Here is a 65,150-nt window from a genome sequence, read left to right as displayed (position 1 = left end):
GGGATAACTTTAGCCATGGAGTTTTCATTTCCCTTTCTTGGGACTGCCCAGGGTCTGCACAGCCAAGCATTTTTCTTGCCGCTGTTTAAGGAAGACCCAGGTTTGTTTATTATGACACAGTAATTCACACTGGGCTCAGTGCACACCAGGTGGTGCTGAATATAAACTGACTGCGCACTTAAATTGACCCCAAGGCAAATTGGAACTCAGCTTGAGCTTACATTTTTATTTGTCCCCCAATTTAAATTTTAATTCTCAGATCCAGCATGATGCTCCATCTGATGCTGACGTGCACAGCAGTGGAAGTGGGTCCTTTAACATAATTTGAATGACAGGGGAGTAGGTAGCATCCTTTTTTTTTTAAAAAAAAGCAGTTTTAAAACAGAGGGTTACTGGAGGGGTTGTGGGGGGGGGGATGAGCTAAATGGGTAAGCGGCATTAAGGAATGTACTCCTGAAATCATTGTTGCACTACATGCTAACTAACTTGGATGTAAATTAAAAAATAAATAATTAAAAAGCAGTTTTAAAAAATTGGTAGTGACTGCACGACAAAGTCTGTGAATCCTTCCTTAAGAGGATTAGAGCACGTGCCCTACAATAACGGTTAAATCAGTAGATAATATCTTCTTAAACTCAACCTTTGCTTATCTTTGACTCCAATCTGCTCCTTGTTATCCTCACATATTAAAAAAAAAACAAACAAACTTGGGGTGCCTGCGTGGCTCAGTCAGTTAAGCATCTGACTCTTAAAAAAACCTTTTTTTTTTTAATGTTTATTTTTGAGAGAGACAAAGCATGAGTGGGGGAGGGGCAGAGCGAGAGAGGGACACAGAATCCGAAGCAGGCTTGATGCTGGGCTTGAACTCCCAAGCCATGAGATCATGACCCGAGCCGAAGCCGAATGCCCAACCGACTGGGCCACCCAGGCCCCGCTAAGCATCCGACTCTTGTTTTCGGCTCAGGTCACGATCTCACGGTTTATGGGGTCGAGCACCGAGTTGGGCTCTGCACCGACAGCATGGAGACTGCCTGGGATTCTCTCCCTCTCTCTGCCTCTACTCCTCTTGCGCTCTCTCAAAATAAATAAATAAACTTAAAAAAAAAAGAAAAAGAAAAAAAACTTTCTCCACAAACAAAACCTTTAACCCTGGCCACAACTGAATGCAACCTGATGGCTATTCTTTTACTTCCATTTGTTTATACTTTGTCTCGTCTCTAACTCACCGGGTATACTAAGCATGCATTGTTTGCCAGGAACTATTCTAGTCACTGAAGGTATTGCTGCAAACAAATTAAGAGTCCCTGGTTTCAAAGAACAGTCTAGCAGGGGAGACAAGGCAAACAATAGAATGCGAGAGGTATTACAATAGAAACAGTATGGCATATGGTGCAGTGTTTGTGAGTGGGGAGATTAAAACCAGCCTGCATATATTTGCATCTGAGCTTTTGCCACTCGTATAATCTTAGATGAGTTACTTATCCTTTCTGTGCCTCAAATTCTGCATCTGCAAATGGGGCTGATCAGTCGATCATAGGTAGGTTATGACAAGGTTGAGTCAAGGAAGAGCCCCTGGTAGAATGGGAGGGCAGTGGTGGTCAGGAAATAAGGATAAAACCCAGGTTTCTGGTTGGGGAGATTATGGTGTCATTTACTGAGATTTGTGTCAAAGAAGGAAGAAAGGGTTTTAGGTATGATGAATTCACTTTTGAATCTCCTGAGTTGAGCTTTCTGAAGACCTTTAATTACTGCTTCTACCAACATTTACTTATTGCCAGGTACTACCCTAAGTGCTGTACGTGGATTATCCCAGTTAATTCTCACAACAACCCCATAAAGGTAGATCCATCATAATTCTCTGATGCACAGAGAGGTAAGTAACTTGCCCAACATGATACAGCTTAGTGATAGGGCAAGGCTTTGAACTCAAGCAGTTTGACTCCAGAACCTGTGCTTTCTTTTTTGATTTTCTTTTTTTCTTTAGAGAGAGAGAGAGAGAGAGAGAGAGCATGAGCAGGGGAGGGGCAGACAGAGAGGGAGAGAATCCCAAGCAGCTTCTGCACTGTCAGCACAAAGCTCGACTCGGGGTTCAATCTCAAGAAACTTGAGATCATGACCTGGGTTGAGATCAAGATGCTTAACGGACAGAGCCACGCAGGTGCCTGACTTTCATTTAAATGGTTACCCATAAGGAGTTGTGTATAGGGCTGTGACAGTGTGACATTTAGAAAGGAGTTCTAGGGGCAACCTGGGTGACTCAGTCGGTTAAATATCCGACTTCGGCTCAGGTCATGCACGATCTCACAACTGGTGAGTTTGAGCCCCGTGTCAGGCCCTGTGCTGACAGCTTGGAGCCTGGAGCCTGTTTCAGGTTCTGTGTCTCCCTTTCTCTCTGCCCCTCCGCTGCTCACACTCTGTCTCTGCCTCTCTCTCTCAAAATAAATAAACATTAAATTTTTTTTTTTTTTTTTTTTTTTTTATAAAGGAGGTCTGGGCTGGTGATTTGGATTTGGTAGCCACCAGTACAAGGTGCTGACCGAAATCATGGAAAAGGAAGAGATAGCCCCAACAGAGTGTGCTGAGTAGACAAAGACAGAACCCCAAAGAACACTCAACATTTTAATGATGGGCAGAAGAGAATCCACAAATGAGATGAAGAAGAGGAAAAAGCAAAGGAATGGGAAAATTTGGAGAAAAGAGAAGGACCCACAGGGCCAAGTGCTGCAGATAGGGCAAGAAACAAGGGACTGAAAAGTGTGGAATAGATTCAGCCACGAGGAGATTGCTGGAGAGCTTGGAGAAGGAAGTTTGCAGTTGAGTGGTAGGGAGGACAGCTGGGCTATCATGGAGTTAGAAGTAAACGGGAGCTACTTCCTACAGATTATATCCTCTGTGGGAATCTGGGAATTACAGGGACAAGTAAGAAATGGTGTTACCACCGAGAAGAACTTTCATTGATTTTATAGGGAGATTCATATTTGCCATATTGTGTGGCCAACCTCAAAATGTGCAGGTTTACATATGGTAAAATTGTGGCACAAAAAAGATGGTGATCAGTTGTGTGTGGCAGGTGAAGAATGAGGGTCCAGGTTGGATTCACAGAGCTGGGGATGCTTGGGCTGTGACCTGAGAAAGATGGGCGGTAACTGCTGGTGGGAGGGAAAAGCATCCCCCGCCTGGAGCAGTGGAACACAGTATAATGTGGTAGGAAGCTGGGGTGTGGAGGGTGTGGGCCAGCAGTAGCAGATGAAGTTAGAGAGGCAGGTCAGATCACGGGTGACCTTGTGGTTTTTTGAGTGGGGGTAATGGGGAGCCATTGAAGAGTTTTGAACAGGAAAGAGACAGGACCAGATTTACATTTATTAAGGTGACTGAGGCAGCAAAGCAGGTGGACAGGGGCCTGGGGGCCACGCTGGAAACTGGGAAGCAGTTAGGAGACCTGTCATAACTGGTTTCCTTTCCACAGGAGGTCACTAGGGCCTCCATCACAAAATACCACAGATTGGGTAGTTTATTTATTTATTAATGTTTATTTATTTCTCAGACAGAGAGAGACAGAGCATGAGTGGGGGAGGGGCAGAGAGAGAGGGAGACACAGAACCGGAAGCAGGCTCCAGGCTCCGAGCCGTCAGCACAGAGCCTGATGCAAGGCTCGAACTCATAAACCGTGAGATCATGACCTGAGCCGAAGTCGGTCGCTCAACCGACCGAGCCACCCAGGCGCCCCTAGGGTGGTTTAAACAACAGGAATTTATTCTCATAGTCCTGGAGGTGAAAAGTCCAAGATTAAGGTGTCAGCAGGTTTGATTTCTCCTGAGGCCTCTGTCCTTGGCTTGCAGATGGCCGTCTTCCCTCTGTGTGTGCGCCTCCCTAAGGTCTCTTTGTGTGTCCAAATCTCTTCTTATAAGGACACTAGTTATATCGGGTTGCCCACCCGTCCATTCCCCAACAGTCTCATTTGAACTCAATCACCTCTTTATTTTTTATTTATTATTATTTTGATATATTTTTTGTTTATTTATTTTTGAGAGGGGGGGTGGGGAGAAGCAGAGAGAAGGAGACACAGAATCTGAAGACGACTTCAGGCTTTGGGCTATCAGCACAGAACCCAATGAGGGGCTCGAACTCACAAACCACGAGATCATGACCTGAGCCAAAGCCAGACGCTTAACCGACTGAACCACCCAGGCACCCCATTAACTTAATCACCTCTCTAAAGGTTCATCTCCAAACATAGTCACATTATGAGATATTGGAGATTAGAACTTCAACATATGAACTTAAGGGGGGGGGGGGAAGGGACACAATTCAGCCCATTAATACTTTCCATTAGTAGGATGTATGGAATGGGGTCTGGAGACCACTGGCTGTTAAGATTGTTTCCCTTCTCATCATTAGGAAATGACCAATTCATAAAATCTGTAGAAGCTAACGGTAAACTGGGCATTGTGATGTCAATAGACTACTTTTATTTCTGAGTCCCTGCTGCCTGGCAGAGTCTGAAGCAGATGATGCTGGTGCTGGTTGAATTATTGTAGGATAGATGAATGAAACAATTATCTGTACTTGTAATACACATGGAAGTGTCCGCCCTTAGAGTCTAGGGAAAGCAGGGTTGTAGTGTAAGACTTGCTGAGGGTGTGACTGGATAAAATCCAAACGCATTTAATATTTTCATTTCATTTCATTTCAAGTTATTGTTCCTTTTGGGGGGGGGGGTCTTCCACTGATCAGGAGCTTTCTGGGAAAAGGGTTTTCTACAACTGTCTCAGCATTCCCAGCCATTAATCCAGCTCCTGGCACAGAGCACATGCTTCAGTAAAGCTTGTGGAATGAATGAGGGAATTCGATTTAAAAGTTTTAGTGAGCAGAAGCTGGAACTTTGCATTCAGGTTTTATTTTATTTTATTTATTTATTTTTGTAACGTTTATTCATTTTTGAGACAGAGCGCAAGCAGTGGGGGGCGGGGGTAGAGGCAGAGAGAGAGGGAGACACAAAATCTGAAGCAGGCTCTAGGCTCTGAGCCGTCAGCACAGAGCCAGACGTGGGGTTCGAACTCCCGAACCGCGAGATCATGACCTGAGCCAAAGTCGGTTGCTTAACCGACTGAGCCACCCAGGCGCCCCTGCATTCAGGTTTTATAAGAACTCTTTGTGGTTCAAGATCTATACTACCCCCTGTCCCCACTTTTGGTGGTAGTGGCAGTGGTGAACCTTCAAAAAGTGCTTCATTGAGCAAAGAGTAGCCATCAGCAGTTGAGAACTCTCTCATTTCACTGCTACATCTACAAACTGATGTCTTTTTTCTTGTTTCAGTGTAGAAAGGTCCTTTCCTGTAGCAAAGGCAATAAGCTACAAATATGTCCTGAAGCCTATACCACCATTATCTTCTCTTTAATTGAAAGATCTAATTGGCTTTATTAAATGACTCATGAGTTGGGCAGCATCCCACCTAGCAGAGATGAGCTCCACCACCACGTTTTTGTTTTTTTTTTTTTTAAGTTTATTTATTTATTTTGAGAGAGACAGAGAGAGAGCTCAAGTGGGGAGGGGCAGAGGGAGAGGGGAACAGAGGATCCGAAGCAGGGCTCTGTGCTGACAGCAGACAGCCCGACGCAGGGCACAAACCCACAAACCGTGAGATCCTGACCTGAGCCGAAGTCAGACTGAGCCACCCAGGAGCCACCTTAAGAACTTACAACTTTTATCTTCCACCTCTTGCTTTGACATTAAACATATTCTAATTTCCCATCTTAAAAAAGCCTCCCTTGGCCCATAGCTCCTTTCAGGTCTCTCCCCATTTCACCCCTTCCCTTCTTAAAATGAGTTGTCCAATCATTTATCTTCCTAATTTCCCTTTCATTCTTCAATCCATTCCAATCTGGCTCCCAACTGTAAGATCCAATGGGTACTTTTTTTTTTCTTTTCCTTTTCTTAAAGTTTTTTGAAAGAGAGGGAGAGAGTTCCAGTGGGGCAGGAGAGAGGTGAGAGAATCCCAAGCAAGCTGAGCCTCTTCTCTTTCTCTTTTTCCTTTCCTTTTTTCTTTCTTCTTTTCCTTCCTTCCTTCCTTCCTTTCTCTTTCTTTTCTTCCTTCCTTCCTCCCTCCCTCCCTCTCTCTCTCTCTCTTTCTTTCTTTCTTTCTTTCTTTCTTTCTTTCTTTCTTTCTTTCTTTCTTTCTTTCTTTCTAAGAAGTAGGCTCAGGGCCCCTGGGTGCCTCAGTCAGTTAAGCATCTGGCTCTTGATTTCACCTCAGGCCATGACCTCCCAGGTTCTAGTCCGGAGGTGGGGGGCGGGGGGAGCTACCTGCTGGAGGCTCTGAGCCTGCTTGAGATTCTCTCTCCCTCTCTCTGCTCGCGCTCTCTCCCTCTCTCTCGAAAATAAAATTTAAAAAAAACTTCAAAAAGCAGTGTCTCAAATATTTGGCATCCTCAGGTCACCTAATGGGCACCCTCAGGCCACCTAATGGGCACCCTGCATACCTAGAATCAGTTTTATGTATATTTGAAATAATGTGAACATTGTTTCATGACATGCTTTCATAATGCTACTCTCACTGCCTTGAATTCTTGTTCGTTCACTTTGCTTGGCTGGATCCTTATCTTTCAGGTTTTAAGTCATTTCCACAGAGAAGCCTCTCTCTTACTCTTTACAAGAACCCTGATTTTTCTCCCTCATCATATCAACTAATGATTAATTAAACTTAAAATGTGTTGGGCCTGTTCTACATGCCTTATATTGTATCAATTAATTTAATTTTCAGGAGAAGAACCTGTGGGTAGGTAACTTAAAAAAAACAATATTCAACTAAGTGAACTTAAAGATCTAATTGGCTTTTTTGATAAAGATTCATGAATGGGGCAGCATCTCATCCAGCAAGCAGACAGGAAGAGCTCTGAGCTGCACAAAATGGAAGGATTTTATAAATAGAAGGAGGATATGAAAAGGAAGTCAAGAGTGGATTGTTTCAGGCAAGGTTACCTTCCTCTAGAGTAGAGTAAGGTGGGGAGTGCAGATCAGGAAATTCCAGATCTGTTCGTTTACATTCTACTCCTGGGAGAGGCTAAAGGTTACACATTCTTAGTGGGGTTTATCAACAGTGACTCCATTTTGGGGCCTGTTTTTTTTTTTTAACAGGACCACTATCATTCATCCCATTTTTCAGATGGGGAAAAGGTGGCACAGAGTGGCAGAGCTGGGATTACCAAATCAGGTTGATCTGGCTTCAGAGTCCATACCCTTAACTGTGATGGAGTACTTAGCACAATTTATATTGACAGATTTCATTTTATTTCTTTAGTGACTGTCTCCCTCAATAATCCTCAAGGTCTGGGGGAGCAAGGACTGTGTCTGAAAGGTTCAGAGCTTAGCTTCAAGCTTCAAGAGCTTACCTGGCACACGGTAAATACTGTTGTTGAAGAGATGAATAATTTTAAAAAATTCGACTGGGAGGTCATCAGGTGCATGACTGAATCTCCACACTCTGCCTGATCAGGGGAATCGGGGTGGGAGGATCCCCAGGTGGAAGAGGAAGCGAGCGCAGTGACTAGGAACACCGCAGTCGGAACACGGAATCGGAGTGCAGATCTTCAGTTTCCTCCACTGGAAGATGGTACAGACCGCACCGCGTGGTGCGAAGGGAGACACTGCCCCTTTCTCCATTTCAGAGCGGGGGCCAGGTTTCAACACGTAGCCTCCCATTGCTTCCTGCGAAGGAGCTCAGCGAAGACGACCGCCTAGGGAAGGAGGCGTGAAGCGCTGTGGAGCTGCGTGACCCTCGGTTCCGCTAGGCGCGAAGTGGGGCGGTGCCACGGGGCAGGGGCGGAGTCCGGACCAGGCCTTGGCAGGCTCCGCCCCCCGGCAGGCGGAAGCGGGCCCGTCCACACCTCCTAGGCCTGGGCGTATCCGCGCGGGCGCACGCGCGCGCACGGCATGCTGGGAGGGCGGCCGCGCGGCGGCCATTTTGTCTTATCGGCTCCTCTTTAGAGGAGGCTTTTCGGCCTGCGAGCAGGCCGAAGGGATTGGCGACTGTGTCGCCGGCGTTTTCTTTAGCGGGTGCCAGGGCTGGTGGGAGCAGCCGCCCGAGAAAAGCACCATGATTTCGGCCGCGCAGTTGTTGGATGAGTTAATGGGCCGGGACCGAAACCTCGCCCCGGACGAGAAGCGCAGCAACGTGCGGTGGGACCACGAGAGCGTAAGTCCCGCGGGCCTTGGGTCTGTGCCCGGGTGCCGTGGGGGAGGGGAGCGGCGCGGGCCGGGGCCGGTCCGGCCCGCGGCGCGATTTGGGGCGCGGGCCGCGCCAGGGACGAGTGAGTCTGTGGCGGGAGGGAGGAGCCCGCCCGGGTCTGGGGATGAAGGATGATTTGTTTTTGTTGTTGTTGTTTTAGTACCGAGGAAGTCGAAGAGGGCCCTTGGCAGAATTGAAGAGCACCTTAGTGAGGCAGGGAAACGCGGGAAAGGATTTTATTACATCTAGAGGCTCCGGAGTTTTCACCTCATTATAAGATAGGGAAAAGGGCACATTCTTCCGTTATTTGGGTTGAGCGTCGTATTTAGACTGAAATTTCTGGCCAGGATTAGTGGTAAAAACTGTGGCACTCTATTACTTTAGTAATAGTTCAATTTCGACGCTTATATGAGGAAATAAAATTTTAAGAGGTCATAACTTGGTAGGGTTTACCATGATGATAAACAGATACTGTTTGATAGCAGTACGTTTTAGTAAGCCCTTCATGTAGATGGTTGTCAAGATTTTTTCTTTCACGTAAAACTCACTTGATACGAGTACACGTATCTTGATGAGCTCTGAGAAACAGAATTGTTGAATCATTATATTGTACACCTGAACCTAATAAAACACTGTTAATTATACTTGAATAAAAACTCATTTGGTCATTTTAACCTTATGAGTAAGGGTAAATATTATAATCCCATTTTCACAGGTGAGTCTTGAGAGGTTACCCAAGGTCTCTTGGCAAGTTAAGTGGCGAAACTGAACCTAATCTTTGTAGTTGTGTTCACTTTCCACGATTCTATGAAACTGACTCTCTGCAGATAACCAGTCTATTTCAAGTGTTTTGAACATGCAGTGTAATGTTTTATGTTGGGTCTTAACCTGAAGAGCAGGTGTAGATTTTAATTTTACTTAGCTCGCGGTTATAACCAAACAACGTGGTAATTTAAAGGCGGTTGCTAGTCAAAATATGAAGTGTAGTTGAACAATTAAGCTGTTTTAAAAAGTTGCTTACTCTTTTTTTTTTTTTAATGTAGGCTTTAGTAAAATTTCTTTTTTGTGATGCAGGAAAACAAGTTGGTGCTAGGTGAATCCTTTCAGGATCTTAAAAAATAAGTGGCTAAAGATGTATTGAGGTGTTGCCTGATTCCAAAGTAGCAGGAAGTGTTACAGTAGAATTTATTGTGTGGGGTCAAATTCATGCATCTGTCATTGAACTTAGCAGAGGTGAAGCTTTTTAAAAGCTTTTCTTTCTTTCTTTCTTTCTTTCTCTTTCTTTCGTTCTTTCGTTCATTCTTATATTTGGGTTTTTTCTCTGCATGTTAAAATAGGAAGCTGAGTAACTTTGTGGATTGTTTTGAACCTCTTTCTAGGCATCTGTTTGTCACAGTGAAGTCATTTTTTCTTTACTACTTGGGAATCTTTTATCTTGCTTTGCAAAACAAAACAAAATTACAATTTAGCTGATGTGCAAATAGGACATTTTGGACATTATTTTGGATTAAAGAGAAAATTGCTTTTGATTGCCTGCTCAACAACTAGAGCAGTCTAATGTCTACGCCTCCTTGGTTTTGAACACGTGTTGTGAAGAAACTTTGTTTTCCTGTTGTGTTTTATTGAGCATTGCTTTTAGTTAGAAATGAGGCTCTCAGAATAGCCACTTAGGCTTTGTCATCTCAGCTATGATCTTTCACTTTTAGTGCTTCTTGTTGATTTAAACTCTTAGTGCTTGTCACCAAGGTATTTATGCCTTTAATGACAGGTTGCACTTTATTCTCGATCAAGGGATTTGAAAAGCCAATTACTGGTATTTCAGATTTATGTCTGCTGGGAGAATGTTGGTGTTGACCTGGAACAAAGCACATGGCCTCTTCTAAATAAGACTCAATTACTCTGGGGTATAATAAAGCTCTGGAAGCTCGTGGCATCACTTCCGGGTCATTTGCATATTCGTATGCTGTTGGTTGTTAGTGGTAAAATCCTGTGAAAATGGACGACCCCAGGTTTCAGGATACTGCAACCTGATATTTCAAAATATTTTTACATTCCCATTCTATCTGGAAATTTTTCTTTGCTACATTTGCACTAGATGGGAAAAGCTGTTTCATCTGGGTGGGGTCCTTTTGTTTAACAACTGAAATAGAAACTTTACCTTAGTGGTTAAAAAAATAGTTGTTGGATGTCTGTATCTGACTGACCTGTGGAATTTGTTTTAAATGCAGATTTCTGTACCTCACCCTGGAGAGATACTGATTTTGTAGCCCTGAGGGAAAACCTTGGAAATCTGGATTTTCTTTAAATGGCCTTATGCATTCTGAAGCTTGTGAACTACAGTAGCTTCCTGACCCACTTGATTAGTCCTGGGTTTTTAATTGTGACTTAGTAGCACTTGAAGCTCCTTTTTAAGTGAAGGATGCATCTGTGATGCAAATTACCGACCTTTCCTTTGTTATGGTGTCTATGTAACCACTATCCTGATTGAATCTTGGAAGGTGCTTTACTGGAGTTTTACAGGCATTTCCACCTTCTTTGTTGATTGCTACCTCTGGGTCTGAAAGTAGTTTTCAGCTAAAGTCAAATCAGCTTTAATACCATTCCAAGGATTCATTCATAATCCTGCTACCTCGCTTATTAATATTTTACATTTTCTTGAGGTTATTAGTATTTTTGCATTAAGCAGTTCTGTTAATTCTAAACAACTGCAGTAATGAGGAAAGCATACGATTTTAACTGCCTAGTGTGAGCATCTTTCAGTGGGTGTCCACATGGGAAGATTTCAGTGTTTGTCAGCGAAGGCGTTAATAGCTTTCTAATTATCTGAATAGCTCAGATTGTAGGGGATATGTTAAGGTTTGGTCTAGAGTTTTCAGTATCTCTTATATGATATAATAGGAACTTTGTAGTTCAAATTGAGGTTTTTACATTGTAGATCTCAATACGGAAGTGAAATATTTAACTGTTGGCTTAACTCTAAAATGAGATTTCTTGGGGCGCCTGGGTGGCTCACTCAGTTAAGTGTCTGACTTTGACTCAGGTCATGATCTCACAGTTTGTGAGTTGGAGCCCCGCATTGAGGCCTGCGAGGAGCCTGCTTGAGAGTGTCTTTCTCCCCTTCTCCCTCCCTCTCCCCCTCCCCCCCCCACTTGTGCACACGCATACTCTCCAAAAAAAGTGAGATTTCTTTCATCATTTATCAAATTCAAGTATGCCTCCTGCTCAGTGGGGGTTTAATAATTTATGGAGGGAGTTGAACTAAATGTTCTTTTCTAAAATCTTCAGAATGTTAACAGATACTGTCATTGACACTGAAAGCTGTTTGAAAAAAAACAATCCTGTCCACATGTTTACCTGTGAACTTTGACAACGAAAATTCGTCATTATAGCTCATGACATCTAATGTAAGCATTTTACTGGATAGTTTTCGTTCAGTTACAAAGTGTTCGTTTTGTCAGAAATGCAGGCATTTCCTGTCTTCCTGTACATAAGTGTTGGGCTTCTCCAAATTGGCAGCAGTCTATGTGTTGTGTATGTACATAACTGTTTCCCAAAACATATACAGAAGTAAATACTATAATAAATTGTGTACCTATGCCCAATGCCACATTAATGCGTTTATTATTGGCAGTATTATAGTCGCTATATTCTCTGCCTTTTATTTTGAAGCAGTTCTCTCATTTAAGCTTTAAAGACATCATTATATATCTCTACAATGTAAGGACTTCAAGAGAACATAACCACAATACTGTTATCACACTGAAAATGTTAGGTATTTCTTTAATATTTGTTTGATTGCTTCAGGGAAAATGTGCGTATGTATCATTAGAATTGATTTCACAGGGGGAGACAGCTTAAGTTAGTAATAATAGTGCTTCATTGTTTTATGAAATATGTTTAATTTTCTAATTTCTTAGGTGTAAGATGGGCATATTTTCTGTTTTCATTTATTCAACAAAAATACAGAACAGAACCGTAATAGTAGAGATAGGGCACTTGGCCTGAGAGAACCATCAGTCTGGTGACAGATATAAAAGAGTAAATGTGCTTTTGTAACATGTGGTAAGTGCCACAATAGAACACATATAGCGTCTTGAAAAGCACACATCAGAGGGGCATCTAATAACCTAGACTGGGGTGGTTGGGAAAGGCATCTAAAAGTGGCTCTTAAATACTGGGAATTAGCCTCAGGGAGTGGGAGAGAAGACCTGTTACTAGGAGCTGGAGAAGATCTTAGGCTTGAGAAATTGTGAATAGTGCTGGAGGCCTTGTTGCTTTTGTTGGAGAAGGGGATGTGGATAGATGGGCAGAAATCTGGTTTTGAATGATTTTTGTAAGCCTTGTTAAAAGTTGGGACTGAATTACATTGGGGAACAAAGGCTTTAAGCAGTAGATGGAATATCAGATTGACTGTTGCCAACATGATGAATTTTAAATGCCAGTATTTAGATGACCAGAAATAGAAATTGAATAAATTCATTCTCTTTAGAATTTGCATATAAAATGGAACTTGTTATCTCATGGAACCAAAGATGTGTCCAAGGCTGTTAATAACTTACAATACCAAAGAAACTCTTTTAAGACATTCATAGGATTTTAGCTGGAGACCTATGTTTGTAGGTGTCTGTAAAGACATTTAAAGTTTATTTTTATTTTGAGAGGAAACACACACACAAATGAGGGAGGGTCAGAAAGAGAGGGAGAAAGCGAATCCTAAGCAGGCTCCATGCTGTCCTTGCTGGATCCCAAGAATGGTGAGTTCATGACCTGAGGGGAAACCAAGAGACCGGCCACTTAACCAACTGAGCCACCCACACGCCCCTGTAAAGACATTTACATGTGCTTTAATGATTTGAAGGCTTCACTGTCTGTAAATTATAACTAGATGGCCTGTTGGGGTGAGAAACAACTAGGGATTCAACTGACTTGGGGAGAGCAGTTTAACAAAAATAATGCAGACAGCATTGAAAATATTTGATTAGCTCAAGGGAGAATTAATATTGTTTGATTCAAGTGGGTATAGAAAGACAAAAAATGAGGTATTCTTAACATACTTTTGTGATTAGAAGTGGTCTAAATAAATGACCAGAATTGATTGTGCCTTGAAGAAGTGAATGCTAAAAAAAATAGGACTGTTTTTGTTAAGGTGTAAGTCTTAGCATAGTTTGAGTTAGATATTTATACTTCAGTTTCCTAACATGTGTAAGTGTTCTTTATACTAAATAATCTCATTTAAATACTGATTCCATTAATAATTGGGAGTTGATTTTATTATTTCAAGTTTTCCCTCTGAACTTAGCACCATTAAAATTATTTTTTACCAAAGTAAACATGCTTGCTGTAAAAAATTAAAATTTAACTTAGAAATAGTGAAAGCCTGTCCTTGCCTTCCCTCCCCATTGCCAAATCCCTCTGAAAAACTTGAAAAATTGATGTGTATGTTTCTGTGCCTTTCCTGATAATTTACAGATGTATACACATATGTAAGTGAAAGTTACAGATAGCTTAATGTAATATTACATAACATGTAATTATGTTTATAGACGTGTACATATGTAAGTGAAAGTTACAGGTAGCTTAACGTAATAATGTGTAATATATAATTAATTATATATTTAACAGTTTTAATTTCCATTGTGGCATCTTTCCTTGTTCGTACATAAAAATCTACCTTAATTGGGGCACCTGGCTGGCTCAGTTGGTAGAGCATGTGACTCTTGATCTCAGGGTTGTGAGTTCAAGCCCCACATTGGGTGTAGAGATTACTTAAAATCTTTAAGAAAAAAATCTACCTTAATTTTTAACTTTTTGTTCTCTGGTGGGTATGTAGATTATGTCTAATTCTTTTCCCATTACTAAGCTGCAGAGAACATTCTAGTACATATAGCTGAGTCACTTGTAGGATGGGTTCCTAGAAAGGTCATGGCTAAAGTAAACGCACGTTTTACATTTTGATGGACGCTGCCAAATTGTCCCACAGCCCTCTAGTATGTTTGGAGTATCCTTGTCACAGCACTGTATCTAATGCCAGATATTGTTTTAATTTTTGACAGTTTGACTTTGTTTAATATGGGAATTTGCGTTTCAGATTTTCTAGTCAGATTTCCAAGATTGATTATTATTTCTGCTTTCTCTTGACTGCTAATGAATTCACTAAAGGATGCTATTGAGATTGAACTCTTCTGGTCAGTGGTGTTGCCTTAGATTTATCAAGAAGATAAATCACAAGAATCCTGGTCACCCCACTCCCTTGGTGCCTCCCTGTCCCACCTTTGGTTATCAGATTGTTAGCTCCATGATGCACATTTAGTAAACATTTGCTGAATAAAAGACTATTAGTATTTTTAGTTAAAGATCCTTAGTCCCTGGGGAGAGTTTAAAAGAACCAGTCTGGAGGCATCTGAGTGGCTCAGTCAGTTGAGGGTCCAACTTTTTTTTCTTTATTAGAGAGAGAGAGAGAGCAGTGGAGGGGCAGAGAGGGAGAGAGAATCCCAAGCAGTCTCTGCGCTGTGCTTGGAGCCTGCTTGAGATTCTTTCTCCCTCTGTACCCCTCTCCCCCACTTCTCTCCCCCACTTGTGTGTGCTCTCACTCTCTTCCTGGAAAAGAAAAGAAGCAGTCTAAGTAGCTAGAGTTTAATGGGTAGAATAACATTTTTTTAAGTGTATTTATTTTGAGAGAGCAAGAGCGCGTGCAAGCCCGTGAGCGAGGAGGGAGGAGTAGAGAGAGAAAATCCCAAGCAGGCTCCATGCTATCATGAAGTCATGACCAGAGCCGAAATCAAGAGTCTTGTGGATGGATGCTTAACCAACTGAGCCACCCAGGTTCCCCTAGAGTAACATATTTTGATGTACCAGTCATGTTACAGCGGTATCTTAAGGAGAATTGAAGAGTGGAAAAGAGCACATAGAACTGGATTAGGAAAGTGGCTTCTTTTTAAAAAAAAAAATTTTTTTTTTAACGTTTATTTTTGAGACAGAGAGAGACAGAGCATGAACGGGGGAGGGTCAGAGAGAGGGCGACACAGAATCCGAAACAGGCTCCAGGCTCCGAGCTGTCAGCCCAGAGCCCGACGCGGGGCTCGAACCCACGGACCGCGAGATCATGACCTGAGCTGAAGTCGGCCGCTCAACTGACTGAGCCACCCAGGCACCCCAGGAAAGTGGCTTCTAATCTGGATTTTGTAAATAGCGAGGTGCTTTTAGGGCACGTCATGTGGTTGATCTCTTAAATGGGGTGATTGGACTAAATTCTAGGTAGCACCTGGTTAGCCCACTGGTAGGCATGTCTTACTTGGTGTCCATAGTGTCTAAAACCATTAAAAAAAAAACAGTATGGTAAAAATCAGACTAATTTGTCCCCTCTCCTCATGTAACAAACATATAATTTAAATATTATAATCTCGCTATGAAATAGTGTTGTCTACTTTTTTTAGATGAGGAAACCAAGAGTTAGTCTATAGTTCACAATGGATAAGTGTGAGCCAAGATTCAAGCTCTGCACTGTGTTGTCTCTCCAAGCATACCTGTTTACACTTCCCCATTTCATACTATCATAATCTTTTTTCACATATTGTTTTCCTTATGCCTAGAATGCCTTACAGTCTTTCTCCTTCTGAACTTAAGAACCAGTTCAAGCTTCACCACCTGTGATGACCTGACAGTCCTGACTAAATTCACTTCTGTGTCTGGTGTTGCATGTATATTCTAGTACACTCTATATTTTGTTTTTGACGGTCTTCTATGAGACTGATCTTCCTGAAGAGTAGGTCTTAATTCATTCTTGGATTTCTAGCATTGTTTTTAGCACATAGTCTTAAATTATTATTGAAGTGTCACTTTCTACTTTTTAAAATTAAAATGTCATCTAAAATTAAATGCCACTTTGTTTTTTTTTTTTGAGAGAGACAGAGAGAGGGACAGAGGATCTGAAGTGGACTCCATGCTGAGAGCAGAGAGCCCAATGTGGGGCTTAAACTCACAAACCATGAGATCATGACCTGAACCAAAGGTGGTTGCTTAACCCACTGAGATGCCCCTTTGACTTTAGTTTTTAAGGGTTTTTAAAAAAAATTCCTTTAGGTAGTCTTCACACTCAATGTGGGGCTCAAACTCAAAACCCTGAGATTAAGAGTCACATGTTCCACAGATCGACTGAGCCAGCCAGGTGCCCCTAAATGGCACTTTATTTATTAGTTTGCTTACTTGCTTATTTATTTAACTTAACTTTAAAGTCAATAAGGTTTTTTTGTTTGTTTGTTTATTTTTGAGAGAGACAGAGCCAGAGCATGAGAAGGAGAGAGGCAGGGAGAGAGGGAGACACGGAATCTGAAGCAGGTTCCAGGCTCCGAGCTGTCAGCACAGAGCCCGACGTGGGGCTGGAACTCACAGACTGTGAGATCATGACCTGAGCTGAAGTCAGGCGCTTAACCGACTGAGCCACCCAGGCGCCCTGGTTTTTTTGTTTTGTTTTTTAATGTTCATTTATTTTTAAGAGTACGAGTGGGGAAGGGGTAGAGAGAGAAGGAGACAGAATCTGAAGCAGGCTCCAGGTTCTGAGCTGTCAACACAGAGCCCACATGGTGCTTGAACTCACGAACCATGAGATCATGACCTGAGCTAAAGTTGGACGCTTAACCGTCTGAGCCATCCAGGCACCCCTCAATAAGTTTTTATTTAATGAATTTTACATGTGATTCCTTCCACTGCCAATCACCATAGTTCCTCCAAAGTCAGAATCATTATCTTCAAAAAAAGCTTAGAAAAAGAACTTTTTTGTTCAATCCAAATTCACTGTCCGGAGTTCCTTCTGTTGGGCTTCTTTGATCTCCACTTGAATGTGGACATATTTCAAAAATGCCCACCTGTAATCTTTGGGATCCAATTTCTTTAGGGCCCTCTAACTGCCACTTTAAATTAAAATCCCATGCAGTACTTAGATTTGAGAATGTGTTTATTTAATTGAAAATACTTTATTGAAGTTTTATGTAAAAACTTCTATGTCTCATAGAACATTTAGACTTAGAGTTTTGGCCACTTAGAATCTACATTTATTTATTATTTTTAATTTCTTTTTAATGTGGGGCCTGAACTCATGGTCTCAAGATCAGGAGTCACATGCTCCACTGACCAGGCACCCAAGAATCTACTATTTTTGAGAAAGTCTTATTTGTATAAATGAAACTTAGGGTTTATGGTAAGCTAGAAATATTTTAGTTTTAAAAAACAACATATATCAGTTTATGACAAACGTTGAAGCTTAGTAGTAATCACCAGTTTTACAGAAAAGGTAAGCCACAGGTAAAGTCCAAAGTCAGATCTGGGTCCGTTTGATTTCAGTGAAAAATATTAAAACTAAGATTCAGTAAGTACTATATTGATATTTCATTACCAAAAAGAATTGTATGATTTCCTGTCTAGAAAAAAGTTTATGTTTACTTGTATTTTAGAGTCAGGAGAGGGACCATAGAGCTGTTTATTCCTTTTGTGTTTGTGTGTGTGTGTGTGTGTGTGTGTGTGTGTGTGTGTGTGTGTGTGTGTGTTTAGGTTTATTTTTATTTATTTCGAGAGTGAGTGAGAGCAGTGGGGACAAGGGCAGAGAGTGGGAGACAGAAGCTGGCTCCGCTCTATCAGCACAGACCCCGATGTGCATAAACCGTGAGATGGTGACCTGAGCCGAAGTTGGACACTTAACTGATTTGAGCGACCTAGGTGCCCCAATTGATTGATTTTTAAAGTTTTATTTAAGTAATCTGTATACTCAACGTGGGGCTCCAACTCACAGCCGAGACTGAGTCAGATGCTGTTCTGACTGAGCCAGCCAGGCACCCCTCGATTTCAAATTTAACATCCAGTCCTATGTATTTACAAAGAATTCTCTTAAATTTAACAGACCTTTTCTTTTCATACCTTTCAGTGTTGCACATTGATTACCTAATAACAATGAAGTAGTATAAGAAAGAAGGAGATATTTTGGAATTTTGCTTAACAGTTTTTAGCTTTTGGTTCGCAGTGTATACAATTAAATAATCAGCTAGGGCAGTCTTGGAATATATCTGAAGGAGTTAAGAGTAAGTACTAATGGAGAGAATTAAAAGTCAGTTTCGTGTTAATAGTCTTTGCTTATACTGTAGGAGCCCATGAGGAGTCGCTTAGTGAAGTGCTCGTGTGTGGAAAATATCCAGGGCGTTTCAGGGCTTGTTACAGGATCTCTTAAAGGAAAATACCCACCCAGATTGCTTTATATGAATGTTATTTGTAATTTAGACAGTGATTTCCAAATTCTAATCTGTAAATTGGTTCTGGTCTTTAACAGAGTTAGAACGATGATAACAGTGTAGGGGTTTTTTTTGTTTTCAATAAAGTTAAAATTTTCCCTTGTGGGTATCTTTCCCATATTTGTTGCTTTGTGAGGAGAGTGGTGATTAAAAGTAGATAGATAGTAGGAGGGGCACCTGGATGGCTGAGTCGGCTAAGCATCCGACTTTGGCTCAGGTCATGATCTCCTGGTTCAGGGGTTCGAGCTCCGTGTCGGGCTCTTGCTGACAGCTCAGAGCCTGGAGCCAGCTTCGGATTCTGTGTTTCCCTCTCTTTCGGCCCCTCCTCCCTTTTCTCTCTCTCTCTCTCTCTCTCTCTCTCTCTCTCTCTCTCTCAAAAATAAATAAACATTAAACAAAAAAAGGTAGATAGTAGGAAATTCTGGTGACTCTTCGTCCATCCTGACATTTTTTAGTGAAATCTGGGAGTTGGAAAGTCATGAATTTAAAAACTAATATGGCTTAACAAACGAACCTGTTCTTATACTTATTTGGTTGAAAGATGAAGGTTAAAAAATGAGAAAATAGTTATTTCGTACCCTTTTCCAATATAGTTTTAAAACTGAACAACTTAAAAAATTTAAGTACCTTTGTTTTTCTTCACTAGGTTTGTAAATATTATCTCTGTGGTTTTTGTCCCGCGGAATTGTTCACAAACACTCGTTCTGATCTTGGTAAGTGAATTTTCTATGTAACTTATATCAAATTATGATTTAAAATAAAAACTTGTACTTTATAAATTCTGAAAACTTTTCTCTTAAATAAGGTTTGTTGATAAAATAACTTCTTTCTTGGCTTAGACTTTATATTAATAAATGCCAGTCTAGTTAAACATGGTAGCTTACATGAACATACATGTCTATTTCCACTCCTTCCCAAATCCCTCCACTAAAATGAAAATTTAAAAACAAAAAAGGTATAAACAGAAGAAGAGATAACATTAGAGATGTCAACAAATTTTTGGAAGATGACAAGTGGATGGAATAGTAGCAGCAAACTCAACAGAGAAACCCTGTACCCTAAAAGTCTGCCGAAGGGAATATTAAAAGGAAGTGAGTGAGTGATCAGCAGAACCTTGGACAGGCTCAGGATTTGGAGGCACCACGTACCCTAGAACATAGTCATGGGGCTGAAAATTAAAAATTAGTCTAGTTCATGGTCTCTCAACCTTGACATTTGACATTTTGAGCTGGATGATTTTGTTTTAGGGGGGGGTTGTCTTGTGTATTGTAAGACGTTTAGTAGCATTCCTGGCCTCTACCCACTAGATGCAGGTAGCCCTTGAGTGTGACAACCAAAAACATCTCCAACTAAAAAGGCATTGCCAAATGTCCCTGGAGAGACTCGTAAGACCTGTGCATCTGGTGATTCGACTTCTACTCCCACAACCTGGAGATACTAGGGGGTTATTTTCTGGAGAAATTGGACCACTGAGACTGTAGTTCATCTGAACCACAGATTGCAAAAAAAAAAAAAAAACCCCAGTTGAGTGACTTCTCCCAAGAATGGTACATAATTAGTATCATTTTAGAAACGTAAAAGAGAAGTTAATTCATTAAGCACGATGCTTGCCCCAGCTCATCAGAAGCACATTAGGACTGGACAAATCTAGATATTGGGATTCCAGACATAGCACAGGGCAGTCGTGAGTAAAAATGAGACTTATAAGAGAGTTAAGTCTATATTCTTACTAGTGGGGTTTTCCCATTCCCTTCCTCTGCCCTGTTCCTAGAAGGATACAGCCAGATGTTTTTCCTCAGGCAGAAGAGAAGAGGAGTCTTTAGAGAAAGTGAACAGTTCCAGAGAAGTGATCTACAGGTACTGACCCTTGGGGAATCTCCTAAAAGAATTTTGCTGCCTTATTTTCCTGTGGTAAAGCCCATTTGTTGATAAACCCTGCCTGTGCATACGAACTTCCAGTTAGATTTTGGAAGTGTTTTTCCAGCCAAGGAATCCAAGTTAGGCCTTTGAAGAAAACTTTCAAAACAAAAGATTAACCAAAACCAATAAGAGGGGGAAAAAAAGTTTAGTGAAATTAGAGATAAGGGGGGAAGGAGAAGAAAAGGTATTAAAAGTCTTTTTTTTTTTTTTTTTTTTTTTAAAGTAAGCTCTGTGGCCAACGTGGGGCTTGAACTCATGACCCTGAGTTGTATGCTCTACCAACTGAGCCAGCCAGGCACTCTAAAATATTAAAAGTCATAACTAAATTTAGTATCTTCAGAGAAATAAGAGAGGACATCAGAAATAGGATGCTATATAAAAAGGGACCTTTTGAAAAACCAAAAGAACTCTTGGAAATTAGGACTGGAGAAATCTGAATAAAATCACTATAAAGGTTTGAGAATAAAGTCAAAGAAATTTGCTGGAATGTTGGGTGATCGCACAGAAAATACTAAAATTTGACAAAATTGTATCAGTCCAACACTAATTAGAAATTCTAGAGAAAGCAGAAGAGAGCAAATTAAAAATTCTACAATACTGAAGGACGTTAGTCTCTTGATTGAGCGTGTCCTTTAAATGCTCAGCACACTGGATGAAAAAAGATCCATCCCAAGGCACACCACTGAAATTTCAGAATGGTGGGGGTGGGCCAGGAGCACACAAGATTATGAATCCGAATGGCCTCAGATTTGTCAGTAACAGCACTGGACGCTTGAAGACTTTGGAGAAACACCCTCAGGATTCTGAGTGAAAATATATTTTTTGCTGGGTTAGCTATATAGCCAAACATCAAAGCCTGCAGGTGAAAAAAAGACATTTTCAGATATGCAAGATCTCAGCAAATTTATCTCCCATGATTCTTTTCTCTGGAAATTCCACCGACACATGAGTGTAAGACCAAGGAGAAAAACAAGAGATCCAGTAAACTGCATCCAGTGCAGACCAGAAAAGGAACCTCTCAGGATGACAACTCTTATCAGTGAGTTTAGAAAATACGCAGCTGGATTGAAACAGAAAGCTCAGGGATGAAATTGAAGCTGATTATCTGATAGATTTGGAATCTTGAGAGAAATTAGTATTGAGGGAATTTCTGTAGCTGAATTAAAGTGAGAAGAATTTGGAGATACAGAAAATTAAGCAAATGAAAAGAATTCCAGCGAAAGTACGAAGTATATCATAAGTCCTCATAATGCTCCTTTTGTTGGACTCAGCAAGTAATAGTACTTGTATAGTCAAAATATAAAGTGTTTATTGAACCTAAAATTTTGATGTCTAAGATCAACCAGGAAAAGGCAAAATTGTTTAGAAATATGGAAATAAATTCCGGAAGGCGTAGGTGATGTGGTTAAAATCGGTTGCCTTCTGGAGGTAGGTGGGGGTGGGACTAGGTCAGTATTCTTGTACTCTTTGGCTTTGTTTGCAGATGCCCCAAATTAGTAAAAGATCAGCAGGTTGGCCCTCATTACAGTTTTTTTCTTAGGTGGCAGTAGGAATGATTTCTCTTTCCATGCATTCCCTCTTCTTTCTTCTTACCGTATAGTTGCTCTCCGTTATACTGATCTTGAAGATTAATGGGAACAATTTTTATGTGTTTACTTTGGGCACATTGCTTTGTGATTCATTAGGCCCAATTTAGGTGTGTACAGACTACTCAGTGATCAAATGGATCTTTTTTTAAAGAAATTTCTTTTGTTTTGGCAAGAGAAAAGGTTAACATCCCCAATAATTTATACATTACATTTCTCATTTTTTTTCAGGTCCATGTGAGAAAATTCATGATGAAAATCTTCGGAAACAGTAAGTTGTCTTTTGAGGTCCTTTCCCCTTGGTTAGTTATTTGATTTAAAGGGGATAAGGATTAAAGAAATAATTGCAATTAGTATAAAATGAATGTCTTGTTGGGGTTCTATTCAATAGATGGGATGGTAGAAAGTCATAGCTTCAAAAATGATACTGTTAGCCACCACATGAGTGCATACTATATGCTTAAATACTAATAAACCCTGATCTTTTTTTTTTAAGAGCCCTGATTTTTTTTTTTTTTTTAATATTTATTCTGAGAGAGAGAGGGAGAGAAGGTGTGTGTGCACATGAGGTGGGGAGGGGCAGAGAGAGAAGGAGAGAATCCCAAGCAGGTTCCATGCTCAGCATAGAGCCCAGGGCAGGGTTCTGTCTCATGATCCTGGAATCATGACCTGAGCTGAAATCAAGAGTGGGACGCTTAAACTACTGAGCCACCCAGGTGCCCCTTAACATCCCTGATTTTATAAATGAGACTTATCCTGGGGCGAGGGTCACAGGTCCAGTATTGTGGTAGAACTGGCGAAGCACCTAGATTTGCCTTATCTGTGCTCTTAACCAGACAAAATGCTAAGTACTACTTTCCTTTTACCAAGCTGAGGGACTAGAAATTTTCTTAAACACTTGATTTACCCTTCAGAGTAAATACAGCAGTGTATAAGATTAGTTAAGGGGTGCCTGGGTGGCTCAGTTGGTCGGGTGTCATGATCTCATGGCTCGTGAGTTCGATCCCTGCTGTGGGCTCTGTGCTGACAGCTCAGAGCCTGGAGCCTGCTTCAGATTCTGTGTGTGTGTGTGTGTGTGTGTGTGTGTGTGTGTGTGTGTGTGTGTGTGTGTGTGTGTGTGTGTGTGTATGTATGTGTCTGTCTGTCTCTCTCTCTGTCTCTCTTTCTCTGCCCCTCCCCACTCATGCTCTCTCTCTTCAAAAATAAACATTAACAAAAATAGTTAAGATAGAATATGTGAGTTTTAATGGATAAAGATGTGAAAAGAAAGTAACGCTTGTTTATTCTTATCAGGTATGAGAAGAGTTCTCGTTTTATGAAAGTTGGCTATGAGAGAGATTTTTTGCGATACCTGCAGAGCTTACTTGCAGAAGTAGAGCGTAGAATTAGACGAGGCCATGCTCGTTTGGCATTATCTCAAAACCAGCAGTCTTCTGGGGTGAGTATGAAATTAATTTGTTAGTCTTTGTAACATGTCCCTTTTCTCTGGAGACCCAGAGGCCTCTGTAGTATTGAAACTTGTGTTCAGGTTCATTAATTTGTGTTCTTTTAGAATGACATAAACTTAAAAGGCATTCAGTTTTTTCAGTCTTTATTAGTAGTACTGATTTTGCTAATCATTAAGATTTTTCTTCTAATTATTAGTAACTGATAAAATATGTAATTGACTATTTGAAGGTAATTGAGTTATCCTTGTGATTCAGTATTTTAACGGATGAATGCAAGTGTTCTGTATGGTATGTGAGAGCTTGAATATTCCTGTGTTTTACTTACTGATAATACATTTATTTTCTTTTCAATAGGCAGCTGGTCCAACAGGCAAAAATGAAGAAAAAATTCAGGTTCTAACAGATAAAATTGATGTACTCCTGCAGCAGGTGAGAATTGTATACGTGAATAACAGAAAATCCTTGGAATAGTCCTTAACCAAAGAAGATAAAGGGATGGCAAATACATACATGTAAAGATGCTCGAAGTCATTAGTCATTAGATAAATACAAATTAAAACCACAATGAGACATTTACTGTTCATTCTTCTGTTAGAATGGCTAAAGCTAAGACGACTGGCCATACATACCAAGTGTTAATGAAGATGTGGGCAAACTGGAACTATCATACACTGCTGGTCGGAGCTAAAAATGGTATAGCCACTTTGGAAAGAGGAGGTTTCTTAAAAAGTTAAGACGCGTCATGAGTCATTCCAGTCGTAGATATTGACCCAAGAGAAATGAAAGCATATGTTTACACAGGGTTGTATAATAGCAGCTTTGTTTGTAATTGGCAAAAACCCTTAAACTGGAAACTGCTCAAATGTCTATCAGTAGACAAATGGATAAATGCTGTGATGCATCCATGCAGTGGAATATGGCTCAGTAATAAAAATGAATGTAACAGTGGGTGAATCTTAAGATAATTAGGCTGAGTGAAAGAAGCCAGCCCAAAAAAAGGAATAAGAAGTACATAATTCCATTTACATAAAATCCTAAAAAATGCAAAGTAGTCTGTAGTGACAGAAAACAGATCAGTGGCTGCCTGGGGAGGAGGTGCTACAAAGCAAATTTAGGGTGATGGATGTGTTCATTATGTAGATGATGGTGTTAGTTTCATGGTTGTCAAAACTCACCAGATTGTACACCTTAAAAATATGCAGTTTATTGCATGTCAAATACACTTTACTAATGCTGTAAAAAATCAAAAGGATAAATTTAACCCAAAGAGGCTTCAATAAACAAAATTAGACAAAAGACCCAAAACAACCACTAAATGCTAATGAAACTTGGGAAAGAACAGAAAAATACTTAGGTAGTTTGGTTAGAAAGGAGTCTTGACTGCATTTTTTTTTAAATCCCTCTTAGATTGAAGAATTAGGATCTGAAGGAAAAGTAGAAGAAGCCCAGGGAATGATGAAATTAGTTGAACAGTTAAAAGAAGAGAGAGAGTTGCTTAGATCCACGACCTCGGTGAGTAGCAACCTCATTTTGATTTATCCAGGCTCTTCACTGTGAATTACTACGACCTGTTGCTACTTGAGAATCTTTGTAGACAATTTTCTAATGTCCTAAATCAGGAGTTCGCAAACTGTATCTTAAAAGGCCACACAGTAAATACTTCAGGTTTGCAGGCCAGAAGATCCCTGGCAGCTACCAAGCTCGGCTTTTATTTTATGAAAGTGACTTTGGACAGCATATAAACAAATTGACGTGGCTGTGTTCCAATAAAACTTTTATTTACAAAAACAAGCCTCTAGGTACTGGCATGCCAGCCCATGCCTTAGGACTACTCATTTGGGCCTGGGTTTTGCTTTCTTGTTCCAATAAATTACTGTGTGTGTGTGTGTGTGTGTGTGTGTGTGTGTGTGTGTGTGTGTATGTATATATATGTATATGTGTGTATATATATGTATGTGTATATGTATATGTATATATGTATGTTTTTATTTAATTTTGAGAGAGAGCAGGAGTTGGGGAGGGGCAGAGAGAGAGAGGGAGACACAGAGTCTGAAGCAGGCTCCAAGCTCTGAGCTGTCAGCACGGAGCCCGACCTGGGGCACGAACCCACGAACTGCAAGATCATGACCTGAGCTGAAGTTGGACACTTAACTGACTAAGCCACCCAGGCATCCCTAATTACTCCATATATATTTACCTTAGCTCAAAATTAGTGTACTCAAAGTATCTTCTACTTTTTTATATTAGAGAATGTGATATACCTGTTTTGGGTGTCGATGGTAGAAAATAATTGGTCATTGGTTCCCATATATTGAATAGGATATGTACAGATTATGCTCGGTGAGTTCAGTTCCCTAAGCATTTTGGAAATTTTTTTTTTACATAGCTCTGTGCCTAGCATGGGCTTGAATTCATGGCCCCAAGGTCAAGGGTTGCATGCTCTGCTGACTGAGCCGATTAGGTGCCTCTTGAAAAAAAAGACATATATATTTTATTAAAATTTTTTTTAACATCATTCATTTTTGAGAGAGCCAGCATGAGTGGGGGAGGGGCAGAGAGAGAGGGAGACACAGAATCTGAAGTAGGCTCCAGGCTCCGAGCTGTTAGCAGATAAGGACCTGAGCTAATTCAGAAATCTTAACCGACTGAGCCACCCAGGCGCCCCTATTTGTATTTTTTAAATGTTTGTTTATTTTGAGAGAGAGATTGGGAGCGGGGGAGGGAGGGAATCCCAAGTCCCATTGATGTGGGGCTTGATCCCATTGAACCGTAAGACATGACCTGAGCCGAAATCAAGAGTTGGATGCACCTGCTGAGCTCAGGAAACCGCCCCCCCCCCCCACCAAAATACTTTTTTTAGTTTATTTATTTATTTAGAGAGGGTGCAAGTGAGGGAGGGGCAGAGAGAGAGAGGTGGGGCTCCTGCTCACCTGATGACGGAGCTCAAACTTAGGAACCATGAGATCATAACCTGAGCCAAAGTCAGATGCTTAACTGACTGAGCTACCCAGAAGCCCCCTTTAAAAATACTTTTAATATGGAGGCCACACCTTTAGCCTGTTGAACCTAAGAAAGGAATTCAGACTAAAATAGGTAGCTTTCTGAGAGGTAGTTAACCATTTTCAAGGTGGTGTGGGTAATTGACTAGTTACTGTTGAGGGACGGGGTCTCCACACTTCCTTAATGATAATGGAAAGTTGGTTGCTGTTGCCTTGTTCCCTGCTCTAAAAGTTGGCCAGTCGGTACTCAGTATTAATGGCTTTGGAGAAATGCACAAAATTAGAACTCTGTTCTAAATTTTAAGTATATATTTTGGATTTGTTTGTTCTCACTCAGATATTCTTTATAGTAACTGATTTGTCATTTCAGACGATTGAAAGTTTTGCTGCTCAAGAAAAACAAATGGAAGTTTGTGAAGTGTGTGGAGCCTTTTTGATAGTCGGAGATGCCCAGTCCCGGGTAGATGACCATTTGATGGGAAAGCAGCACATGGGATATGCCAAAATTAAAGCTACTGTTGAAGAATTAAAAGTAAGCTTTCAAGCATGCACTTTAGCCACAGCTAGTACTGTACTTCAGTGTGGCTAAAAATTGATCACATAGAGACATAAGCCTCTTGTGGATATTTTGTTGATGTGTATTATTTGAAACTAATAATCCCTATAAAATTTTGCTATTAATACTATCAAAGCATTTTAATTCCTTCACTCTTTCGTGCCAGGAATTTGGGAGAAAGCCTATCCCTGAGGACTTTGTCAAGTAACATTATCTTGCATACAAACATGGTGTCAGAATTTCTACATTTTCTTTTAGGACATCAGATTCCATAAGTTGATTTACACATGTTTTACACGTCAGCCCTTGTTTGACAGAGTCTTTAAGGGTGTTTATAAAAATTGAACTTGATTTCTTTTAGGAAAAGTTAAGAAAAAGAACTGAAGAACCTGATCGTGATGAGCGTTTAAAAAAGGAGAAGCAAGAACGGGAAGAAAGAGAAAAAGAACGGGAAAGAGAAAGAGAGGAAAGAGAAAGGAAAAGACGGAGAGAAGAGGAAGAAAGAGAGAAAGAAAGGGCTAGAGACAGAGAAAGAAGAAAACGAAGTCGTTCAAGAAGTCGGCATTCAAGCCGAACCTCAGACCGAAGATGCAGCAGGTCTCGGGACCACAAAAGATCACGAAGTAGAGAAAGAAGGCGAAGCAGGTACATAGAGCACACAAGACTGTGCCCAGCATAGAGCGAGTGTGCAATAAACAGTAGTGATTACTAATGTTATTTCCTTGGTCCTTGGGAAGCTCTCAAGTACTGTCAAAGACTAGAATAGATTATGAGAGTAGAGTCAGTTAGCCACTCCATCTTCAAGGCAACTTCTTTGCTATTTCACCTGTCTAAGGAGGTTTGATGTGCTCTTACTAGGAAGTCCATGCAACTGGGTGGTCTCTTTGTTTCTCTTCTCACTGATTCTAAGAAGACATTTAAATTATAGGTTATTTTGGGTAAAATTACGTACATTTACTTTGGAGGACACCACGCTTAATACAAGAACTAAAGTGTTACCTAACTGGGATGCCTGGGTGGTTTAGTCAGTTAAGTGCCCAACTCTTGATTTCAGTTCACAGCATGATCTTACAGTTTGTAAGTTCAGGCTCCACGTCGGGCTTTGCACTGACATTGTGGAGCCTGTTTGGGATTCTCTCTCCCTCTAAAATAAACAAAAATTAGGGGCCGGTGGGTGGCTCAGTTGGTTAAGCATCTGACTTTGGCTCAGGTCATGATGGCACGGCTCATGAGTTTGAGCCCTGTATTGGGCTCTGTGCTGACAGCTCAGAGCCTGGAGCCTACTTCAGATTCTGTGTCTCCCTCTTTCTCTGCCCCTCAACCACTCACACTCTCTTTCTCTCTCAAAAATAAAATAAAATAACATAAAAAGTTAAAAAGAAATAAAGTGTTATGTAACTGATTCTTTAAAAACACAAAAAAAATGAAATCGGTTTTATTATTTTAGAGTTAACGATTGAAGAGGAGTCTTAAAGACCATGATAACTATCTTAGCACTATTTGAAAAGTTGAAGTTAGATTTTCAGTAACTTCTTAAGATTTCTACTGTACATATGTTATAGTAGTGGATTCTATTCATTTGCCTTTTAAGGCTAAGTTTTGCTTAATCTTGTTAATTATTAAACAGTACATAATTTTTGCAAGGTTTTTCTCATTGTCATGTCAGCTGAAGTTGCTTTCCTTTTATTTCAAATTGTGAAGAAGCAGAGATCGACGAAGAAGCAGAAGCCATGATCGATCAGAAAGAAAACATAGATCTCGTAGTCGGGATCGAAGAAGATCAAAAAGCCGGGATCGAAAGTCCTATAAGCACAGGAGCAAAAGTCGGGACAGAGAACAAGATAGAAAATCCAAGGAGAAAGGTTAGTTTATGTGAGAATTTAATTCATTAATTAAAGATTTAATTCATTAATTAGATTATTTTAACACTCCTTTCTCTGCACTCACATTTCTTTGGAGATAGGCAGAGTTCCATTTCAAGCTATCTTCTTTTTTACTTAGAACCAACACCATTCAGTAGGAGGCAGGCATTATTTTCCCCTCCTGCTCTGACTTGTGACAGTGACACTTGACCTGGTGTTTTCTTAGAACATGCCAAAACCACATCCTTCAGTTGTTAACCTGAGGTTTATCGTCTCAATTCTTCCAAGTATCGCATTACTCTTCAGGATTATAAGGCTGTAGAATTTATTAGCTTGGTTATTGGCAACATTTTTTTTATCTGCTGCGTGTTCCATAATATGTCTTGCAGAGTAAGTGTGCTATTTTGCATTGGTCCTCATGTGCAGCCTTCATTTACCTCCGTAATTAACTTCTAAGTTTGCAGAAGTTGAGTATCTTACATACGTCTTCACTGTGTTTTCTATTGAAACAACACGCTCTTTCCTTTCTACCTTTCCCTTTGGTTTTCTGTGGCATTCTGGTGGCTGGAGTGCACTGTCACTGCTCTGTTAATGGACTTTCTCATTTTGTCTTTGGCATGTTTTCACATGGATATTCTCATTGTTTAGCTTAGTCTTAACTGAAAGATCATTCTTTGAAAATCAGGGTCTCCCTTCTGTATTTTCTTTAGATCTTTTAAGCATCTTTCATTTTGTCTTGAATGAGCTGTTCCGCTTTGCATGGTTTTTAGGAATGAGAGCAAGGGCCTGTTTCTAATTTTCTTGGCTCTGCTTTTTCCATCCTGTCCTGCCTATTGGTGTCCGTGTTAGATCACCCGACATACGTGCTGCTGTGTTTGAGTTTGTTAAACTGGACTTTTGTGTGATACTCGTTTCTTACTTTCTTTTATGGAACTATTCTATGGTTTTTGTTTTGTGTGTGGTTTTTTTTTTGTTGTTGTGTTGGGTTTTTTTTGTTTTTTGGGCCAGACTCAGGTTTTTGTTAAACTGAGTTAGAGAAATGCCAGCACACAAACAATGGACATATATTTTTGGTCTTACGCTTTCATTTTTCCTGAAATAAATATCCCTTTTCTTTTAAAAATATTTACATATGTTGTTTTTTCTACCACCTGGAGCAAATGTTAAATAGGAAACGACAGTTTTTTAAACTTGCTGTCACGAGCTTTATTATGTGTCATTTAAGTCCAGAAATTACTTCTGTGATTCAATAGGCAGTTGCTACAAAGGGTTATCAACTGATTTTACATTAGTTTAGAAAGTTTCACCCAACCTTTTTTGCAAGACTTTGTAAATGTGTTTTTTGGGTGAGGGGTCCAGTCTCCAGAGCCAGATAATGGGCGTCAGAGATCAAATTAATCACTTCTCTTTGAGAACTAAAGCTCTTTGCTATATTCCCTTTGTGTCGCTTAAAATAGTTGGATTGATGCCCAGGGACAATAGCTAGCCTTCAGAACTGTCTGGGATCAGAAATGAGCAATAGATGCAACTGGCTTGCCTTCAAACAGACATGTTTGTGTAATTTCTGGATGGAGCAAAAAGATGTCCTGAATTGCATAGCTGTAATAGAATCTTAATTATAATGGTGACATCATAGAATTTAATAAAAACCTTTGCTTAAGTAGAATAAGCTACATTGTTTGGATTATGGACAGATTTTCACGGAGGAAGGAGGGAAGACTTGATTCGGAGAAAGTTCTGCATCAGGTCCACCTTGAAAGATTGGGAATGCATTATAGATTTGTCTTGAACTTGGGGATCTCTTTTAAAAGCGATACGATTTACTGGCTTTTGAAAATGCCATGTAGCCATTGAGGCACGCCTAGGTATACAGATGACCAAAGGCCTGAACTCTGAGCAGGAACAGCACTTGATAATGGCACATGAGTAAGCGGGAGGTCACTACTCCAGGTGCTGTGATTGGAAGTACTTGAACGCCACAGTGAAAAGTGGTTTCTTACACAGACCTATATTTCTTAACACCAACCAATTTAAGGTTCTCTCTTTGTCAGAGAGTTTCCTTCTTTAATCCATAGCCCTGAAATCCACCACACTTTGTGGATGTCCTTAGGACTATTAAGATCTACCATATCTACATAGGGCAGAAGATAAGATTATTGGACTGACTACTAGTCCTCTACGGGGCAACAAGACGACTCTTCCTCATTGAAGCTACCCGTGCACCGGAGAAGCCCATAAGGCACAAAGGGAGGACTTGCCCACAAGGTCAGTTAGAGCACACTGTACTGGCTCAGTTCTCCTGAGTCGACGGACAGACATGGAGCAAGTCCTGCCGTCAGCTACTTGGACATTGCTTCGTGTGCATTTTGCAAGTCTTATGGACTGAATCTGCTCCTTCACATAAGATCTTCAGTTCTTCCATTCTTTGAATGAGCGCCCCCTGCCACCACCATATTTTGTTTGCATTACCATCCCTCTCCTAGTTACTTGCCGTTGTGTCTTAACAACTTTGTCCAGAATCTGTAAAGGTTGTGCTTCTCTTAAAACGTCTTTCTGTCTTATGGACTACTCTGCTAGACCAGTTGTTCTTAACTTAGTTTTAAGGGGAAAAACAATTTTTCCAGGAAGCTTGTAGTTTGTGTTAGCATTTTCTGTAGAAATCTTTTGTTAGGCAATACTTGGAACTAAAAAAGCTGGAATATTCTTGCTCCACATCCCACTTTCTGCCCCTAGTCTGAGGTTTCACCATTACGAGGAAAACAGTAGGAGAAAAAGTTGAGATACTTTTTTCGTTCTTCATGCGCAGCTGAGTTGAATTTTAATTTCTCCTTTTGGAAAAACAACTCTGAGGTGGCATCTATATTACTTTTCTTAGCAAAGCACTTTCTTAGCAAAGTGCAGTGCTTGGATTGAGATCTAAGGTCCACTTTCTTTCATTGGGCTTGTTCCTCTTAGGTGTTCAGATTGATACATATGTAAGTAGTCTGTTGCATTACCAAATCTACAGTTGGAGAAACAGGCCTATTAAATGTTGAACTGTTTTTACTTTTTACCTCAGTAACTCACTTTGTGTGAACACAGTTCTTGTGTGCTACCGTTCATACCCTTCCCATTGCCTTTTGATGTTCCTCGCCCCAGATGAAATTTACTTACATCTTAGATCCTGCAGTGATTTGGAGTTGCCCGTACTTAGTAGATTCTCACCAGTTTGAGAGAATTTGCATTCTCTTTTACCTTTTGCTCTCTCTTAATTCCCCCGTATGGTGCTCCCCGATTTTTATCCCTTTGATAGATTCGCCAAACTGTGTTACTTGCAGTGTGTGGGAAATAATTGTCTTTTCATCTCTCAATTGTTTCGCTTTTCAAAATGTCATATGTGTATTGTATTTTACTTTAAAATCCACGATCAATGTCTTCTTTTATGGCAGAAAAGAGGGGATCTGATGATAAAAAAAGTAGTGTGAAGTCCAGTAGTCGAGAAAAACAGAGTGAAGACACAAACACTGAATCAAAGGAAAGTGATACTAAGAATGAGGTCAATGGGACCAGTGAAGACATTAAATCTGAAGGTGACACTCAGTCCAATTAAAACTGATCTGATAAGACCTCAGATCAGACAGAGGTAAGTGTATTGTTTCTCACTTTGATTAGGGCTTTTTGTTACTGTTTGGCAGTGCAGCGTAAGTATGCACAGACGAAGACGGAGCTAAGCCGAGTAAGAAGACATACAAAAGCATCTTCTGAAGGAAAAGACAGTGTAGTCCTGCAAAACATTTTGAGGTACATTGTTTTGTCTCAGCTATTTTGTAGCAGACTCGTGCCCCCATTAGTGTGCCTCTTTGGAAATTACTGCCCACGTTTGTAATGTAGTCGCCATTGAAAAGTTAATTATCCTTTTTTTTAGGGATTTTGCTGTCATTTCTTTTTTTTTTCTTTTTTTTAATAAAAAGGTTGAACTGTTTTTTTTTCTTTTTGGTATTAAGTCCATCTTGTGTTGGTACATTGGCAGAGACATATGCTTTAACAACTTAAATATTTCTGAGGCACATGTTGGACTACTTTGTTTTAATTAAACTGCTAGTATTTCTTTGTCAAGGATGTTTCTAGTTTTTTGCTTTATTGCCTTGCATTCTAATGCAGTTTGTTCTGTAACTCGAGAGCCAGTAGCATTGGATTGATGGAAGTGTAGGGTTTATGAATTATTGCAGCTGACTACCATACCTCACACAGCGTTGGTGTTGTGAGCGGCCCATGAAAAGCCAAATTAAAAATCAAGGATTCAGTCAAACTAAGCAGGTACTCATGCCAGGTACTCCTTTCTCTACCCACATCCATGTTTGAATGCTATTGCCTGTGATCTTTACGCTTAACTGTTGTGTATCTTTTTTGTTCTTTACAAGACGCACAGAGGGGTTTTTTGTGTATTGCGTGAAAACTTATCAATCAAATGTTAACAGAATGGAATTTTTTTTCAACTGTATGTAGGGATGCAGTGGTGCCCAGAATTAGATATCTTTAAAGAATTTTAAATACAATAAACACTTCACATTATTCGCCTTGTTACACTCAATGCAATTCTCAAGTCTTTAAGAGGTATGTGTTTAATATTTCCTACGGTGTAGGAGAATCTGCAGGCAGCCATAGATCCCTAGGAATAGTCACTGGCTGAGACGTTTCAAGCAGCAGTGGATGGCAGAGACAGACACCTTCAATCTGTGAAATACAAGGAGTTGATGAATCATGTAGAATGAATTTGGGTTTTTAAAGAACTATTAAAAGTTAGGTTTGATGAGTTCTGAAAACCTATAAACTATTCATTCTTTGGGCTAGTGGCTTGGGATAAAAGATTTCTACGGAAAGGGAGTACCAAGTAGTTGGTTTGTCAATGGCTTTCTTCTTCTAGGACAGCAGTGTAGTGTTACGTGTGTGAGCCATTCACGCATAGGCCAGCACACGCGGGCACAGGGCTTTTAAGACCACGCTGATGCCTTGATAACTTACAAAGAATACAGACGTTCCGTGTCCATATGTTAAGTAGCAGTTAGTGACTGGGCCAACACTTAGTCATAAAAATTTGCCTTTTACATGTTGTCTAATTATCCTTTTTCCCCAACTTTTGCATTGTAGGACAACTGTTCGAAGATTTCTGGAAGAAACCTGAAAACGGCATAACATGAAGATCGACATTAAAATGAGGTGAAAGAAAACTATAGTGGCATAGAAAAGTAGAAAGCTCAGTTAGTTGTTCTGTTTTGTTTTGTTTTTTTATTAAAAATTAATTCAGGACTGACGTGACCTCCCAGATTTCAGAACACGTGTTAATAGCATATATATGCCACTGAAAACTTAGGTCCTGTATCATATTGTTTTCTTTAAGACTTTTTAAGAAATATTACCTAAACATGTGGCTTGCTCAGTGTTTAATTGCAAGTTTTCATTCTTGGACTTTGAAAACAGGATTAAACGTTAGTATTTGTGTGAATCAGATTAAGTGGGATTCCATTTTTACAACTCTGCTCTATCTAGCCTTTGGATTTAGAAGTGAAAATAAAGTATCTCTGACTTTCTGTTACAAATTTGATTGTCTCTGTCATTGAAAAGTTTTAGTATTAATCTTTTCTAATAAAGCTATTGACTCTGAACTAGTCCCCTGTTTTAAATATGAGGTGCACTGTTACTAGAAGTGTTGGTGTACAGTTTTATCTGATTGTTCTGTTAAAGACTAATTTTTATAGAATTTCTGCAGTTTAAATGTTTTAAATAATGGTGCTTCAATTTTGGGTGGTTATGAATAAATTTGAATTTTGCTTTTAATAGCAAAGATGTACAGTGAACTAGAATATATTTTTACATCCCTGAGAGATTCCTTTAGTAGTAGAAAATTCAAAATAGCCTTCTGATGAACACTATCTTCTTCTAGCTATGAAATAATGATGTAGAAGACTATTCAAGAACTTTTAACTAGCTTTTGGTCTTTGTTTTAAATCCTGTGTCAAGATTTCTTTTAACCTGGTCTTGTCAGATTACAGATGTATTCAGTTCTGTGTATGGGGTGTGTAGTACACATGATAAGGATTTATTCTTAAAAACTGAGGCTTAAGCAGGTGGTCCCCCCACCCCCAGCTGATTCGGCAGCATGTTTCTATCTATAGCCAGCTTTGTCAACTGTGTAAAAGTATTATCCGGCTACATATATCCTAGCAGTTTTTTTGTGATTTATAATTTTCAAATATTGCTGTCAGTTTATAAGGTAGAGAAACCGGGTAACTGGGTTAGATGACGTACGCAAAGTCACGTGGCTCCATGTTGGCGGAGAGCTAGCTCATGGAACCTAGCCTCTGCCTTTTGGTCTGGTGCCTCACTGTTCTGCCACTGTATTCGTTCTGATAGGCATAGTGCAGTATCACAGAGTTTCCTAAAATACCCTCCACCAAGCTTTGGGAAATGATGAAGCTACCACTTTAGAGGTGCTTTGTGTGAGATCATGCCAGGGGCACAGAGCACTCCTGGCTCACTAGCTGATTTTGGAGGTACAGCAGCAGGCGAATGGGTTGGAGATCTCTGACTTTGTCAGGAATAAGATAAGATGTGAAGCCATCTGATACAAAGTCAGCCCCTCCCAGGCACTGTTGGTGGAGTTGGACGAGGTTGTGGTCGTGAGAGCGAAGGACTTTGGAGTGCTAGTTCATCATATTCTGTTGCTCCGTCTCTGGAAAAACCATCCTGAAAAACCGAAAACAGTTTACTAAAGTATTAAGCTACTAAAATTATTAAGGGATTTAAAATGCCAGACTTGTCCTTGCCTCTTCTAGAATCCATAGCTAAATTACTTTAATGAGGTACATACAGTAAATGAGTTCATGAAAAGTCTTCATCATCTTCATGATTCCATGGACACTTAGATGTATTGATCACGATGGGACTTATGTAGGATTTGAGGGAGGGGCCTGGCCCCTTAAGGTGTCCATGACTAAGGTCTGGTTTTAGTTGGAGATTTAGAAGTTGGGTTGCCCTCAACACCCAGAATTTATCAGGCTCAAGAGGAAACTATTCTTACTTAAATTCATAATCAAATATAGAGGCTGTGTGCTAATTGAATTTACTGTAAGAAATACACGTTTCTGCCTTTAGGGCTAAACAGTTGTCAGTTGGTCAGTGTGTATTTTCTCTGTGAAGAGCCTTTAAGTGGAGCCAGATTTTACTACTCAGAAGATTACTTGATAAGATTGGAATTGGATGAGAGCAATCAGGGTTTTTTAACTTTTCATTTTGGAAAACTTCAGACCTACATAAAAGTAGAACAGTACAATCAGCCTTTATTAAAACTCACCACTAGTAAGACTCAGTGGCCAGTCTTAATTTTATATGTTCGTGCATGTGTGTATGTATCCCCTGCCTCCTATTACTTTCAGGCAAGTGTCAGACACACCATTTAATCTGTAAATAGTTCAGCATGTATTTCTAAAAGTTAAGAAACAAGTTCATTAATGAAAATAAACTGGATGAACTTTTAATTGGCCGGAGTCCTCAACCGTAGAACTGGTCTGGTAGCTTACTTTCCACTGTGTGTCTCGAAGGGACCATGTAATGAGTCTGCTGCTCTGGCATCCTCTTCTGTTCGATGTAGAAAGACTATGCGTCACCTCCCTTTTTGTTACATTTTGTCTTCAAATAGATCACAAGATATTTACAGTTGACCCTGGAACAATGTGGGGAGATTAGGCATGCCAACCACCCCCACCCCCACCTCCTGTGTGGTCAAATCCACATACATACTTGACTCCCCCAGAACTGCCAAAAGCCTGTTGACCAGAGCCTTACCTACAACATAGTTGATAAACACACATTTTGTATGCATATTATGTATTGTGTGCTTACAATAAAGTAAGCTCAAGGAACAGTGTTGAGAAAATCATAGGAGACCATGCATTTACCATGCTGTAAAAAAATCCCTGTATAAGTGGACCCATGCAGTTCAAAATCGTGTTGTTCAAGGGTCAGCTGTATTCTTCATTTTGGATTAAAACCTATTTCTTGCCTTCTTGAGGTTGTAATAAACTAGTCCTATTTCGGCTTAAGTGTTTATCTCCTCTCCTTATACCGTCACACCTGCAGGCAATCTGTCTACTTTTTCCATATATAGTTAGTGTCACAGAGGACACCTCATACATACAGGTTGTCAGCCACCTTCTGATTAAAGTTTCTAGAGATGTTACAATGGAACAACTTAGGGTGGGAGTTTTTTGAGCTTGTGTCCGTTCCATGCTTCTAAAAATGCATTTTAGATGGGCTGTGTGAATATTTTTAAACATTATTCTACAGTGCATGAAACAAAAGGAAAACACTTGAGAATTGTGTATTTTCTGTAGGATGGAACTTTGTTTAGGGCCGATTTTCGGGTTTGAGTTCAGACTGATTTTTTAGTTGTTTATGAAAGAACCCCAGGTGACTACTTTTTAAAAATTTTGTATTACAATTGTAATGCTTGTACATGGTTCAAAAAACAACATTAGAAGTGTTAGGTGATCTCTCTCCCCTTCTCCTGTCCTCCTGTTCCTTTTCAGGAACTACTGTTAAACAGTTACTCTTGCTGGAGGGAGGTGGGGGGTATAAGCATATATGTATAGACCTTTTTTTATATATGATAGTACACCATATGTTTTGAATCTTGCTGTTTTCACTCGTATATTTAGAAACATTGGAGACCTAGGAGACCACCCTTTTAAGTTTTAAACATGTAGTTTTTCAAAGTACATTTCAAGTAAACCAAAGCAGAGACGTAAATGTGCTTTTCATTGTTGTATCAGATTTTTTAATTTCCTACTTTAAAAATGCAGTTTGAGAGTCCTTGATCTATTTCTTCCCCTCAGCCATCCCAAGTAGCTCAATTGTCAACAGATTTAAGAATGTTTTAACAGCTTTGGGAAATAGTTTGGCATAAGGGTCCGTGCCCTAACTTCTCTTGTGGCTATTCCACTCCTAGATACATACCCTAGAGAAACTCTTACACATGTGTGTCAGGACATGGATGTGAAAATGTCATAACAGCATTGTTTGTAATAGGAAGAAAAGGAAAACCAAAACAAACTGGGAAGACCCCAAATGTCCTTCCGTCCACTGGATAAATACCGTGGCATATTCCTACCAATTCTGTGGGATTACACAGAAGTCCAGCTGAACTACAGCTACACGTGTGAACACAGATGAATCTCAGTGGTCGGAAAACAAGTTACAGAAGACTACATCCGCCACAGTTCCACTTCTGTGAAGGTCAAAACCGAGCGGTTAAATTAAGTCTGTGGTAAATGAAAGAAAAGCAAGGAAATTATTAACGTGAAATCCACTGTTACCTATTGCGACGATGGAGGGAGACGAGACCACGGAGGGCAAGGAGCAGCCTTCAGAGGAACTGCTGACAGTGCTCTGTTGCGAGAGCTGGGTGGGTGGTTTCTTTTTTAAACTGTATGTTTATGTGCTTTTTGTATGTATGATATTTCTTAATAAAATTTAAATTTAAAGAAAGAATGGGAAAAGGTCTTGGTGTAGGTAGCGACTAATAAAACATAATAAAAGCACACTGTATGTAATGAAGTTTACCCTCGTTTAATGACTGGCAGATGTAAAAGGTACGGTTTCTTGAGCACCAAATTTAGGGTCTTAATTGTAGTCCTTTAAAAGCTAGAAGCAGAGCCCAAGTGTATGTTTTCTCCGCGATCACTTATTTTTATCTTTCCATAATTTGCATTTGGGTGTCAGCCAGGGAGCTGCTACTTTTGTAGCTGTGCATTTCTTACACATTCATGCCCTTCCAGAAAGGGAACTTGTTGGGTGAAAAGAGCCATACTCCTGGCTTGTGGTCAGCACATCCTTCCCCTCTTCAAGCTAGAGTGTCGAATCAGAGGGGCTACTCCATTTCGGCCTTGTTCTACTCTGGGTAGGAGTACCATGAAATGTTAGATGTTCGCTCTTCAAAAGGGAAGTAGTTCAAAGTAGGAATGTACCTGCAGGTACATGAAATTCACCTGTGCCAGCCCCGGACTTCTTACCCCCAACCATGGTCCCCAGGTGAGCCTTTAATCCCCTAGTGGGAGTGTAGGGCTTAGCCCTGAGTTTCTTCTGTGCATCCCTGAGTCCTAGTGCATCCGGTGCTGTTTTGACACCGTGGAAAGGTCTGTGAGCAAAATAGGAGCACCACCTTCTCTGGGTGGAGTCTGTCAGGCCCTGCGAGCTGTGCAGGAAGGATTTCTACGCTGAGGGGTGGAAGGGAGGTACAGCTGATTTACCAGTCACCTCATTATAAATGAATGTAGGTTGCGAACAACTAAGAATTCTAGATCATTCTGTCTTGTTTTAACCCAAATGTGTTCTGGAACTTTTTAAGATCGTATCCTAGTATCGGATTCATTTCAACAACTTAAAAATCTTAAAATGACATCAAGTTGGCGTAAAAGTTGGTGGAGTTGTAGCTTCCTCAGAAATTCGTTTTTGCAATCTCTGCATGAAATAGAAATTCTAATGAAAATTGCTCTTGAAGCTTCAAATGTTTATTCTCAATCTTCATCCTTAAGGCTATTCGTGTTTGTTACAGGAAGTCAGTTTTTATCATGTTTGGTGCAAACTGTTGATTGGAATGGATATTGAATTTGCTCAACAACCTGGTGATAATTCAGTTGCTGCCCTTGTTGAATTACTGTAACCATGAGGCAACCTGTAGGTTCTGCTGTTAACATAGTGTAAGCTTTCCTCCTGACTGGCATTTTGTAATCGAATTCTACCATATTCACTTAAAAACACAAATGAAAGTCTCAGTTTCCCACAAAGGGTGATTTGGGACCGTTAACAGCCTAATCTGGAGCTCCTGCCCAAATTTTCCTTATTTTTTTAAGGTTTGTTTATTTTGTGAGAGCTTGCGTGCGTGCACGAGCAAGCTGGGAAGGGGCAGAGAGAGAGGGAGAGAATCCCAAGCAGGTTCTGCACTGTCAGTGGGGAGCCTGACACACAGGGCTCACAAACCCTGAGGTGATTGCCTTGAGCCGAGATCAAAAGACACTTAACTCACTGAGCCACCCAGGCACCCCACAGATTTTCCTTATTATTCAAATAAATTGAGAATACCTGAGGGAGGTGGCACTTGGGGATGGACCCCTTGTCATCCTCCAGAATCCTGTGGCACTAGAACAGCGCTACGTGGAATTGGCCCACGTTAGGGGCTGTGTGGTCTTTCAAAAAGACCTGTGACTTCTTCCCAGCTGAGATGCTCCCACCAAAGAGATCCATGGGTACTAAGCAAATTGCAGATTCAGGCCTCGTATACTCGTCTCATTTCTAGGAGTGGAATGGTACATCTGTACCCACATTGTTTAATAAGACTGCTCTTTGGACAGTTGGGTGTCTAGTGTGTGTCCCCCACCCTCCATCAGCCCTGAAGTATTGAGAATTTGGGAGATGAGGCCAATTTTATGTGCTGGGGAAGACAAGACATTGTGCTTGCCCAGAAGGAGCTATGGTATTTTATAGCTCAGTTCCATGGGGATTAGTGGCGACTTTATAGCCCAGGAGTAGCGGCTGAGAAAAGAAGTGACCGTGTACAGTGTGTTAACATGGGTAAATGGGGTCAAACAGCACCCGAGTGCTTCCAAAGTACTGGTGGTTCTCAACTAGCAGTTTGGGAGGGTTGACCCAGAAGGATTCTAGATAGTGTGGTGGAAGGAGCTCAGTGTGGGATGGGATGACAGCCTATCTTGGAGCTAGTTGTCGGTAAGGGTGCCTGCCAACTTTGTTCTTTCCATCTGTTTAGTAAGAGTTCACTGCTGTGGGCTGTGCCTTGGCCGTTCTACAAGTTGTATGTTAAAAGTGGCCCCAAAGGTAGTTACTCAAGTCCTGCCATTTTATAGGCAAGTTTAAAAGTGTAAATAGGAAATGATGGTATGACATGCTTTTAAAGATGGAGCATCAAGGGGGGCGGTGGCGCCGGACAGGCTCCGTCTGGAGCATGTGACTCTTGATCTCGGGGTTATGAGTTCAACCTCCATGTTGGGTGTAGAGATTATTTAAAGATTAAACAACAACAGCAACAACACTGGTTGGACCAGCGTGCCAAGGGGGTCTTGGCTTTTCCAGGTCTGTCAGCTTACCCTCCCCCCAACCCTTTTGTAGTTCACATGAACATGAACAGACCCTGGCCATTTGTCCTGACTGAACCTCAGTGGTACATACCCGTGCCTGATAAGGATTGACCTACAACTCTACAAAATAAACTTGTGTTTATAGGTACCATACTGCACAATTTTTTAATGGCTCTATTTGTCAGAGCACTTTGAAATTTTACCCCGGTCCAGAGAAGTTCAAGACAAGGGAACGATTTTCCAAAGTACCCACATGAAGTTAGCAAACCAGTACTGCATTGTTTATAAAACATAGACTTGAGTTGTTCATTTCTGGGATTTTCTGATAGGTCAGGTTTGCAGCGTGGCTGTTGTGAAGCAGGGCTTCTCTGTCAGGGATGGTGCGTGTGCTACCAATTCAGAGCTTCCATTTTTCATTGAAACGAGTTTTATTTCCTGGAAGTCCTGTAGTCTTAAAATGTCTTTGTCCTTAATATGCAAAAGAGATTTTTAGTTTATAAATAGCATGTCAAATTATTAAGATGAAAAAGTCTTGATGGCCAGCATCTTGGGTTCTTGTCTAAACTCAGGCTGTTTCTGATTGGTTTCTCAGTCTATTCATGGTAAACTCAGCAGTTCAGAAGGTTGTTTTTCCTTTCTTTGGTCTCTGTTGTAGGTTTCTAAGGGGACTATCTATAGTCTCAAATTGATATTGCTGAAGAGAAAACCTCAGGCCAGGGCATTAAAAAAATCCAGAAAATATGATCTTCCTGCCAATTCTTTATACCGTTAGCCGAGACACCAGTGAGTACTGTTAAAGGTATTTTTAAAGCTTAAAAAAAAAATAATGCCCAGAGAAGTGAGATTTTTCTTCTGAAATAAAGAATTGAGACCTGTGTTTTGAATCGGATAAATCTATAAAAATGCAAAACTATTTTGTGTCGTGAGATTACAAAGGCTGACTGTTGCTAAGCAGGTAAGGGTGAGTTAGTATTTTCCTTGCCAGGGATCATGTCACTTACTGTTAACCAGCCAGGTTTGCAGAGGTAGAAGGGGCCATATGCTTTGAACTGAGTCTTAAAAATGGGCACTAAGTTATCATTCAGGCCGTTTTAAAGGGTTTATGAATTTAGGGGTGTAAGTCTGTAAAAAGCACCAGATTGAAAATGACCTAGCTCCTGTGTTTGGCTATCCCGTAGCCAGAATGTCCAGTGTCTTAAGTTTTGTTTTCACATTAGGAATGCAAAAGGTAAATGATTAGATTCACAGAACCTTAATTTTGCCCACTTAGAACCTTGGAAACCCCACCTTTCTGAGCAGCGTGTTTGGTGGCCTTCTGATCTTCACTTGCTCTGGCTTAACCCCTCATTCACAGCAACTCACTTTTAGTAGATTTTGATAACTCAGCTCTCCTCTGTTCAGTTCAACTTCAGTGAAGTCATTTTCTTTGGGCCTCTGAATTCTGACTTTAAGCACCAGCTCTAGATCACCCCCAAATTCATTTGTAAAAGAAACAATACCTAATTTAAAGCCTTTCAGTTGACCTCGTCGGTGATTATAGCATAGGTAATCCCAAGAAAATAATGAATAGACACGGAGCTTTTATTGGTGTATATAAACTTGAAATTATCTGAGGCTTTTCTTGGGATGCTGGGCAAGCTCTGGGGTGTATGCCCCATTATACCCCCCAACAAGCTTGCAGTTTGAAGCCCGGCTAGGATTTAAAATATGCAACGAATATTTAAATGTGTCACCCTTGAGCAATCCACGGTGGGTGTTGGAACCTGCTGGTTATTTGGAAAGCTTGAAGGAAATGTTTAGCCCTGGGGTTCTGTATCCTTCAGAAGCCGTTGTGCCGAGGTGCAAATCATCCTGTGTGACTCCTACTGTACCCCCCTCCCCAGGACTTCAGGGTGACAGGCCCTGAGGTAGTTCTACCGCCGTCTTTTTTGGAGACTGTGGTGTTGAGTCTCCAAACTTAGCTGTCCTTAAGAAGGAGTAGTTGACTGAAGGTGGAAGGACCCAAATGGAGTTTGGCTTTGCAGCATGGTCTAGGGGCTGAGTCCTCACCTAGACAGGCGTCCTCAGGTGTGGCATCACCTGGGTCAGTTGGCAACTGTGGACTGGCGCCTTGTTGCTATTCACCTGGGAAAGAATTTAGAAAGCATTGAACAGCAGCACCTCCGTGTTTGGTGCTCTGCCAGATCCGCCAGTTGAACGGGGACAATGATGCCCCCTCTCCACTTCCTGCTCCGCAGTTCCACCGCCTCCTCCTCGACCGAGAAGCCAAGTCCTGAGAAGGGCAGTAATTATGTTGAGACTTGAAGAGCAATTTTCCTTAATCACGGCCCAAATCATGAAGAGGCGCCGAGACGCTATTTTTAAGTGGTATGTAATCTGGGGAAGAAAGACAATCTGGGTGCTCAACTCGAGCTCCTACTTAAATATTTTCGGCACTGAGAGCTTCGTGTCCCCGGTTCTCCAGCAGAGCTCTACAGCTAGAAGAGTCCCTTTCTCCGGCATTTTCTCAACCAGAGGGAAGGGGAAGGAATGAATGTTCCTTTCCAGGTGCCAAGGCCTTTCCCATTCTTAACGGTGTCCATCCTGCACGTGGAGAGTCTGCACCACGCACGGTGCCCCACCCTGGGGAGATGATTAGAACCACCGCCACAGAACCCCGGAGTGGTCTCTGCCGTAGAGTTTACAGATGAGCAGGAGAGGGCGAGAGAGGGAGAGGTAAATCGGGTGACCTCAGGTAAAGGGTGAAATGTCAGTCGTGAGGGCCAGCTACACAGCACGGAAGCACGGAAAGGGGTCAAGGAAGGTCTCCCTGAAGGCAAGGCCTTCGAGCTGACATCTGAGGGGTGAGTAGGCTTAACCAGATCCAGAGGGAAGAAGGGCCTTCCAGGGCTGGGAACAGCAGAAGGAACCTGTGTGGATGGAGTGGTGCTTTTGAGGAAAGATGGGCAATCCAACATGGCCACCGGGCAGAGCTCGTTGGGGGCAGTGGCCAGGTTGGGGGAGCCTGGACGTTGGGGGAGCCTGTGCCGTCCAGCTCGGGAGCCGTGAGTCCTGTGAAACGAGATATGCTTATTTCATAAAAATACATAAAATAGGGGCGCCTGGGTGGCTCAGTCAGTTAAGCATCTGACTCTTGGCTTCCACTCAGGTCACAATCTCACCACAGTTGGTGAGCTCGAGCCCCGCATTGGGCTCTGCACTGACAGCTTTGGAGCCTGCTTGGGATTCTCTGTCTCCTCTCTCTGCCCCTCCCCTGTTCTCTCTCTCTCTCTCTCTCTCTCTCTCTCTCTCTCAAAAATAAATACATAAACATTAAAAAACTAAAATACAACTTCAAAGACAGGAACAGTGAAATATTTACTTTTCAGTATTGGTTCGACGTTGAAATGATAATTTTGATATGCTGAGTGAAGTAAATTATTAAAATTAATTTCACCTGTCTTTTTTAAATGTGGCTGCTAGGAAATTTCTAATTACATGCGTGGTTTACATCATATTTTTACTGGACAGCACTGGTCTAGGTGAAAGATTTTGGTTTTTGTTCTAGAACAACACCCAGCCATTAGATAGTTCTCAGCCCAAGGCTGTCCTAATCAGATTTGCATTTTGGTGGGGAGGGGGGGGTGGGAAACAAGACTCACTGTCCTCAAAAGAATCCTGTGGGGTGTTGACATCATTCCCATTTTCAGACGAGACATCTGAGGCCGACGGGTGAGGTAACTTGCTTCAGTTTGCTCCATGAGGAAATGGCAGGACCCGGATGTGAACAGGGCCAGCTCCATCAGCGGAGCCCAGAGCGAATGGAAGATCCGCAAAACGGCTTCCCCAAAGCGGCACCCCCTACCAGATGGGCGACCCCCAAGCAATTGCGACCCCCCGCCTGCATGCATCTGTACCTGGATGGGGGTGGGCGAGAGGTTCCCGTCTCTTGCCTGCCTGTGGCCCTCAGAACATGCCCTTGCCTTGTCTGCCTCAACTCCCAACTCTTGCTGGAATCCCTGCCAGGGGCCGAAGGTGACAACAGAACCAGGACTCTGGTGGAGGTTATGCGGTGGGGGGGGGGGGGGGGTGGGGGGAAGGAGTGGGACCTCGCACCCCCGGGAGCCAAGGCTCCGAGCTCCTAACCCCCCAGCACATGCTCCACTGTCTCAGCTGACTTCACTTACCAGACGGACTGCAAGATAAAATTATTTCAAATGTCAAGCCAGTGACCACAGAGCATTGTATCCCAAGCGTGGGGCCCTGCACGGCTGCTGGGATCACAGGCCCAAGAAGCCAGCCTTGCTTTGGACTGAAAAAGTATTCTTTCCACACGGCCCAGGGCCTCCCAACCTCCCCCAGGACAGCGGGATCTGTAGTCTTGTCTTTGCCCTGCACTCTGAGCCACGGAGCCAGCCCCTCTCTCGGGAACCCCTCAGCGCTGGCGAGCCTGTCTGATTAAGAGACCCTGGACCGGGTCTCTCGAGGAGGTCAGAAAGCATGCCCTTCGAAGGCACGCAGATTTGGGTCTGAAGATTTCCTCTGACGCAGCAGCAGTGGCTCATGAGACAAGTTACTTCACCTCTCCGAACTTCAGTTTTCTGCCCTGGAAAATGGGATTCGTAATCTCTGCCTTCGAGAAGTTGCAAGGACCAAGGAAGAAGTGAGCGCCAGCGATTGCTGGATGCTATTACCCTTCGTCACAGCTATGGAAGCTTGCCTCCCCCTGCAAGGACCCTTGGTCTGCTTCCTTCGCTCCCGGCTTCACCAGTGGCAGAGCTGGCGAGGGCCACCGGCCCCTCCCAGATCCCTGAGGACTCCATGGGAAACAAGTCTTCTAGACTCACCTGCCGGCTTCTTCGTGTCCCACGATCAGGACATTTGGCCACGATTCATCAGATCACTGTCCCCTCTGGCATGTGTGCACGAGCTCGCAACCACATAAGCACCTCCAAAAGCCCCAGTGCGTCCGTCTGCAGGGCAACAAGCGTGTTGTGTCGCCGGCCTGGTGAAATGGGGCAGGGGGTTGCCATGTTATAGACGGGCCGAGTAAGACTCAGCGGTGTCGTAAGACTTGCACGGAATGATGTGAGTGAAGTTCGAGGCTCCCTCCTCCCTCAGGCTGTGTCCATCGGGTAACACCCGTAGGCTAATAGTGCTCGCCCAAGGGAATGCGCCCCTGGAAGGCTCGGCCCCCAGCCCCCAGCCAGACCCAGGCAGCGTTAGCCTTTCCTCTCTGGAAAAGGTTAGCAGCTACTACATCAGGGGTAAGAAAAGCCAAACACTTAGGTTCTTGATTCGAACAGGCTTCTCGTCCTCCCCGTTCCCTCCCCCATTTCGCCTCCCATCCTGTGAGGGAGGGAGACCAATCATGGCCCAAACCCCAATGGGACACTCAAGAAAGCGGGAAGACCCCAGCCCACAACTGGGAGACTCTGCCGTCGACCATGATCCCAGATCCCTTGATTTCAAACATTAAACTGGAGGAGGCAAGGACTGGAGCAGGACGTTCGATGAAGGGTGGGTGGGGCTAGGCCAAGTCCCAGAAAGGGCTGCTGCCTCAAAGGGGTGCTGAGGATAGGAGCCCACGGGTCCGGGGACGACTCTCACATTTCATTTAACTCTCCAGGGACAGGGCATCAGAAGGCCAGAGGAAGCCAAGGAGATCATAGCTCACAGGTTCTCATCACCCAGGAAGCCTTAAAAACAGTGGGTGCCTGGGTCCCACCCTCTGAAGGGTCCAACATCGTTGGTCTGGGGTGCCATCTGGGCCCTGGAATATTTAAGAGGTCCCCAGCTGATTTTAATGTGTGGCCCCAGTTGAGAACTGCCGATTTGGTCAAACTGCTTAAGGAGCAGATGAGGGTAATGGAGACCCGAGGAAGTGCTCACTGATGGTCGCCTGGGCTGCCGGGCACAGGGCTGGGGCCAGCTCCAGGCCACCGGGTCGCCAGCCCGACGCTGCCTCCCCTCGGCATGCGGTGGTGCCCTTTCTGCCAGGAATGGAGGAAGGTGGGGCTCCCGCAGAGAAGGAAGCAGCCTAAGAATGGGGAAGAGAATGCACTTTGGCCAGTCTGGCCACCAGGGTGTGGTCAACCATAAAAAGAGCCATTCTTCGCCTCGGTCACCTGAGTGGGCGGGGGGCCTAGAGATGAGGAGGGGCTGGAGATAAAAAGGCTTGGGCTGAGGGGGAACCTCCATCCATTTCCATTCATGACTCTGTCCATTCACTCACGCGCTCCCCATTCACGGATCCCTTCATTCACATATTCACGCAACAAGGCTCGCTTTTTCTTCTCATTTTCGGAGCTCTCTTTTTGGGTCCCTTTTAATGTATTTAACTTGTTTTCAATCAGAATATTGCATGCTCTGGTTTCAACCGTCTAATGTTGCTCAAAATCGGGGCCATTAGCTAGGAAGAAGGCAAAGTGCCTGGTGGGGAGGGAGTCGCACAGGCCTTGGTGTGGGTCTTTTTCATTCATCATGCCGGGCACTCCGTGGCCCCTTTTATTTATGCCTTAGCTTTAGGGGCGCCTGGGTGGTTCAGTCGGTTAAGCGGCCGACTTCGGCTCAGGTCATGATCTCACGGTCCGTGAGTTCGAGCCCCGCGTCGGGCTCTGTGCTGACAGCTCAGAGCCTGGAGTCTGTTTCAGATTCTGTGTCTCCCTCTCCCTGACCCTCCCCCGTTCATGCTTTGTCTCTCTCTGTCTCAAAAATAAATAAACGTTAAAAAAAAATGTATTTAAGGGGCACTTGTACCCCAATGTTTATAGCAGCACTTTCAACAATAGCCAAATTATGGAAAGAGCCTAAATGTCCATCAACTGACGAATGGTTAAAGAAATTGTGGTTTATATACACAATGGAATACTATGTGGCAATGAGAAAGAATGAAATATGGCCTTTTGTAGCAACGTGGATGGAACTGGAGAGTGTGATGCTAAGTGAAGTTAAGTCATACAGAGAAAGACAGATACCATATGTTTTCACTCTTATGTGGATCCTGAGAAACTTAACAGAAGTCCATGGGGGGGGGGGAAGAAAAAAAAAAAAAGAGGTTACAGAGGGAGAGAGCCAAAGCATAAGAGACTCTTAAAAACTGAGAACAAACAGGGTTGATGGGGGGGTGGGAGGGAAGGGAGGGTGGGTGATGGGTATTGAGGAGGGCACATTTTGGGATGCACACTGGGTGTTGTATGGAAACTAATTGGACAATAAATTTCATATTAAAAATATTTTTAATGTATTTATGTGTTTTTTGTGTGGGGGGGCGTAGCTTTTTATTTTTACATAGTTTCAAACTTACATAAAAGTTGCAAGAATTTATACCCTTTACCCATGGTTCACATTTTGCCACATTTGCTTTAAATTTTTTCTAAATATGTATATATATGTATGTGTGTATATACACATTTCCCCCCCTCAACCATGTGAGAGTAAGTTGTAGACCTCATGTTCCTTTCTGCCCAAAGACATCAGGGTGTCTTTCCTAATATGAAGGCTATTCTCTTCCATGGCAGGATACAAGGGTCAAACTCAGGAAATCTAACATCGATATAATGTCATTACTTAAACCTTGGTCCATACTCAAATTTTATCAATTGACCCACAATGTCCTTTTTTGCTTTTTTTTTTTTCTTCTTCCTGGTGCAGGATTCAATTCAGGATCATGCACCGCATTTAACAGTCAAGTCTCAAATTTCTTTAATCCGGACTAGTTCTTCAGCCTTTGTTTTTCATGACATTGACATTTTTGAAGGATCCAAGCCAACAATTTTGTCATTCTTCCCTCAGTTGGCTTTGTCTGACGTTTCCTCATGATTCGATTCAAATTAAGCCCTTTGGCAGCAATGCTGGAGAAGTTCTGTCCTGTCTCTCTTAGTGCGTCCACACCAGGGGGCACGTGTTGGTTCGCCCCATTTGAGGGGACCGTGACTTCAATTACTTGGGAGAGGAGGCGTCTGCCAGGTTTTCCTCTGCAGGCTTTGTTTTCCTCCCTTTGTAATTAGTGTGTATTTTATGGGGAGATACTGTGAAACCTGAGTTTTCAGATCTTCACCCCTTAGTATTTAGAATTCATTGAAGACTTTGGCTTGAAGCAATTGTGACGCATAATAATTGCAAAATGGTGACTCTTGAATTCCATTATTCTTTAAAGAATAATATACCAGATATTATATAAATATTTGGTATTCTACTGTAAGGAAGAGATTTCCTTCTCATTCCTTCATCCGTCAGCAATATGGACTCATGGGTTCTTACTTTATATGGTGGGTTATGATCCATTACTATCATCATTTAAAAATTTTTTTAAATTTTTATGGTTTCTGCTTTAAAACATTTTATGTATTTATTTATTTAAAAAAGTGTTTTATGTTTATTTATTTTTGGGAGTGCGAGAGACAGAACATGAGTGGGGGAGGGGCAGGGAGAGAGGGAGACAGTCCGAAACAGGCTCCAGGCTCCTAGCTGTCAGCGCAGAGCCCGACGTGGGGCTCGAACTCGCAGACCGAGAGATCATGACCTGAGCTGGAGTCGGTGGCTTAACCAACTGAGTCATCCAGGCGCCCCAAAGATTTTATGTATTTAATCTTGACAACCAATGTGGGGCTCAAACTCATGACCCTGAGATCAAGAGTCACACACTCTACCGACCCAGCTGGCCAGGGGTCCCTATTTTGATGTTCAAATGATCCCAAATTTATACAGTATGTACTTCCCATATTCTGTGACATATCTCCATCATTTTATGAGCACTTTCTTAATTTCTGGCACATCAAGATGTTCTGGGCTCAACTTGTGCCTCCCCACCCCAGCCCTGGAATCCGTCGCTGCTCCAAGAAGCCAGATTCCTTCTAGTGGGGGGAAGAGGTGTACTCATTCCTACAGAGATGCCAAGAAGAATGCATCGGGACCCTTTCAGTGGACAGAACTGGAACCACACATACACACTTGCATATACACACATATGCACGGACTTCCATCAACCCCCAACATCGGGCTCTCCCTGGCTTTCTTCAGTCCCATATTACAACTCTCTCCCTCAACAGTGGGAAATCAGGCTCCTAACCCCTTTAATGTATTTACTCATCTACTAATCCTACAATCCACAGAAAATAGTTCCAGTGCTGCTCGTTTGAAACCACAGGTTCCGGGGCGCCTGGGTGGCTCAGTCGGTTGAGCGTCCCACTTCAGCTCAGGTCATGATCTCACGGTCTGTGAGTTCCAGCCCCGCATCGGGCTCTGTGCTGATGGCTCAGAGCCTGGAGCCTGTTTCAGATTCTGTGTCTCCCTCTCTCTCTGACCCTCCCCCATTCATGCTCTATCTCTGTCTCAAAAATAAATAAACGTTAAAAAAAATAATAAAAAAATAAAAAAATAAAAAGAAACCACAGGTTTGTTGTTTGTGATTGTGCTTTAGAGTTCTTCCCGAACCTTGTCGATACTTTTTTAAGCATATGAAACATGGTGTGGTTCTAAGAATCAAAACTGTACAAAAATGTATATTTAGAGAAATATCATTTGGCATTTCTGCCCCTTCCATTTGGTTCTCATCTATTTCCTGTGGGAAATGAATACCCGTAGTTTTTTCTTTTTAAGTTTATTTATTTATTTAGAGAGAAAGCACATGCGTGAGGGGGGAGAGGCGGAGAGAGAAGAGAATCTCAAGCAGGCTCCATGCTGTCAGCACCGAGCCTAACGTGGGGCTCGATTCCACAAACTGTGAGATCATGACCTGAGCTGAAATCAGGAAACTGACGCTCAACTGGCTAACCCACCAGGTGCTCCCTATCTCTGTAGTTTTTGAGCCATCATTTCTAGATTTCTTTTTGCAGAATTAACCAGGTGGATGTTTATTTTCTTGTTATTTCTTCTTTTCTTACAGAAAGAGTAGTACATATATTCTTTTCTACCTTGCTTTTTATTCACTAAACAATCCATCTGGAAGTTATTTTATTGTATGTATGTATGTATTTAATTTATTTTTATTTATTTATTTATTTAATTTTTTTTAAACGTTTATTTATTTTTGAGACAGGGAGAGACAGAGCATGAACAGGGGAGGGTCAGAGAGAGGGAGACACAGAATCTGAAGCAGGCTCCAGGCTCTGAGCTGTCAGCACAGAGCCCGATGCGGGGCTAGAACTCATGGACTGCGAGATCATGGCCTGAGCCGAAGTCGGCCGCTTAACCGACTGAGCCACCCAGGCGCCCCATGTATTTAATTTATTTTTAAAGATTTTATTCTCAACTAATCTCTACACCCAACATGAGTCTCGAACTTATAACTCTGAGATCGAGAGTCTCATGCTCTACTGACTGAGGCAGCCAGATGCCCCTGGAAATCGTTTTATATCAGTTCCTAGAGATCGCCTCCCCACTACCTGTATGGGCATTCTGTAGTCGATTCAATTAATTGCCTACATACAGGTATTCAGCATATTTCCAAAATTTTGTAATTACAGATAATGCCATAGTTAGTAATCTGCCTATGTATTTTTTTATTGTTGAAGGTTTATATTCTGGGTAGATTCCTAGAAGTAGCATTGGTGGGTCACAAAGTAAATGCATACATGGTTTTGTTTGACATGACCAAACTTCTCTCCATTAATGCTTAACCATTTCCCGTTCCCTCCAGCCACATACAAGAGTGCTTGGCTCCCCATGGCCTCACGAACAGACTGTTGTCAAGCTTTTGCCTATCAGATATAAGAGATGCCATGTTGGAATGTAGATGTTACTATTACTGAGGGATGATGAGGCCAAGAGATCAGGAGACCACTAGCACTGGGAAGGTAGTGTTACTCACAGTTCCCAAGAGGAAGGGGACATGGTGTGCCACCTGGGGCCACACAGAAAATCACCAGGTCGGTCAGGAGGCAGAGGGAGTGTAGACAAGAACCTTTATTTCAATGGGAAGAATGGCTAAGCAGGTTTAGGACTGGCTGGTCTGAATGAACGTTTCACTGGGCTCCGGGGTATAGAGGCAGCCTAACCGTCTGGTACCCAGCCCTGGGTTGTTAGGGCAAGTGGAGAATGGCCCAGAGCGTGGGAGCTTTATGCCCTGCCACATTTGCATTCTTCTGTTGTTTTGGCTTTATCATTTAGCCAAATGGCCTTTTTCATTGTTGAGAGAGAATTCTTCACGCGCCTCTGGCCTGAAGTTAGCACAGCATAGGCATTGGCTGTCTTTGTCTGGACTTTTTCAAGGACATTTCTGGAGTGAACAATCTCGGAAGTTAGAGATAGTGTCTCTCTCCAGAGCTAAGGGCAGGTTTCTTTACTGTCAGTGTAACAAAGATAATGACTCCTTCTGGGTCAGGCAAGCCTACTGACCATTGTAAAAGATTCTGGTTCCCTGAGGTCAGGGTCCTCCTTTGCAAGCTGTTTTTTTTTTTTTTTTTTAATTAAAAAATTTTTTTAATGTTTATTTTTGAGAGAGAGACAGAGCATGAGTGGTGAAGGGGCAGAGAGACAGGGAGACACAGAATCTGAAGCCGGCTCCAAGCTCTGAGCTGTCAGCCCAGAGCCTGACGTGGGTCTCGAACCCACGAAAACTGCGAGATCACGACCTGAGCCAGAGTCGGATGCTTAACCGACTGAGCCACCTAGGCGCCCCACAAGCTGTTTTATTATGATGATTTTTTAAGTTATTTGTGTATCTTACTTTGAAAAAAAAAAGAAAAAAGACTTTTAATGGCTTTGAGGAAGGTATTGAGATACCAAAGACCCTGCACCCCCAGGCCGCACCTTCCCTCAGCTGTTCAGTTTTGTCTCCTTGGGCAGAAGGGACATCACTGTGGCCATAAATGTTTTCTTTGGTCTTAGAAGCTGCGAGAAGGCTCCCTAGAGAAAGGTGCTGACTTTGTAGCATACATACATGCGGGGCTGTTAACCACCTTGTATAGCGCTCCCAACCACGAGGGTGGGTAGAAGAGTCCCGGGGCTGTTGCAGGACAAGAGGACTTGAATTTAGGATGAAGGGAACAAGGGCCAATCTGAGAGCGTTACTCATTGGGGTGGCGGGATTGCCTATCACGGTGTCGCCACAGGACAATGTTGAAGCGGGTAAGAGCGTGTGAGGCCATCTGCGGGCTTCTCCCCGTGGCCTTGTCCCGGCTTCATTTGCCCTGGACTGTGGGTGTCTCCCTCACCCCAGGAGGTTCAGGCAGGCAGCCGGAAGAGCTGGGGGTGGGGAGGGTCCTGGCACCTGTCCAGCCCACCTGCTGCTTTGAACCGTGGGACTCCCCCTGCCTGACTTTCCTCTGCATCTGTGTGCTTGTTGGCTGCTACGGTATTTGTTGTTTTTTATTTACAAAGTAACATAAAGTTCCTGGTTAAAAAAGAGAAAAGTCAAAACCTCAAAAGCTTGGAAAGTAGAAAATTCCGTTCTCCAGGGCACCTCCCAAGAATCCCCAGGGTTCCCACGAAGGCAGGGGCCCTGAGGTGTGCCCAGCCCGTAGGACGGACCGGTGTCCGGGACCCTGGGGTGCCCAATGTTTATTGAATAAAGAAAGGAATTATGAACGAATGAGCAGTTTGGGAAGCATTTTCCACTATTTTCTCCATGTGCCTACCAGCGTAAACATAGAAAAAATATAGGGTCATGGTATAAATGCGGTTCTGAATGCTGGAAAAAAATTGAACAATTCCTTGCGGGGGCTTGTCCCTGTTACTTTATACCCGGGTTTCTCAAGTGTGGCACTATTGGTGTTCAGGGTTGGGTCAGGACTCGTTGGGGGCAGTCCTGTGCACCACAGGATGGACAGCATCCCTGGCCTCCGCCCACCAAGATGCCAGTACCACACTCTCCACTGAACAATAATAATACAGGTTTCTAGGTGTTACCGAATGCCCCCCGGGGGCAAGATCGCCCCCCACTGGAGAAACCATAGATTTACAGACCTGCTTCTCTTCTTGGCTCTCAGAGTATTCCAAGAAAGAGTGTGGCTGTGGGATCTTTAAGCTCATTTGTCAACGATGCCGAGTTGTTTTCGGTCCCTTGCAAGGGGCCCACCGGAGCACTTGTGTGTTTCCACAGGACACTTTCCAGAAGTGGGACACCGCTGAGCCGAAGCCGGGGCGCCCTCGCACGCATCTGTGCCCCCAGCGAAGAGGCATGACAGGGCCCGCCTCACTGCGGGCTCCGTGGCGATGGGAATTCACCTCTCCAGTCGTTGCCAATTCGATGCGGTTTATGGGCAGTGGCATTTCTTATTTTGTTCTCTTGTAGAACTGTATTGATCGTTCCTTCCAGGAAAATGTGAAGTAAGAGCAGTGATCACCAGGAGTCCCCCCCCCCGCTTTGGGCTCCGACTTGAGTGGTATACTTGGAGAAACGCTCCTCCCAGAGATAGGTATGTGTGCGTTTTCGATATTAACTTGTTTTTCAAGCGCTCCGCAATGGGGTCTTAACATCCTCTCTGCACAGAAGGTTGTTGATGAGAGAGCATTAAAGTTTCTAAGCGGTCGGACGATTTTATTTCTACTTTGATTATGGATTCCTAATGTGTTCAATTGTGGTGATGAAATATAGGGCCGGTCTGTACTGTTTCTTTGGGAATTTATTGAGATTTTCTTTGCAGCCTAAGTCAATTTTCATAAATGTTCATAAATATTACATTACCTGTAGAACGTGACACCAGGGCGGAGACACCCCCCCCAAATCCCCCCACAACTGTGTCCCCAGGGCTTTGAATGATATCACACACAGTTGGTGCTCAATATCAGTCCGTTGAATAAAGAGTGGATGAAGGGCACTGACTGGCTCGGTCAGAAGAGAGGGCAACTCTTGATCTCAGGGTCGTGAGTTCAAGCCCCACGTTGGGTGTAGAGATTACTAAACCATAAATAAATAAGCTTATAAAAAAAAAAGGAGTGGGTGGGTGGCCCTTGTAAAGATGTATTCATTGTTTGCAACATACAACTTCCAAGAAGGATGATTATTTTCTTCCTCTTCCAAATATCGGATCTGTTCAGGACTGAGAGACGCTTCCGTTTGTCTCCTTTTCCCTGCGTTTTCTACAGTTTCTGCTTTGTATATGTTTTTTAAACATCTTAAATTTTTTTTAACGTTTTTTTTAAATTTATTTTTGAGACAGAGAGAGACAGAGCATGAACGGGGGAGGGGCAGAGAGAGAGGGAGACACAGAATCGGAAGCAGGCTCCAGGCTCTGAGCCATCAGCCCAGAGCCCGATACGGGGCTCGAACTCACAGACCGCGAGATCGTGACCTGAGCTGAAGTCGGCGGCTTAACCGACTGAGCCACCCAGGCGCCCCTTTTAAACATCTTTTTTTTTTTTTTTTTTTTAAATTTTTTTTTTTTTTCAACGTTTATTTTTATTTTTGGGACAGAGAGAGACAGAGCATGAACGGGGGAGGGGCAGAGAGAGAGGGAGACACAGAATCGGAAACAGGCTCCAGGCTCCGAGCCGTCAGCCCAGAGCCTGACGCGGGGCTCGAACTCACGGACTGTGAGATCGTGACCTGGCTGAAGTCGGACGCTTAACCGACTGCGCCACCCAGGCGCCCCCCCCTTTTAAACATCTTAAAATAAAACTCACACACTGTAAAACTGGCCCACTTCACAGCGTACCATTCACGGGTTTCTAGTCCATTCCCAAGCTTGTGCAACCATCGCCGCTATCTTACTTCCGAACATTTTCCTCGCCACGAAAAGAAATCCGGCAACAGTCACCCCTCATCACCCCTTCCCCCAGCCCCTGGCAACCGCGAACCTACGTTCTGTCTCCACGGATGTGCCTGTGCCGGACATTTCTTTTAAATGGAGTCCTGCCACGTGGCCCTTAACGACGCAAAAGGGTCCGATTTACCCACATCCTCGCTCGTACCTGGTAATACCCGTCTTTTTTCATTTTGGTCATCCTAGTGGCTGTGAAATGCTGTATCTCTTCGTGGTTTTGCATTTCCCTAATCACTGATGACCCTGCGCATTGTTTCTTGTTCTTGGCCGTTGTATGCCTTTTTTTGGAGACCTGTCTACTCAAATCCTTTGCCCATTTGTAAATCGGGTTGGCTTTTCAGTGTTGGCGTCCTAAGAGATTTTTGCGTATATGATGAATCCAAGTCGCGTACCCGACACGTGATTTGCAAATATTTTCTCCCATCCCGTGGGGTGGCGTTCACTTATTGATGGACACGTTTTTCTGGTATGTTGCCTTTGCTCCCCTCAGCATTCGAAAGAGATCTGTTTCGTCCCATGTAATTCTCTGAGTTGAATTCAGCTTTGCTCTTCAGGTCATAACCTTGGTTTTCTTTTGGTCTGCGTGCGCCCCGTGTCTCTGCGCATGTGGTCAGCCCTTAGTGAAGGTGGGTTTCCTCCCTCCTCTCTGTCCGCACAGAATGCCCCTCCCTAGAGCCACTGATGTCCAGACCCCACACAGCGACCAGCGCGTGGCCTGTCTCAGCGCCTCCCCGTCCTCTCCCTACCCCCACTCCCATTCAGGGCCCTGGGCGCGGTCTCCGCCACCCAGCTGCCATCCTCGTCACGTCCACCAGGGGCCGCCCCGCTCCTGCCTGAGTTCCCTGCCGGGACCTGCGCTTTAATTTACCTCGTCCCTCCCAGTCCTCCCATCTCCCAGCGACACCTTCGGGCTTAAAGCCCCAGAGCCGTTTTCCAGGTTAGGGGAGGAGCCCACTGCTGCAGCTGCCACGACTTAAAGCGTCCTGTGGGAAATCAGCCCAGTGCAGCCTGGCTCTTTCATTCCATGCCTCTGTGCCACGGTTATCTCACCTGCAGAATGGGAACGATTTCCCACCTCGCTCAAAAATAACACGTACGGCGTGTAGCAGGGTGGCTGGCACCCAGGAAGGGCTTAATGAAAGCAAGGCTTGGGGCGCCTGGGTGGCTCAGTCGGTTAAGCGTCCGGCTTCGGCTCAGGTCAGGATCTCAGGGTTCGTGAGTTCAAGCCCCGCATCGGGCTCTGTGCTGACAGCCTGGAGCCTGCTTTGGATGCTGGGTCTCCCCCGCTCTCTCTCTCTCTCCTCCTCCTCTGCTCATGCTCTGTCTCTCAAAAATAAATGTTAAAAAAAAAAAAAAAAAAGAATTCTTAAAAAAAAAAAAAAGCAAGGTTTGATAGCAAGGTTTCAAAATTCTACGAACGTCTCCATGGGTCCCCTTAAAGGCCATAGGAAGATCTGTCCACCCTTTGTTCCCTCGGGCAATGACGTGGTGGGGTTCCTGGGGTGGGATACTTTTGTAACAGATAGAAACCTTGCAGTCAGATGTGTGGGCGTTTTTGTTTTCCATAACTAACATTAATTCCCATCTCAGTTTTTCATGCTGCATGCTGTGGAAACATGTGCTTAAAGGATTCAGGATTGCCTCAGTTTCCCTTTCTCCCCAGGGTTCCAAGTAGTGCCATCAGTAGGAGAGGGCTTCTGACCTTGGTCACTCATTTGCTCCGCTGGCTGCTAGAACGATGGTCTTTGTCCCCACTGGCCATTAGTCGCAGGTGTCTGTCCATGCTGCTTGCTGTCCACCCCGCTTGGTGGCCACAGCTGCCAGCATTCACCAAGAAGGCCCGCGGTCCATCCCGCCTCCTTTGTCCTTGTATCATGCAGACTCCCAGCATCTTCTCGCCCCAGAACCCTCTCGCAGCCACTTCTGTGGGAAACTTGGGGGAGGGGGCTGCCTCAGGCCTTCTCTGCGCAGGCAAGAGACATGTACTTGTCTGCGTGACCACATCTGCGTTACATGTAAATACATGCAGGGTGTTCCGAGAGGGTGGCACCCCCACCCCCTCACCCAGGCAGCAGGCCTGTCTCTTCCCTGAGCTCTGTGGTGCCCTCTGGTCCGGCCAGGAGAGTGGGATGGAGTAGCTGTGAGGAAAACGCTCTTGCAAGCTTACTGTGGTTCCCGAGGCAAGGACCTCAGCTTTGAAACTCCAGGTTCAAGACCTAGCTCCTTTTGCCTCTCTCATTTCTTCCGGAACAGCCCCTGCCCTGGAGACCTCCTTGCTGCCATCTGCGTCCGGGGCAGGGTGGGATGATGTTCTCGATATTTCCAAATATCAGCCTGCCACACCTTTTACCCTGTTTTCTGGGTACTGTACAGGACTGACTCACGGCCCAGAGCACTCCAGGGGAGTTTTGTGCTCCTGGTAATGGGTCGGGTGGAGTCAAGGGTGACGGCGGAGGTTTTCTGAGGGTTGGCGCTCAGCCCCTTTTGGGAGGGTAGAAGAGTCAGAGTTCCTGCTTGCCACAACAGAAAACAACTCTAGTTAATGATAGCCCGAAAGGAATTTTCTGGAAGGATGATGGGTGGCCCATAGAATCACAGGATAGGCTGGAGAATCAGGGCATCATTTGGGCAGGAACCCAGAAGGCTGGGACGCAGAAGGACGAGTGAGAATGACCGCCACCCCCGTCCTGACGCCGGAGGAGTGACATCTCAGTGGTCCCAGCTTCCCCATGACCCTCAATCAGTGCCAAAGTCCAAAGCGGGACGAGTCCAGGTTGAGTGCCCAAGTTCCCTCTGCAGTGTGATCTGGGAGAGGGAGTCTGGCCCCGCTGGGCTTCCGTAGGGGAACCCTGACTCCCGCCCCTCCGGGGATCCATGCCCCGCCCCCCACCACGGATATTTCGATGCTAAGCAACCAGAAACAACAAATGCCATACATCTCTCTTATATCCCCAAATGTGCATTTGCCAAGAGGCAGTTTCAAACCTGCCTCATCTAGGCAGTCTGGTACCTGGAGCACTGTTTTGTTTATGCCACTCGGCATGCTTGCCAAATATGGTTAAATCATGTAAACAGACTGCGTGCTTCTAGATAATTCTCACCCCGGCCTTCTTTCCATGGCTAGCCTAATAACTAGCGTTCATTGAACAAAGTCCCGAGCACTGAGCTGAGTGCTTTATGTCAATGATCTCGCTGGGTCTCGCCCTGAAAGTTGCTGCCGTGTTTGCAAGGAGGAAACTGAGGCCGGATGGTTTAGTTGCTTTTCCAAATTCACACAGGTTTCAATGCAAAGCAGAGAGACTTGGATCCAGGCAGCCTCTACTCTGGAGCTTGGCTAGGAGGAGGCTTCCACTCTGTAATCCCGTGGAGACAGACAGACATCAAACCAGGAAGCATAGGGTTATGTACATCATTACAACGAGCACTGGAAAAGGAAAGAGCAGGGTGAAAGGAGGGAGTATACTAGAATAACAATGTGGGTCCCAGGGAAGGTCTTCATGAAGTGCTTTCAAGCTGTGACCCCGTGACAAGATTTGGCCAGGCAAAGAGCAAGGGGACAGATGCCACAGCAAGTGCCAAGGTCCTGAGGCAGGAAAGAATTGAATGTGTCTGCAGAATGAAAAGAGGGCCAGTACAGCTGGAAGGGAGAGAGCTGAGAACCTCTAGGCGGGACCTCAGCCCTGTTCCGGCAGGGTCTCTGGGCTGTCCTCAGCTCAGAACGCCTGCCTCATCCCACAGTCACCCCACCTTCGGCCCCTCTGCAAATCCTCTAAGTTCAAAGCTGCCAGCACAGTTGGAATCTGACCTCTTCTCCCCGCCTGCACGGTGGCTGCCCTGGTCTCCTTAGTGCAACATCCCCGGCCCCCTGGTTTCCCTGCTCTGTGTCACCTTGTGTCCGCCTTCCGGCAGCACCAAAGCAATCCTGTGACGCGTAAGTCAGACCACACAACTTCAGCTTCTCATTTCACTCTGAGGAATAGTCCGAGTCTTCCGAGAGTCTGCAAAGCCCCCCGTGGTCTGGCCCCTGTGACCTCCCTGCATCTGTCCTGTCCCCTTCCTCACTGGGCCGTAGCCCTGCTGGCCCTCTGCTCTCTCAAACACACCAGGAGAGACCCTGCGTTGGGCCCTTTGCCCTGGCTGCTCCCTCAGCCCAGATGTCCTACCTCACACATCCCCGGGTCTCTCGTCATCCCGCAGGCTTGGCCGGGTGTGTCCTAGCGAAGCAGAGGGCGTGAGCAGAAGGCAGTGCCCAGCCCTCTGCTGTGTCTTGTCTGCTAGCATCCTACTGGCCGGAGTGCCACACAGCGGAGCCCGAGGCCAAGGGAGTGGGCACTAGGAGCACAGATGGCACGTCGTGAGGAGGCAGCGAGGGACGGCAGTTAGGGGTGGGGACTCTTGCACACTTGACCTGAGCTCCCAACCCCGCCCCTCCCTCCGGTGCACAGGGACTTCCAGGATCTCTCTCCTTCAGTCACTGTCCTGTTCTTAACTAACAGATGTCTGTTGAGCATTTGCCACTGGGGACACAGCAGCACACAAAGTCCCTGCCTTTTGGCAGCTTATACTTTAGAGGTTTATGACACAAAACAAATGGAGAAACAAAGTCCGGGAAGTGCTCTGTGAAGTCCGGGACATGCTATGAAGAAACGGGAAGCAGGGATGGGCTCTACTGTAGACGGAGCAGCCAGAGAAGCCCTTGCTGATGAGATGTTTGGGTCGAGACTTTACTGAAGTGAGAGGGCGAGCTGCATGGATATGTGGGGTAGAAGGTTCCAAGCCAGGGCAACAGCAGGTGCAAAGGCACTGGGGCAGCAGGTGCTTGATGCACTTGGTGTGCTTGTCGAACAGCGGGAAGCTCGGGCAGCTGGGACAGCATGAAGCAGAGAGAGGAAGGAAGGAGGAGTATGGAGATAGCTGGGGCGGGCCATGCAGGGCTTTGTGGGTCTGGCGAGCACTTTGGGTTCCACTCCAGGTGTGAAGGGAGCAGTTAGGGGGTGGCCGGCAGGGGGGGTGAGGCCATCTCAATTACACCTCCAGAAGGCCCACCCCATCAGGGAGGTGGGGAGCCCTGTTCGGGGATTGTTGCAGTCGTCATGGGGGTGGTGGCGGTGATGGGCGCCATGTGAGGTGGTCAGAGTCAGAATATACATGCAAGACAGAGTCAGAATATACAGACTCAGAATATACATGGGTCACATTGGAGGAAAGGGAAGCAAGAGTCAAGAATGGTTGACATTTTGGTCTGAACAGATGGGTAAATGGGGTTGCTATTGCTTGGATGGGAGCCAGGAAGGGGCTCCATTTGGGAAATGAAAATTCCCTGGGAGCAGAGAGTCATTGGAAATGCAGTGACAGAGGCGGGTGTGGAGGCTTGCGGAACCCCACGTTCCATGGGGGAAGCAAGAGGCCATCAGAGTGTCACTCCATCCATCCATCCATCCATCCATCCACTCCCTCATTAGCAAAGCTTTGTTGAGCACCAAGGATAAACCAGACACGTTCTTGGATGCTGGGGAAGCAGCAGGACAGAGAGACAACAGCATCACTCTGGTTCGGTACCTTACTTTCTAGTGGGGAGCCAGGTGAGGAATAAGCACACACATGCGCGAGGCAAGCTGATTTCAGAGAAGGATGGGTGTCTCAAGGAAACCCTGGAGAGTGGCAGCGAGCGACCAGGGAAGTCACAATTAGATCAGATGATTATCCAGGCAGCCCTGAGGACCAACGCCAGATTCTCCAGGAGGACCCTGGCCCGATTCGGCTTCTTTTTGCCCCCCAAAGTGTCATGAGGAGGGGCCGGGCGAGGAGTGGACCCACAGTGACCCTCGAGGGTCTTTGGGAAGGACTTGGTCCTAGAGGAAGACTCTCTTGGGGAAGACTCTCTCTGTGAACACATCCTGGGTATCAGGCTGTGGGAACTAGGACTCTCTGACAGAACAGGTGGAAACGAGAGGCAAGGGGACAGAACCCGTGAAAGGTACATGACCGCATCCCCACAGAGCAAACCAGCTCAGACGACGGCAAAATTCTTCTCTGAGCGTGCAACGGGGGCCGCTCCCCTTGCACTGGTTTGAGAGTTTCTGCTATGCAAAGAATTTTCTTTGTGCTTCCTGGAGGTTTATCCTGCCAAGAATGGGGGAGCGGAGCAACGGGTCTTTGAAGGCCCATAAACCAAAGTTCCCGCCTCAGTTCTGCCATTGCACACGTGGGTGATCCCAGGTGACTAGCCTCTCTCCTTTGGGGTCGGCACAAAGCTCAAGCAAGGGAGCGGTTTGGGCAGACCAGGTGTTGAAGCAGCCGGCCCAGACCATCGTGTGCACACTTCAGGGGTAGTTGGGGTCCTGGCTGCAAGTTGGGAGGCTAATACCAATGCCACAGCAGGGTACAGAGAAGAGGGGGGCAAATTTGGGAGGTGCAAGCTCCAAGGTACGGGAAGAGTGTGTATCTGGGGCTGAGGGAATGGGAAGGTCATGGGCAATCCCGGGCTTTCCGGTTTGGGCCCTTCGGGGAATGATGAACTGTTAACCGAATTACAAACCACAGAAGGAGAAACAGATTTGGAGGGGAAAGGGTCAGAGTCTGTTGGAGGATGTAAAGTGTGAGGAGTCGGGCACGTGGCTAGAAATATGGATCTGGAGTGTAGAAAGCGTGCTGAGTCAGAAGCCCCGGGACCTGGAGGGTGTTTCTGGCGGGGACTGGCCGGATGCTGACTCTCTCTTTCCCCTGCCTTCCAGGGGCCCCCTGAGAACACGCTTACCAGCCTCCCTTACAGTTGAGGCGCCACGTGGCAGAGTTCTGGCCAATGGAACCAGAGTGAAACCTTGATGGCGCTTCCAGGCCTGGCCCGCGTACCCTCAGGTCCCCCCCTGCAGGGATTGGCTGACATTTCTGCAGAGGGCTGGGTAAGTAACTGCTTTAGGCTTTGTGAGCCATACAATCTCCGCTGGGCTGAATCTACTCTGTCCCTGCAGCATGACAGCAGCCATGAGCCATATGTAAATGAATGGGTCTCGCTGTGTTCCAGAATCAGGCTAACCCCTGCTCTGCTCTTGTCTCTTTGTGCCTGGATTCTGATGTCCAGGTCTCCCTTAGAAGCTGTGTACTGAACAGGGTACGGGTTCAATCTGCCTGAGTCACTGAAGGGCTGTAAGCAACAGAGGTCCCTAATCCCTCGCCCTCCTCCTTTCTGCTTTTTTTTTTTTTTTTTTGAAGTAGGCTCCACGCCCAGCAAGGAGCCCAGTGCGGTGCTTGAATTCACAACCCTGAGGTCAAGACCTGAGCTGAGACCAACAGTGGGATGCTTAATCGACAGAGCCACCCAGGTGCCCCCTGCCTTAAAAAAATTTGTTTTAATGTTTGTTCATTTTTGAAAGAGAGAGAGAGAGAGAGAGAGAGAGAGACTGAGTGTGAGCAGGGGAAGGGCAGAGAGAGAGAGGGAGACACAGAATCGGAAGCAGGTTCCAGAATCTGAGCTGTCAGCACAAAGCCCAGCCCGGGGTTCAAACTCACGAGCCGTGAGATCATGACCTGAACTGAAGTCGGATGCTCAACCGACCGAGCCACCCAGGAGCATCCCCTCCCCACTGCTTTTTATGTATGTATGTATGTATGTATGTATGTATTTAAATTTACATCCAAGTTAGTTAGCATATAGTGCAACAATGATTTACCCATTTAGCCCATCCCTCTTCCCACAACCCCTCCAGCAACCCTCTGTTTGTTCTCCATATTTAAGAGTCTCTTACATGTTGTCCCCCTCCCTGTTTTTATATTATTTTTGCTTCCCTTCCCTTGTGTTCATCTGTTCTGTGTCTTAAAAGTCCTCATATGAGTGAAGTCATCTGATATTTGTCTTTCTCTGATTGACTAATTTCGCTTAGCATAATACCCTCCAGTTCCATCCACATAGTTGCAAATGGCAAGATTTCATGCTGTTTGATTGCCGAGTGATTGTATATAAATATACCACATCTTCTTTATCCATGCATCCATCGATGGACATTTGGGCTCTTTCCATACTTTGGCTATTGTTGATAGTGCCCCACTACCTTTTATACCAGTAAAAAAAATACAGTGTGTTTAGCAAATGAAATTTGGGGGGTGTATCTCTTATATAAGTTAGTGTTACTTTAAGACAGAAATTGGTACCAGGAGTCAGGTGCTACCATAATGAAAATCTAAAACGTGTGGCATTGGTTTGGAGTTGGGGTCTGGAAGGGTGGAGGCCCGTCCTGTGCAGTGGCCCAAGGTAATCAGGACCGCTGTCCTCTGAGCCTGTCATTCTCAGGGAAGAGGTTGTAAACCAGATTGTCATAGTGAGCCTTGGATGTCACAGGCAGCGCTTAGCAAGCTATTAGAAGAGAAAAGATGAGCCCAGGCCAGAATCGGCTGATCTGCAAAGCAAAACTAAAACGAAATAGAAAGATTCCAGAAGTTTGGGGCCGTGGTTGGGAAAGCTGACCGCTTCTAGATGCCAAGCCGAAGGAAATCATATTGAACAAAGCTTTGTGCGGCAAAAGCCCGGCAAGCCTTGGCCTTGTGCAAGGGTCAGGGTAAGGGAGCGTCTTCGGTCCCATCCAGGGGCCTGAGAGTCTCGGGATTGCCATTAGTACATTGACAGAGAATAGCCCGAGGCCAGGGAGCAGAAAAAAAAGTCAGGAGAACTGAGTCTCAAAACGAATCTTAAATGTGGTCCTTGGCACCTCACGCCGACAGGAAGCAAAGAGATGAGAAGCCTTTGCAGGTTCTGAGGGAGCGGCATTGTCCAGTGAGCCAGAAACCTGAACTTAAAACAAGTCTTTAACCCTTTGGGCCTTCAGACTACCTTCGGGCCTCACAACGTTTACCACCGGGAGCTGCAAAAGACGAGCGCCTACCGGAGGAGGGCCCATCCCCCACACCCGCCTCACATGTTCACATTTGAGAACATTGAGTGTTCTCAGCCATTAGCATGGACCATCTCTAAGTCTCTTGTGTCTCTTAGAAAAGAGTGTTTTATTGTATTCAATCTCCCACCACCACCTCTTCCTATATGAGAATTCCTGGGCTAAAAATTAAAGAACAGTGTTAGAAAAAAAAGGAGGAGGGGCGCCTGGGTGGCTCAGGGGCTTAAGCGTCCGGCTTCCGCTCAGGTCATGACCTCGCAGCTTGTGAGTTTGAGCCCTGCGTAGGGCTCTGTGCTGATGGCTCAGAGCCTGGAGCCCGCTTCGGATGCTGTGTTTCCCTCTCTCTCTGCCCCTCCCCCGCTCACATTCTGTCTCTCTCTGTCTCAAAAATAAATACTTTAAAAATTAAAAAAAAAAAAAAAAGGCAAGAAAGGTCACTTCCAACGTGACCTCAGAGCAAAATGGCAGAAGCTCTGGAGGGTGGAGCCAGGAGTCAGAGAGAACAGGGCTCCCCCAGAACCTCCGGGGGCAGGAGTGTTCCCGCGTTCAGAGCCTGCATATGTCCTCCGTCCTTCCCCTTCCCATTG

At 43.9% G+C, this 65,150-nt stretch overlaps 2 protein-coding genes and 1 long non-coding RNA gene across 15 annotated transcripts; 1 reads left to right on the top strand and 2 right to left on the bottom strand.

The window, feature by feature from the left end:
• The first annotated feature begins 7,949 nt into the window (after nt 1-7,949).
• On the top strand, nt 7,950-39,186 carry LUC7L3 (LUC7 like 3 pre-mRNA splicing factor). 13 transcript variants are annotated; one of them, XM_042965741.1, is made up of 13 exons: nt 7,950-8,191; nt 19,145-19,211; nt 22,236-22,275; nt 23,298-23,442; nt 23,807-23,881; nt 24,860-24,964; nt 26,822-26,983; nt 27,369-27,652; nt 28,709-28,869; nt 32,298-32,438; nt 32,544-32,649; nt 33,997-34,065; nt 37,853-39,174. In XM_042965741.1, exons 1-12 carry the CDS (start codon nt 8,093-8,095, stop codon nt 34,028-34,030), a joined length of 1,419 nt encoding a protein of 472 aa, XP_042821675.1. In that variant the 5' UTR covers nt 7,950-8,092; the 3' UTR covers nt 34,031-34,065; nt 37,853-39,174. The 13 variants fall into 13 exon arrangements, 9 of the variants coding, with proteins under 9 accessions (XP_042821675.1, XP_042821674.1, XP_042821677.1 ...); XR_006211006.1 differs by having other exon boundaries at nt 32,544-34,065; nt 37,853-39,186; XM_042965740.1 differs by lacking the exon at nt 37,853-39,174 and having other exon boundaries at nt 33,997-34,445.
• A 1,278-nt stretch (nt 39,187-40,464) lies between these two features.
• ANKRD40CL (ANKRD40 C-terminal like) lies at nt 40,465-42,652 on the bottom strand. Its single transcript, XM_042965450.1, is given in 5 exon segments — nt 40,465-40,559; nt 41,292-41,346; nt 41,349-41,462; nt 42,282-42,572; nt 42,611-42,652. Coding segments are annotated over 5 exon segments (597 nt in total).
• A 162-nt stretch (nt 42,653-42,814) lies between these two features.
• On the bottom strand, nt 42,815-56,272 carry LOC122233749. Its single transcript, XR_006211441.1, has 3 exons — nt 55,539-56,272; nt 45,821-45,978; nt 42,815-43,118 (listed from the first exon to the last, which is right to left on the bottom strand). It is a non-coding gene; the product is annotated as an uncharacterized LOC122233749 (long non-coding RNA).
• Nucleotides 56,273-65,150: the final 8,878 nt, after the last annotated feature.

Source organism: Panthera tigris, chromosome E1 (assembly GCF_018350195.1).
Source record: "Panthera tigris isolate Pti1 chromosome E1, P.tigris_Pti1_mat1.1, whole genome shotgun sequence".
Classification (NCBI taxonomy): Eukaryota; Metazoa; Chordata; class Mammalia; order Carnivora; family Felidae; genus Panthera; species Panthera tigris.
Note: the sequence above shows the minus strand (reverse complement) of the source record. Positions and strands in the feature narration are given on the sequence as shown.

What these genes read in the sequence shown, in the direction of transcription:
- LUC7L3 (XM_042965739.1), top strand. Translation starts at nt 8,093, where the DNA reads ATGATTTCGGCCGCGCAGTTGTTGGATGAGTTAATGGGCCGGGACCGA. An exon ending in TGCGGTGGGACCACGAGAGC is followed by an intron (nt 8,192 to 19,144) that starts GTAAGTCCCGCG and finishes TTTCTTCACTAG; the next exon opens with GTTTGTAAATATTATCTCTG. An exon ending in CTACTGTTGAAGAATTAAAA is followed by an intron (nt 26,984 to 27,368) that starts GTAAGCTTTCAA and finishes GATTTCTTTTAG; the next exon opens with GAAAAGTTAAGAAAAAGAAC.